Consider the following 72,089-nt stretch of genomic DNA (forward strand, 5'->3'; position numbering starts at 1 on the left):
ATATAAATTTATATATATGCTATAAAGCTAATTTGTATATAAATTATATATATGCATATATATGTTTTATATATGTTTATATATTTATATATGATATATATGTGTATATATATTTATATATGCTGTAGAGATTTTTTTGGCTAGCAGATGAGAGAGGCATTTTTTTCATAAAGTTTTTTCCATTTAAAAAAATCACTTTTTGGGCACCTGGGTGGCTCAGTGGGTTAAGCTGCTGCCTTCGGCTCAGGTCATGATCTCAGGGTCCTGGGATTGAGTCCCGCATCGGGCTTTCTGTTCAGCAGCGAGCCTGCTTCCCTCTCTCTCTCTGCCTGCCTCTCTGTCTACTGTGATCTCTGTCTGTCAAATAAACAAATAAAATCTTTAAAAAAAAAATCACCTTTTTCTCGTAAATAATGAATAGAAAATAAGCAGTATGTGTCGAGAAATGGATGTCAAGTGGCTGGTCAGTCTCATGAAACAGCTGTACAATCCCATGCACAGTAGCCTTCCAGAATGAGATTCAAGTCCACACTTGTACAACATTACAAGTTATGCCTTTGCAGGGGCCTCCAGGGATGCTCACACATATAGGGGACCTTGGGTGGAGTTAATATTTAAATAGCAGCGATGGGGCACCTAGGTGGCTCAGTGCATTAAGCCTCTGCCTTCAGCTCAGGTCATGATCTCAGGGTCCTGGGATTGAGCCCTGCATAGGCTCTCTACTCGGCAGGGAGCTTGCTTCCTCCTCTCTCTCTCCACCTGCCTCTCTGCCTACTTGTGATCTCTGTCTGTCAAGTGAATAAATAAAATCTTAAAAAAAAAACCCCAGCAGTGATGCGAATATCATCTCAGTGTTAATCTACACATGCCCCAGTCTACCCAAAGTTTATATAGGCCTGACCTTGATATGTAGGCATGGAAGAAGACACATTAGATCAGGGAAGTTCAGTCTACCTGGGGCTCAAAGGATGAATAAGAGTCTGCTAGGACTGGAGTGAAGGTGGGGTGAAGAATATTTTGGGCAGAAAGGACCGTCTGCAAGGCACTGAAGTGAGAAAAGGCAGAGCTTGTTCAAAGAGCATAAAGAAGGGGTACAGGGACATCTGGGTGGCTTAGTCATTAATCGTCTGCCTTCAGCTCAGGTCATGATCCCGGGGTCCTGGGACTGAGCCCCGCCTTGGGCTCCCTGTGCAGCGGAGACCCTGCTTCTCTCTCTCCACCACTTCTGCTTGTGTTCCCTCTCTGGCTGTCTCTCTCTCTCTCTCAAATAAGTAAATAAATAAAATCTTAAAAAAAAATGTGGGTGCAGATATTGCTGTATATGCCGGGGGGAGAAGAAGGAGGAAGGCTGGGAGAGGAAGCAGGATTATGAAAACCTTGACTATTAAGCGGAAAAGCCAGACTTCGTTCTGAAATACAGGTGACAGAGTCAAGGAGAGTGACTCAGGCTGCTGTTAGGCGGGGGTGGGATTAGAAGAGAAGTCTGGCAGGGCTGGGAGACTTTGGGAGGCAAAGTTAATGAAAATAAGATATAAATCAGTAAATGAATAAAACTTCCGTTCCTCATCAGTAGTTGCCATGTTTCCAGGACTCGTTTGCCACTCATAGCTAGTAACTGCCACTGGACAGTGCATATAGACTTCATCACTGCAGAATGTTCTATTGGACAGCACTAGTTAGATCAGAACCACGCTGTCTGGGTGGGTCCATGCACTACTCGTGGCAGGGAAAGATGGGTGTGGCAAGAGGGGACCAGACTGGAGCTACATTCAGGGATAGCAGGTGGGTGGAGTCGAAGCCGGCTGTTAACAGGGTCAAAATGATGGTAGTGGCCAGAAAAGGCCTAATTAGAGGTTGGAGGAAAGCTGGCACCAGCCGAGTCCTAGAAGCCAAGAAGGAAGTTTCAATAAGTAGAAGCCACTGGTGAGGCTAGCTAGCAATGTGCAGAAATGGTGAGGAGAGATGCAGCCTGGGCTGGTCAGCAGCTTTCTCCTGGAAACTTGAATTGGGACACAGTGACTGAGGATATTAACTGTGGCCGCTGAGGCTGCTGTATTTGGGAGGCTATGAAGGCTTTGTGTGGGAAGATGAGCAGCCTGTCTGTGGAGAGAGTGGAACACAGTAGGTGTATGGGCAGAAAGGAAGAGGACCACGCTCCTGAAAGGGACAGAGGCAGACAGCATGGCTTGATCACCGTCTAGTTCCCTTGAGGCCCTCTCTTCTCCCTGTGACACCTGGGCGTCTTCACAGCCATGTTAACCAAGGGCGGGGCAGGGGTGGGGCCAGTTCCGTGAATTTCCCTTTCTTACAACCCAGCGATCTCTAAATACACTGACTCCCTACTGCCCAGCCCAGGATGTGGCACATACAGATGTTTAGTCAAAGCTTGTCCAGTTGTGGAATTCCAGAGAGATTTGAATGATGGACAAGATTGAGATAAGCAGAGGGAAGGAGGCCAAGGCTGCCTCTTCATCCTTTTGCCCATCCCCTTGAATGCCCAGGGAAATACTGCTGGCAGGCCACTGAAAGATTTTCTCCTTCCCTCACCCCTTTGGCACCTGGAATATGGCATCCCCCTCCTTCCTCCTTCCTGAAGCTACACGTGTGGCTGGCACTGTTTCTGATGTCTTGCCTTGCATCACTACACTCCCACATCAATTCAGGTGGTGGTTTAGAGCCAATTAAAATTTATAAGCCACAGGTAGTGAGTGAAATCCCAAGGATTAATTTGCTCAGTGGAGTATTAATCTGTGTAATGTCATAGGCGCTCCTTCAACAAACGTGGCAAGATGGAGCCGGGGAGGTACATCCCTTCCTGTGTTTTACTGTAAATGCTTTAATTGGTCCCACTGGGCTGAAGGTGGGGTGTGGCTCCGCCTCCTCTGAGCCCAGGGAAAGGGCAGAGTCAGCTATTTGGGTTCCCCAGCTGAGCTGCCCAGAACTCAGCCCCCCTCTCTGCTATGCAGCAGACCCTACTGCCCCCTCCCTCCACCAGCAGAGACATGCCCTCTCTGACCAGCACTCCCTCCGCCCTGTGCTCCTTTTCTGTACTGTGGGGGCAAGGCAAGGGAAGGAACAGTAAGGGGATGATTCTGTCAGCTCCCAGGACCTGCAACTTTCCAGGGTTTTGTAATTAGAATCCTTCTCAGTTAGGAGGTGCGATGAATCAGCATCCAAATTAATAATGTGGCAGTGCCCACCTGTCCAGCCAGCCACCTTGCACAAGACTACCAAAGAGTCAGAGAGAGGATTTACTAATGCTGAGAGTGCAAAACTAGGGCTCCGTGGCTGGCTGGATGTGAGCCTGTCCAGTCAGCTTCGATGCTGGGGTTTGAGACACCTGGGTTCTAATTCAATTCCTTTCCCAAGCAGAGCTTGGCTGAAGAGAACCTTGTCTCAAGGGCACTCCGTTTCTTCCTGGAGAATGTAAACTTCAGTGTTGCAAGTCAGAGCAGTTACTGCAGCTGGTGACCCTGGAGTTCAGAGGGGATTAAGTGGATTGTCAGAAAGGTAAGCAGAGGCAGAACAGTCGGGAGCGACTTAATATAATGACTAAGAATTCTGGCTTTGGACCCGGATTCAAGTCCAAGTTCTCTACTTAAAAACTGGATGCTCTTAAGCAAATTAACTTCTCTGAGCTTGTTTTCCTATTACTAGAACGTGTAGCAAAACATCTACCTTGCAGGGTTGCACAACGTATAATGAAGTGTTTAGCTGGTGCTTGCAGATAGCCAACTCTTAACAAATAGTGTCTTTTATTATTGTTAATAGTAGTGATTTTAAAAAAATACCCCAAGTCCCAGTCTCTCTCTGCTTTCCTCTCCCTTGGCTTCTCTCACCCTCACCTGTGCTTGGTGATAGTGAGCAGGATAGGGGAGGGGACAGCTTTGAAAAGGACAAAATTGGTGCTGAAGCAAAAGAGATTATTGTTACTAACAAGGGAAGTTGAAGGCTGCAGATTCCCACATTCCAGGGATGGAATGGCTTGCTCTAATCACTTTGTAGGGGGGTAGTTCAGGACAAAATTTCTCCTCAGTTTCAGAGGATTCTTTTATTTATTTGAGATAGAGTGAGTGAGAGAGAGTGAGCACAAGCAAGGGAGCAGCAGGCAGAGGGAGAAGCAGGCTCCCCACCGAGCAGAGAATCCCACGTGGGCCTTGATCCCAGAACCCTGGGAGCTGAAGGCAGACACTTAACTGACTGAGCCACCCGGGAGCCCCATCAGTTTCAGAGGATTCTGACATTGGTATGATGTTAGTCCAAGTTCACTGTTAACAGAAATGACTTCAGGCTGGTTTAAGTAGGAAAGGAATTTGTTGAACAAGAGTATGACCTATCAGTACCTCAGCAGGATAGCTGGGGAAGCAGGGTAAGAGTGGCTGGGTACCAGGACCGCAGACTGAACTGAGCTGCAGGGTATCTTGGTGTGAAGCTGGTGCCACTTCTGTCCCCACTGTGATGCCCTTAGGACCTGGGAGTTGCCTCTGCTTCCGGTATGCATTTTTCTCCTGACCATGCCTCTTCAAGTCATGAGCATGACACACTGGGCTTCAGCCGCAAAGAGGAGAATGGAACTATGAGACAACTATCAGGCCTCCATTGTTTTCTGACTTAGGAGGAGGGCTCTGCCTCCCAAAGACTCATACTGTAGGATGTTCCCTAGTAGGAAGACTCAGCCCTAATGTAACATATGTCAATGACAAATACCAGCAGTCTTCTACATCCCCGTGCAGTGGACCATGAGGATGTTGAAACCTTCACTGGCACATTTCTGGCATATTTCTGCATTGACTGGTACTTCTTTGTCTTCTGTTGTGTCAAGAAAGGGACTTTTGTTCCTGGAAGTTGAGGCCCAGATCTCAAAGGCATCAACAGGCTGCTTGGGAACTCGGGTCGGGGAGGAAAATGAGGGTATCAGTGATGGCTGGACTTTTCCCTGCCTTCGAAGGCAGCTGGTCAAAAAGTTCAGGCCAACGGCAGAGTCCAGCTGTCCAGACAACCAGTGAATCACAGCCACAGTTGAGGGCAGAGGGAGAGCTGGCAGTGCAGCTAAGATGGGAGCTGCCATGCCTTTCTGGGGACACACTTGGGCTGTGATGCCCCTCCTCACCAGGCCCCCCCATGGGATAGTGTGTCCAGTGGGGAGGAGACTGGCTGGAAAGGCCCTTTTCCTGCTCTGACAGCACACCTTGTGTTCCAGGGTCTTCACCTAACCCCTGCTCCCCATGGGGGATGACCACTGAGCTCTAGGGAAATGAAAGGTTGATTCCCATTGTCAAATGATAAGGACTCTGATGTACTCCAGTCATTCCCCAACAACAGCACTGAAGCAGTCAAACACCAGGAAAAAATGAAAGCTAATCTTATCCACACAAGCAGAAAAAAGTATTGCTGTTGCATTCAAATCATGGGTGGGTGGCCGGCTGGATGGGGAAAACCCACGTGGCCTCCCTTGCCTCACCCAAATACCAGGAACCCTTAGGACATTAGTTCTCAGGGGGTGGAGTTCTCTGTATCAACAGCGTCAACATTACCAGGTAACAAGTGAAAAATGCAAGCTGTTAGTCCCCATGGCAGACTCACTGAAGCAAAAACTCCAGTGGTAGGGCCCAGCCCTCTGTTTTAATGAATCAGGGGATGCTGGTGCTTGAGTTTGAGAACAACTGCTTTAGGATTTTGAGGAGAGGCTCTCGTTTTTAAAGGGCCTCACGTTTCCCCCTCTCTGTAAGGTAGAGTTTGAATGATTTTTTTAAAAGTACAGATTCAAGTAATTCCATGGATCCTCACCCTGTTCTGCTATCAATTAGCTGAACGTCCTTGGGTGAGTCACAGAACCTCTCTGGGGACCATTTCCTTTCTCAGCAAAGGGACGGTGTTCAGTTGCATGGAGGAGGCGGCACCTTGGGGTGTGGACAGGATTGGGTGACTTTGCTGGTCCCCTGTGGCCCCTGCTGTGTGCTGTGGTGTGTTTGCAAGGTGGTTTGCTGTGGCACCAGTATAGACTGTAAACAGCCACAGGTCAACAAGGAGGACACAAAGTTATGCTGCATCTGTGCCATAAAATATTCTACAGTGTCAGAGAGAGGGGGGACAATGTGTTTGTACTGATTGGGGCTCATCTCTCAAAATAAGTGAAAAAAAAAAACAAACCAAGGTGAAGAACAATATATATATTAAAATTTGTGTGAAAAGATACAAATACATGTTTGAGTTTTTGTCAGATATCTCTGGCAATAGCAGATCCCTCTTGGAAAGGCCCCTTAGGGACTGGGGTTGGGGATGATAGGAGTGAGACTCACTTGTCACTGAATTCCCTTTGGTACTGTTCGAGTTTTTAAAGCCTATACAGTTGACCCTTGAACAACATGGGTTTGAACTGTATGGGTCTACTTATATGTGGATTTTTTTTTTTTTTTTTTGGATACAGTTCAGTACTGTCAATGTATTTTATCATTTTCTTAGTAACATTTTCTTTTCGCTAGCTTCCTTTGTTGTAAGAATACAGTATATTATACATATAACATACAAAATAGCATTAATTGACTATGTTATTGGTAAGACATCAGCGGGCTGTTAGTAGTTAAGTTTTGGGGGAACCAAAAGTTACACGTGCAGTTTCAACTGCGCAGGGGGTTGGTCGCCGTAACCCCCTGCGTTGTTCAAGGACCAACTGTTCTCATACTAGTAAAAAAATGAAAATGCAACAAAAAGCACCTGCAATAGAGAACCACAGTCCTGTCTGGCTCTCTGATGTTTTGATCTTGGAGCAGTGGCAGCCAAGTCTGCAAGTCAAAGATGAACAAGGCTCCTGTGGTGCCCTGAGAGCGAGGAGGAGAGGAAAGTAGGGCAGCGGGTGTCGGCAGAGTTCACTGGGACACACACACAAACGGCCCCCTGTCCAAGCCTCTGTCTGCACCGTGCAAGGACAGGGGGACACGGAGGTGCAGAGGGCCTCTGCGGGTAGGCTGTGGACTGGGCTGCACACCAAAGCTCTAGAAGGCAGAGCTGTGCCTGCCAGGCAGGCAGAGCACTGACCTCACTGTGGACTCCAGCGACACTTGCATGATGGGAGTCCAGGACCCCAGAGGTGCCAGAGGGCAGGGCATGAGGCTGGGCTGGGGCATGGTGGCTCACCAACAGGGTATCCCGATCACAGTGCCCTTCTCCCTACGTGATCTCCTGTGTACCCATGCGGGGCATTATTGCTAACCCCTTTCTGCATGTGAAGAAACTCATTTTCCCTAAGGACCTGCTCAAGACTGCATTGCTGGTTAATAGCTGAGCTGGGATTGGAACTCAAGTTACTGTCTCTGAGTGAGTGGTATAAATAGGAAAGAACTCAGGGTCCTGGATTTGAGAAGTGGATTTGGTAGAACCGGTAGTTCACAGGCAGCGGCCGACCTGGAGGAACTCCCTCAGGCTGGGGCCTCAGCTGCTCCTCACGGGGAGGATGAAGGCGGCTGTGGAACCCTCTGAGATTGTTCTCCTGCCGCCCAATCCCATTTCCCTCCTCTCTTTGCAAGTGCCCGTCAGGCCAGATAAATACGTGAGATGAACATCCTCTGCGTATTGAAATCCTGTTACTCCTTTAAGGTCCAGCTCAAATGCCTGTCCTCCATGAAGGTTCTCTGATCAGCCCCAATGGCCTGGATCACTCTATTCTGACCTTGCAGGAACCCCAAGGAGAGTGAGCCGGTCTCCTCAGAGTCCTCCTCCAAGCAGGGAGCCAGGATTGGATTCCTTGAGGTTGCCCACCCTCTGGCAAATTATAGGGGCCCAATCCTGTTTTGTGAAGGCTGAAAGGTCTTCTGCCCTCATTTCTCCACTCTCCAGACAGAAATCCTTTATGCTGATGAGTCTCATATGGTTAGAACAGAGGGCGTGTGATAGGGAGTGGCCAGGGGCCAGTGTTCGGAGTTGGGGCTGGTTGTGAACGCCCTTATTGTGCGGGCTGCAGGCGGACTTCATCCTGGAGGCCGTGGGAGCCATCAGAGGCGCAGTCGCTCTGGCAGCGGTAGGCTGGGAAACCTGGGACTACAGGGAGAGCCTTGATGTAGCCAGCCAGGGACTCAACAGGCCTACGTCTGTGCATGGATCTGAATTAGGCAGAGGGGGGAGGACTGGGGGATGGCAGCCAGAACTGAGGGGTCAGCAGTCTGGGGAGAGGAAGAAGGAAGAAAGGCCCGGGAGGACTCCCAGTGCTTGGGTGGCTTCTAATGGGCACGCGGTGGTAACACAGAATTTCAAGTAACAAGAGGGGTCAAAGGAAGTCATAACAACAGAGGGACACACTCTTTACAAAGGAGGGGTGATGGCCAACTTCACAGTCTTCAGAGGTCACTCTGTTGGAGGGTTAGGGGAGAGGTGGCTGGAGCCAGCAGGTGGGAGGCCACTAGCAGTGCGGTGTGGTCGCCTTCTGGGGTGTGACCGTGGCAAAGCCAGACTGCAGTGGGAAGCCGGCAGCCGAGGCATGGCTCGTGGGCTAGGAGTGGGCGCTCAGCTCAGGCTGGCTGCTTGATTGATTCTGCTGCTGGAACAACACAAATAGCCGGAAATGTAAACACTGCTGGATCCAGCACAGCGCCCCTTGGCATTGCTAATTAGCCCTGAGATTATTCCTTGCAAGGAAGCAACTACATCACACCTTGGTTCTGGCTGAGCAAGCAAGCGAGGAGGCAGGTCTGGTCAGCAGCGTCTGCCCATTGACACCCTCCCCCTGCCCCCGCCACCGTTCTCTTCAAGAAATGCCAGAAACAGTCAACACAGCCCCCTGCCTCCTGCTCCTACCTTTCCAAGGTACCATTGCTTAGGTGTTACTGGTTAAGGGAGGGACTAATTTGTGTAATGGAAAAGTCACGGAGAGAGAATGTGATATAAATGTTAATCGCTTTTTTAACTTCACATTATGTGATCCGTTAACATTAATATTTAATTTAATGCAGTCAAAAGATTAATGCTTGTGTTTATTTCTAAAAAAGGCAAGGATGCTTCAGGCTGCTTTTCAGCTTGGTTGAGCTTTGGGGGGGAAAAAAAAACCAACCCACCCGGAACAGAAGAAATGTATTCATGCTGTAATAAGACAAATACCCTCTTTCCCCACCCGCTCTCCCTCCTCCATTCCTAAAAATAAGCCGCGGGGTTCTAATGGGGACACTGATTAAATATTCGGCTCTGTAATTTATGCCCAAGTGAATCCCAACAGGAACCAGGGGCTCTGGAAATCTGTTGTGAAATAATTATCCTGAATGACATTGTCGAGATGGTCTGCAAGGGTGCTGTCAATAATGCATTAGCCCAAATCTGTTTGAAATACAGCAAGGAAATTACACGATATTCATGGGAACCTGAAAGAATTATCAGTAAACAAATTTAATCAACTTGATGTTATGCATACCACTCAACCTCTTATTATCTGATCATCTAGGTTTAGAACACGCAGGGGAATTGAATGACGCGGGACGCGAGGCTGAGTGTGTGTGTGTGTGTGTGTGTGTGTGTGTGTATGCGCGCACGCGCATGTACGCTTGGTGTAACCAGCCTTGGGTCTCTCTGCATTTCTCCTCCTTGGCTGCGTTTTTCTCTCATTTGAATTTTTCTCTAGGTCTGATTGTTGGCTGTCAGCTTTCACCTCAGCCTGGCTCTTGAACTCTCTTTTTTTCCCCCCAGAGTCAGAGCCCTGCTTAGAAAAGTCAGTTGACTGCCTCCCTTTCCTCCAGATGCCTCTTTCTTCTCTTCTACCTTTCAAAGGTGTGGTGGTTGCCCCTGCTATGGAAAACAGGAGTAAAGAGGTAGGAGTGCCCTCACTGGGGGAGACACTTCCTGGCAGAGAAGAAAGATCCCTAAGTGAAGATTTGCTGCTATTTAGTTGATCTTACACAAGACTTTTTTCCATCTCTGGGCCTTAGTTTTCCCATCTGAAAAATGAGTCTTGTGTTGGGTGGTCTGTGTGATTTTATGAAATCTTGGTAGAAGTTCAGCAGCGTGTCATTTGCTTGGATTTTGTTCCTTGCCGTCTAGATGGGAACCCCAGAGGGAGGGGGCTTTCTCAAGACCAAACGGGAAATTGGAGGTAGAGTCAATGTAACTTTCAGACCCACTTCTCATTACCCCTTCATCCCTCAAATCAGAACATTACTTTTTGTCTGCACTAAAAGCCATGGGGAGCATTTCAGAGTGTTTAGTCCAGAACTGAGCCCTAGGTTCTGTGGTGGGAGACTTGGGTTGCTCTCCTGGCTTTGCAAATCCCTTTCCATTTCTAGGCCTAAGTTTCCTTGTCTGTACAACAAAGGGGCTGATGAGATGACCCTTCAGACTCCCTTATTTTAGCTTTGACATTCCACATCACCATCCACTTTCTAAGTTCCCCGACTGGCTGGCTATAGCTTCATACTTTTAGGAAGGAAGTCTAGCTTCCATTTCCAGACTGTAACCCTCTCTTCTCACTTCTTTGTGGAGTGAAAGTACACTGTTACTGAGCATCTGCTGTGCTCAGTGCTCAGGACTGGGCCCTGTTGTGGGGTGTGTGGAATATACTTATTGACTTCACTTTGTGCTTGGTCCTGGGCCTGGTATTGGCTTGACTTCGTGGAATGTGGGAAATAATACTTGGGGAATGAACAAAAGCTGATTCTTTCAACAGCTTCTTTTGGGGGTATCTACTGTGTGTCTGTCCCTGTACTTGGCATTATGTAGGATAATAGTAACATTTATGAATACAAACTATGTACTAATCACTTCAGTATTTAAGAGCACAGTGAATAGGACTTTCCCATTGCTTGGAAATGGGCCAAGTAAATGTAGGGATAAGAGGCAGAAAACACCTGTGTTATAAAGAACACCAAAAGCAGAGAGGTATAGACTTTCCCCAGAAGCTACTGCATGGGTTCTTCTACCTCCGTCCATTACTGTAGCCCAGACCCTGGCTTCACACTGTCCCAGCCTAGAGAGATGGAAGTCCAGATGTGGCACTGTTCAGTATGGTAGCTGCCAGCCCCAGATGGCTATTAAACCCTTGTAATGTGGCAGGGGCACCTGGGTGCTTCAGTTGTTAAGCATCTGACTTCGGCTCAGGTCATGACCCTGGGGTCCTGGTATTGAGCTTCGCATCAGGCTCTCCACTCGGCAGGAATCCTGCTTCTCCCTCTCCCCCTGCTTGTGTTCCCTCTCTCTCTGTGTCTCTCTCTGTTAAATAAATAAATACAATCTTAAAGTTTATAAAATAAACAAACATTTGGAATGTGGCTATTCCAGACTGAGATGTGCTGTAAGTGTAAAATACACACTGGATTGCAAAGATTTAGCACAATTAAAGGAGGTAAAGTATCTCAGTAACTTTTTATATGATTACATGTTGTAATATTTTGGATATATTGGGTTAAGTGAAATAGAATATTAAAATTAATTTCACCTGTTTCTTTTGGCTCATTTGGAAAAGTTTTACTTATTTAAGTAATCTCTATACTCACCACGGGGCTCAAACTTACAACCCCAAGATCAAGAGTTGTCCACTCTTCCGACGGAGCCAGCCAGGCACCTCTTTTGGCTTATTTTGATTTGAATAGTAGGGAATTTAAAGTTATGTGGTCCTACATTGTATTTCTATTGGAAATAGAAATATTTAAATTATTTCAAGAATATTTAAATATTTGAATAATTTTTCTAATGGGAGTGGGGTATACTAGGAGGATAGTAATGTGGCTTTCTTCCTCCCATTTCTCATGTGGGAGGCTAGAGGGGCATTTGTCCCCACTCCATATAAAGGATTCTAAGAGAATCGCTCACAGAGATGGAAGGGTCCTGGATAAAAGAAGATTGACATTTTAATTCTTGGCTTAGCTTCTTCTTAGCAGGGGAATTGCTGATCTGCTCCCTGTGCTTATTTGAACAGGAGGAAAAGATAATCGGAGAGTGTGGTAGGCAGAAAAATGCCCCCCATCTCACCCCAAGGTGTCTATGTCCTAATCCCAGCAACCTGTGAATTACCTTATATGGTGAAAGGGACTTTGCAGTTGTGATGAAGTTAAGACCTCAAGACAGGGAGATTATTCTAGATTATTCAGGTGGGCCTAATCTGAGTTCTGGAAGTTGGAGAGCCTTTCTGGGCTGCCATCAGAGAGAGATGGTATGACTGGGATGACGGAAGAAGAGTCAGGGAAAATGAGAGGTGTGAAAGGGGTTTGGTTTGCTACTGCTGGCTTTGAATATGGAGGAAGGGGCTATGATCCAAGCAATGCAGGTGGCTTCTAAATGCTGGGAATAGTAAGGAAACAGATTCTCTCCTAAAATCTCTAGAAAGGAACACAGCCCTGCTGATACCTTGATTTTAGCCCAGGAGATATGTGCTGGATGTCTGACCTACAGAAGTGTAAGACAATCCATCTGTGTTGTGTTAAGCCACTGTTTGTGGTAATTCATTATGGCAGCAATAGGAAGCAAATACAGAGAGACACTGGGTTGGAGAGAGTATAGTGTTTTGGCAAAATAAAACTGCATGAGTTTCTCTTGAGTTGAGTGGAGCTTTTGGAACACAGCCAGGCTTCAGCCATTCTGCTAAGACCCTGGACGGAGGGAAGGAAGCTTAGCAGCAGCTAGAGGCTTTCAGGTAGACCACCAAGGGTGGTAGTTGAGGGGAAGTGGAGGACGTCAACTTGGAGCAGCCCTTGGGGATGTGTAATGGAGAGTTCTCCTTCCGGTGGGGCCTTCCGAAGAGCTCCCAAGGAGAAAGGGCCCCAGGAGAGGAAGTGGGGGGGAGGATGGAAGAATAGACCATAGGTCTTGCCTGGGTGGTATGGGAAGCGTGTGAGTGCTAAATGAGATAGGCGATTGAGGGGCTTTTTTTGTTTGTTTTTTTAAAATTTATTTATTTGTTTGTTTGTTTGTTTTTTGTTATTTATTTGATGGAGAGAGAAAGAACAAGCATGAGTAGAGGGCAGAAGCAGAGGGAGAGGCCGACTCCCTGCTGAGCAGGGAGCCCTACATGGGGCTCCATCCTAGGATCCCAAGATCATGACCAGAGCCAAAGGCAGATGCTTAACCAAAGAAGCCACCCAGGTGTCCTGGTGATTGAGATTTTAAACCAGACTGACATTTCCACTTAGATACTGAAAATGAAAGGAGACTGAGGGGTCTTCCTGTGATATCATTACAAAAAACAGGAATGTGAGATTCATCAGGACATGGATGAAGGCAGTACTTTGAAAGCTGTTTTTTTTTTTTTTAATGTGTGTATAGTTTCATATTCTACTGAATCCAACTTTGCATGCATTTAATCCTAAAAATGATCCTTCAAGTCAGTCCCTGTTACCTTCATTTTACATATCATAAAACTGAGGCTCAGAGAGGATAAGTAATGTGCCTAGTGGCACACAGCTTCAGCAGCTAGCCAAAACTCAAACTCAGATTTGTCTGGTTCCAATTACACTTTTACTTTTTTTTTTATTATTATTTTTTAAAGATTTTATTTATTTATTTGACACAGAGAGAGATCACGAGTAGGCAGAGAGGCAGGCAGAGAGAGCGGAGTGGGGGGAAACAGGCTTCCCGCTGAGCAGAGAGCCCCATGCGGGGCTCCATCCCAGGACCCTGAGATCATGACCTGAGCCGAAGGCAGCGGCTTAACCCACTGAGCCACCCAGGCGCCGCCCAAGTACACTTTTAAAAGCCATACTTGCTGTACTCTGTCACACTACTCTGATGTAAGTAGAGTACTACTACTTCTGGAATGGACCAAGAGAGACTCACACTGTGAGGGAAACCTCACATCAGCTGACAGGCTCCACTAGCCTATTCAATCACCTTTCAGTGAAAATGTTCCCATTCTTCATTCCTATTTTCCTCTCAGAGCTGGCTTAAATAGTTCCTTTGGGATTAATGAATAACTCTTTAAGTAAATGGTCTTTCAGAGTTTTCATTTCTTTCTCTTCAAGATAGCACCTGGGTATTTGAGGGCTTTACTGCATTCTCCAGATAACAGAGGGACAGGCTTTGGATTTGCATGGTATCTTCCATATCCAGGAGCTAGTCTGGTCTGCTCCCTGGACTGGTGGCCCCTAAGGTGTGACTTATCTCTTCTGGCCTTCTGGGTGATGTGCTAGTGGAGTCCGTGGTTTTGGCCATTTGCCCTTAGATCACAAATAAGTTCCTGTCGATGATGGCCTCTATCTCTTGATGCTAGGCCTCTGCCCTCTTAGTACCTTTGTGTGCCCTCCTTTGATCGCCTCTTTGGTGGAGAGTCAGGGACCTGCCTGACTCAGTCCTCTGGCCTCTTCCTACAGTTGCTGCTGTGCCACCACACTCTGCCATGTTGGAGAGATTTTGAGTGGCTTTTCTTAGAGAAAACCTCTTGCTAGTAGACATGTGAAGTGAGTGGGCCTTTACTTCTTTGGTTGACTTTGGCTTTATCCTTGACCTATCAAATTTATCTCTTCAACGTGGGACTGCAGTTAGAGGGGGAAGGTAAAATGCAATGGTTCGAGTGTCCCTTCCAACTTTTGTTCTCACGGCTTTGTGAATGTGAAGGGATGAACATCCTGACTTTTACTTTGGGGAAATATGGCACCACAAGTCATGTGGTTCAAGGGTACTGACTTCATGCCTAAACTCCAGAGATAGACAGATAACTAAGGACTGGATAACCACACCATTCTCTTCTCCTGGCCAGTGACTGGTTCAGGGATGGACATGTGACCACATTTGTGCAATGAGAGATAGCTCTGGGAACTTATTAGAACTTAGAGGAGTGCCTGTTGGTTTAGAGGGTTAAGTATCTAATTCATGATTTCAGCTCAGGTCATGATCTCAGGGTCATGAGACTGAGCCCTGCTTTGGGCCCTGTGCTTGTCCCTCTCCCTCTGCCCCTCTGCCCCTCTCCCTGTTCTTTCTCTCTCAAGTAAATAAATAAATCTTAAAAAAACAAAACCCAAACTTACAACAGGGGCACGTGGGTGGCTTAGTCTGTTAAGTGTCTGCCTTCAGTTCAGGTCACAATCCTAGGGGTCCTGGGATCAAGCCCCATGTAGGGCTCCCTGCTGGACAAGGAGCCTACTTCTCCCTCTCCCTCTGCTTGTGCTCTTTCACACTCTCAAATAAATATATAAAATCTTAAAAAAAAAAAAAAAAACCAAACCCAACCTAGGACAGAGAAGCTCCTTTAAAAATTTTAACAATGAGATATAATTCATATAGAGGGAAATTCACTGGTCTTTAGTGTTTAATGTGAAGAGTTTTGACAAATGTATAGACATTTGTGTAAATAGCACCCAGATAAAGGTATAGATCATTCCCATCACCCTCAGAAGTTCCCTCAGGCCCTTTTCCAGTCAATCCCAGAAAGCCTCTTCTTGTCCTTTCCAGTCAATACCACTCTCTTCCCAGTACACACAGTAAAGAAAATCATTATTCTGACTTTTATCATTATAGATTACTTTTCCTGTTCTACTTTCCATTTTGGCTTTTTCATTCTGTTTCACTTATCCACTTGCCTATTACTTAATCCAACATCACAGTACCTTGGTATATTGCCTTGGAGTTAGGCAGTATAAATGTTTTCAATTTTGTTTTTTTTTAAGACTGTTTTTGTTAAGTTCTTTGAATTTTTATATAACTTTTAGAATTACCCTTCCATTTGTTCAATACAACATCCTGGGATTTTGATTGGAATGTCAATGAATCTGTAGCTCAATTTGGAGAAAGTTGACATCTTATCCATATTGAATCTTCCAAACCATGAGTATGGTATATCTTCCCCCCAACCTTTTTTTTTAAGTTCTTCTTTCATTCCTCTCAGCAATGTTTTGTTCTCACTGTAGAAGTCTTTTATGTTCATTACCAAGTATTTTGTATTTCATGATGCTATTATAAAGGTATTTTTAAAAATTTCATTTTCCAGTGGCTAGCGTAGATGTTTTCTTTTTAGTGTCTGCTAAGCTGGTGGGAGGTGAGTCATGCAAGAGACATGATGGGGAGGTGGTCTCCCTGAGAGTGAATTCAAAACAGAGGGGAGAAGAGCTGAAAGCCAGGAGAAGAAACAGTGACACACAGAGAGAGAGGGAGAGGGAGAGAGCTCTGAAGAAAAGATCTGAGCTCCTGTATTCCATTTAGGCTGAAGCCAGGTCTACCATGGATACTACTGGAGACAATAAATTTATAGATTTTTGCTGAAGCCATTTTGAGCTGGATTCCTGTCACTTGCAACTGAAGGAGTCATGACTAATCCAAGGTCTGACTTGGCCCAGCCTTGCAGGCTTGTGTGTAGCTGAGTAGGAGTTCCATGCCAAAGAAGAAAAGACATGGCACAGGTCACCAATTTACTCTCTTCCCATGAGTGAGAGCTGTGGGGCTGCGGGTCTTCTCATGGGGTGAGGAACTATTAAGTGAGCCCACTGTTTAATTCTTTCCTTTTTTCTTTCCTTCCTTTTTTCTCCCTTTCTCCCTCACTTCCTTCTTTCCTTCCTTCCTTCTTTCCTTCCAAAGCACAGTCTAAACCTATACAGAAGATAATTTAAAAAGCAACATTACCTCTGTTACCTGGTCTGTGGTCCTGCCGTGTAAGATAGAGCAGATCTCCTCAGTTTTGCTGAGGAATGTGGGATTTATTTTTGTCCTTCCTGGGGCCTGTGGCATCACAAAAAGCACTCTAAGCTTTTGAGGGCTGCTTTCTCTGCAACCCAGGGAATGTCACTGCCTTTCATTAAGTTCTTTAAGTTTAGACTCTCCCTCTGGTGATGGGGGAAGGAGTTGGGGGTAGGAGTGGGGAATGCGGTATGGGAAGCACTTGCTGTTTCTGTCACTAGGCTAGCCATCCATCCACCCAGTCATGGATTCTCTGAGCTCTGAACGTTTATTTCAAAGAAAGGTAAAATATGCACTGGGTGTGTTCCATATACATTATCTTATTGGATTCCTACAGCAGCCCTTTGAGGTGGGCATTATTAATACCCTCATTTTTTTCTGACGAGGAAGCTGAAGTTTAGAACATGTAAGCCACATATTAAGCCCAGACAATGAGAAAGTGACAAAGCTGACATTCAACCCCCACAATGCCCCCACTCTTTGTATTCTGAGAAACTGTCTTGGTTTCCTGTGTGTGGGGGCCATGCTGAGCAGTGCAGGAGGTGGAGAGAAGATGAGCACTGACCAGGTGTGAATCTTGTCATCCAACCCAGCAGCCCATTAGAGGAACTGACGCTGTGTAGATAACCATAATGCAAAGGAGAAGGGAGGAGCATCTACATGTAATGATGTGAATCTTTGGGATACAGGGGCCAAACCATGAGAATTTCAGGGACTTTGCAAAATCCTAAGTTATTCTTAAGACTTCTAATGTTCTGGGGTGCCTGGGTGGTTCAGTGGGTTAAAGCCTCTGCCTTTGGCTCAGGTCATTATCTCAGGGTCCTGGGACTCTGCTCAGCCTGAGGCCTGCTTCCTCCCTCCATTCTCCCCTCCGCCCCCTGCCTGCCTCTCTGCCTACTTGTGATCTCTGTCTGTCAAATAAATAAATAAAATATTAAAAAAACACAAAACTTCCAATGTTCTTCATTCTCTTTATACACTTTTATATATAACTAAACTTTCTGATGAAGAAATAAGAGATATTAAATTAGTAGAGTAGAACTGTAGCCTAGAGTGTGTATTAAAACATGGAAAATGCCAGTGAACATAATTGGGTAGTGTCTGAATAATGTCACATTGAGATCTCCTAGCAAGGTTAACAACACTAAGGAATTCCTTGTCTTCCAAAATTTATTTCTTGGAACACCACTCATAGGATTTATGTAAAATATACTGTGCATATAAACTTATTAATATTTATTTTATTTGCAAGAATAACTCACTATTAGCAGCAAAAAGGGCATCAAACACACACTGATAACACAACAGCCTTGAGCAAGACTGACTCATGTCAACCTTAACCTTCAACTCTGCCTGTCAGTCTTTCCTGCTCTTGCTTTGACTTGACATTGGCAGATTCCTTCAAACCAGTAATGCCTCTGTACTGATAGGATTTGATTCTCACAGGAGAATATGATACTTTTCTTGGTTTTCTTCGTTGTTTTTTCTCAGGAGTTGAGATTTGGAGGAATATTTAAATTTCCTGAGAAAGAACAGGAAGTTTCTGAATGGAGACCTTGGTCTTGAGGGAGGTGCAGATACAAGCTAGCAGGTTTGGGGAAGGTAAATATAATGCACAGCTGCAGGACTCATGGCAGACTTCCTGTAGGAGCTGGCACCTGAGCTGGGATGTGAAGGGTGGGCAGGATTTAGAGATCGAGGTGGGTGTAAGATTAGGGAGAAAGCCATTCCAGATGGACCGCCCAGCTTGAGCAAAGTAAGACTGAGAAGCTGGAAACTGGGGATACACCAGGCAAATTAGACTGACCTTGAGCAGAGCATTTGTGAAAGGGGGGTAGTTAACAATACAGCTGGAAGGGTAGAGTGGCACTAAATCCACGGGGGGCAGGGAGAGGGGGCGATGAAGGTGGGGTCTGCATCATTTACATCTCCCTGTCCTGCAAAGTAGATATTCCAGGGTTATTTGTTTCTTTTGTGATGAGGAGACAGAGGCTCATGATGTGCTTAAGGTCACATGGGTAATGTGGGGAAGATGAACTCTATAGAACATGTAGTCCAATGTCTTGTCCATCACCAGCACACACTGGAATTTTCTGGAATGAGGCAGTCTTTGGGATTTTTCTTTTCTTTTTCTTTCTTTCTTTTTTTTTTTTTTTCTTCAAGATTTTATTTCTTTGCCAGAGAGAGAGTACAAACAAGCAGGCAGAGAGGCAGGCAGAGGCATCGAGAGAAGCAGGCTCCCTGCCAAGCAAGGAGAACGATGCGGGACTTGATCCCAACACCCTGGGATCATGACCTGAGCTGAAGGCAGCGGCTTAACCAACTGAGCCACCCAGGTGTCCCAGTCCTTGGGATTTCTTAAGTGCCTCTGAGTTGAACTTATGTGTAGAAATTGAAGGGAAATTAGATTTTGGTTAAATATGAGCGAAGGATTTCAGGAAAAGTTGATTTCTGCAACAAGTTGTTTTAACTTTTTTTTTTTTTTGAGGTCTGTATCTTTCTGTCATTTATCTATCTCTTACTGATGTGAATTTGTAACTAATCATAGTTCCCTCTTCTTTTTGGCCACAAGGAAATCTAATGTCAAATTTGTGGCTCTGTAAAATGGGATGGTTCACATTTCTGCATGCTCATCTTAGCCCTTGCTTTGTTTTTTTTTCCTGCCTTTTTGACCCTTTGTTGATCATATTCTCTTTCAGCATTTGACATATTCATTCAAGCTGCCTCAAATTTGGATTTAAGTAACTAACCTATAACTAATTGGGCACAGACTACGAAATGCAAGTCAGATGAGCAGAACAATGTAATATGCTGCCTTGTGAGGTTATGAGCTCACTGCCGTCAGAGGTGTGTAAGAAAAGACTGAAGGATCATTTGGCTCAAAGATCCCTTTGGTTCTGAGAATTTCTGAGAGTTGGGAATAGGTCATTCTTTCACTGGATCCTCAGCCATCCCCCCAACAAGCTGTATCCCAGTGCCCAGAGTAAAATCCGCACCCCCTTGCTGGCCTGAGGTCCTTTGGCTACACAGCCTAATTTGACTCTGGGGGCTGGGGATGCAGAACACGGCAAACGACATTAATAGCATGTGACTAGCAGTAGGTTGATTGAGTAAGCAGATGTTAAGGTTTTGGCTGATAATGATTCATTACTATTTGGGAAAAACTTGATAGGGATGCTCCCACTCTAAGAATTAATTAGTTTATGCTTCATCAGTCGTATTGAGCAGAGTGTAAATGGCCCTTCTGAGTACAGAGCTCTCCAGTTAGGGGAATTAGCATTCCTTCCACCCAGCAAGACATGGGAACAGTGAGCTTCCTTCCGTGGAAGAACAGGCAGATGGGGAGGGGAGGAACCAGGAGCGGGGAGGTGGGGGTGGGGGGGTGGTAGGGTGGGGTGGGAAGCATGCATACCTGATGTTTGCCTTTCCAGCTTCCATACCTCTTCTACCTGATGTTTGCCTTTCCAGCTTCCCTCCCTCTTTCTCCACAGCTTATCATTTGGAGAGGTTCCCCTTCGCCACTCTCAGTCCATGCTAGGGCGGGGCTCCTCCCTGGCTCAAGTTGGTTGGGAGATCATGTGGCCAAAGCTGGGCCAATCAGTGAACTGCATTGCCTAGGCCACAGTGATTGGCTCACGGATGTATCTGTGTGACCCAATCAGATAAATCAGATACCCCGAGACTTAGTGAGACATTTGATGGGAACCTAGGGAAGGGCATTCTGTAACTTTTCCCAAAGGGGTGTGAGGTAGGAGCTGCGGCAGCCATTTTGTGATTCCAGCCTTCAATCCATTGAGTCAGTTCGAGAGTTTTAGCCTCCCCAGAAGGTACTATGTGGAGCAGAGACAGCCGTCCCCACTGAAACCTTTCTACATGGTAGATTCATAAGCAAAAAGAAGACTATTGCTGTTTTAAGCTACTAAATCAGGGGTGATTTGTTACATGTCAATTGACCAGAACAGAGTATTTTCCATATTTTGGACTATAGACCAAACTTCTCTTACTGCAAACCTGATCATCTTACCTTTTTGCTTAAAAATTCCTCAAAAGCCTGCTGGTTAAAGATCAAACACCTTTGTGTGGTATGCAAGGCCTTTCTGAGGGTACCTCTGCGATCTCATCTCCCTGCCTTTCCTCTCAGGAATCCTGTCCTTCTGTCACACAGAACTGCTTGTTGTTCCCTAAATAGCTCATGCTCTCTTAGGCAGACACGTGCTGTTTCCTCTGCCCGGAATGCCTGTCCTTCCTTACCAGACGACATCTCTGTGGAGGATTCCATCCCTTCTCTTTTATCTTTTTTGAACTGTTATTCAAATGTTGGAGCCCATAGATTAATCACTGTATTTCTAATTCAACTATTTTTGTACCTATTCTTTGGTTTACCATATGGAGAATTAACCTGACTTTATCTTCCAGCCCTTCTTTTTAAAAATGATTAAAAAATTTTTTTTTATTTATTTGACAGAGAGAGCATAAGCAGGGGGGAGCAGCAGACAGAGGGAGAGGGAGAAGCAGGCTCCCCGCTGAGCAGGGATCCTGATGGGGGACGCCATCCCAGGACTCTGGGATCATGACCTGAGCTGAAGGCAGATGCTTAACGACTGAGCCACCTAGAGCCCCTGCACCAATCCTTTTTTATGAACTTCTACTATGTGAAGTTTCTAAACAAATGGAAACACAACCATTGCTAAATTAAGTACAAAAGGTTTATCCTGGCAGCACAAGCCTCCCCAGTATGAATCTACCACACTCCTGTAACATTTCTTACTGTTGCCTCAGACTCCTTCCTCTCTTGCCCTATCCAAGCCATATCCTTATAGGCTGATCTCCTGGTCCTGCTTCTCCATGGCTGATTGGAACAGCTCTTGGACATATCCCCCAGGCCCATCATTGATAATTATGTTATAGCGAATGGCACCCTCAGGCACCTGGGGAAACCTTCTCTGCCTGTTTGTTGCTGTCTTGCTGATCTTTAATACTTTTAACAAAATATACTTTTCTCCTCTTTGTGTCTTGTTTCCCATTAGACTCATAAATCCCTGGAAAGCAGGGACCATGGCTTAGCTGTCTTCATTCTCTCCAGAAGCCTGGTGAAGTTTTTTACATTGCTAAGCTAGATGGAACAATCTGGAGATGGGTAGACCTAGTTGAGGTTTCAACTCCCCCAGTTGATGGCTATGCTTGGTAACATAATTAACTTCCCTGGGCCATCACTTCCTTTTGTGCATTTTGTGACTCAAATAGGATATGCCAAACCCTGCACAAACCTAAGGCCCGGTGAAAGTAAGTTTTCATTGAGGACATTGCTGATGAGGCAAGCCGAGCATTAGTCTGATGATAGGAATTTCTTGCAGGATGGATCAATCATGAGACCTGAAACCCCAAGGACCTACCAGAGAGACTTTGGCAGTTGCAGGTAGTGGTGGAATTGGCAGGATTGTCACATGTGGAGGTAGAAGGTGAGCGACCAATGTGACAGGAGTTTTGAGTGTAGCTTTTTGGGAAGATGATGTGAATGGCCAGGATGGAGTAGTTGTGAGGGGAGCAAAGTTGGGGGCCAGATGAGGCATTAAAATTGGAAAATGTGAAGTTTGGAGGGTGGAGGCTCCTATACAGATGTTCCATCAGTCAGTTAGAAGTGTGAAACCCCTGGCTCTGAGCAAATCTGGTCTGTGTCCTGTGTTGAGCCTAGGGAGCCTAGGACAGGATGAGATGCCTGAGGGAATGTGAGGACCCATCAGAGAGCTGAGAACAGTGTCTCTGGGGAAAAGAGACAGATTTGGGAGGTTTGGGCTAGAGTAGCACCTGAGAAAGGAGAGTGCTTTGAGATATAGCAGAAGACCAGGAGGACACCATGTCTAGGAGCCCATGAGGTGGAAATTAAAAAATAAATGCTGAATGCTGATTGGGAATTTGGTGGTATTAAGAGGCTTCATGAGTGTTTTTAGGTGTGGTAATGGTATTGTGAAATGATCTCATGTTTGGTATTTGCTTTAAAACAAACCCACTCTGCCTGGGTGGCTCAGGTCATGATCCCAGGGTCCTGGGATTGAGCCCCACATCGGGCTCTCTGCTCAGCAGGGAGCCTGCTTCCTTCTCTCTCTGTCTGCCTGCCTCTCTGCCTACTTGTGATCTCTGTCTGTCAAATAAATAAATAAAATTAAAAAAAAAATAAAGCAAACTGGTGGGATATCTTTTTTTTTTTTTTTAAAGATTTTATTTATTTTTTTGTCAGAGAGAGAGAGAGAGAGAGTGCGAGTGCACAGGCAGAGTGGCAGAGGGAGAAGAGGCTCCCTACGGAACAAGGAGCCCGATGTGGGACTCGATCCCAGGACGCAAGGATCATGACCTGAGCCGAAGGCAGCCGCTTAACAAACTGAGCCACCCAGGCATCCCAAACTGGTGGGCTATCTTAAAGGAGACACACTTTAGATTGAAAGATAACCACATAGGTTGTAAAGGATGGAAAAAGATAGACTATGCAAACAGTAACCAAAAGACAGTTGGGTTAGTGATAGTATTATCACACAAAAGAGACTTTAAGTTGGAAATTACAGAGAACAGAGAAGGACATTTAATAATGATAGAAGGATAGGAAGGTATAACAATTATAAAAATACATGCCCCTAATAATAGAACCTCAAATACAAAAAGGTGACTGAAGTGAAGGGAGAAATAGACAATTCAAAAGTAACAGTTGGAAACTCTAATACCCCAATTTCAGTAACAGATAGAATGAGGCAGAAATCAATAAAGAACTATCTACAGAACACTCCATCCAACAAAAAAAAAATACATGTTCTTCTCAAGTGCATATGAAACATTCTCCAGTTTAGAATATTTGCTAGACCATGAAAAAAATCTCAGTAAGTTTAATAGAAAAAATAGAAAAATAGAGAACATCAATGAAACAAAAAGTTGGTTCTTTAAAAAGATCAACAAAATTGACAAAATTTTAGCTAGGACTGAGTAAAAAGGTAAAGAATCAAGTGCCTATAGTGAAAAATGAAAAAGGAATGTCGCCACTGATCTTACAGAAATAAATAGATTATCGGAGAATAAGATCATGATGGATTTTTCAGAAACCAGATTATAACTGCATTATGAACAGCTGTACATCAACAAATTTGATGATCTGGGTGAAATGGACAAATTCCTAGAAACACAGAAACTATCAATACTGACTCAAGAGAAATAGAAAACCTGAACAAATCTATAACAAGTAAAAAGATTGAATTGGTAATTAAACTTCCCACAGAGAAAATAATAGTCCCAGATAGCATTACTAGTGAATTCTACTGAATATTTGAAGAAAAATTAATACCTATATCACAATCTCTTTCAAATAGCAAGAGAGGAGGGAACACTCCTGGCATATTTTATAAAGCCAGATATAATATGTGGATACAAGAGCCAGGCAAATATATCACATCAAAATAAAATAATATGCCAGTATCCCTTATAAATACAGATGCAAAAATCTTAAACACAATTCCAGTAAATTAAGTTCAGCTACACATACAAAGGATCATATAAATGATCAAGTGGGATTTATCCCAGGAATGCAAGGTTGGTTAAATATCTGAAAAATCAACCAGGGTATTTTATCAATAGAATGAAAAGATGAAAACCACATGATCAGCTCAGTAGACACAGAAAAAGCACTTGACAAAATCCAGCACACTTTTATAATTAAAATCACTCAACAAACTAGGAATAGGTGATGTAGAGGGTCAAGGTACTCTTGGGTGGTACAGTTGGTTGGGTGTCTCACTCTTGGTTTTGGCTCAGTTCATGGTTTTGGGATCCTGGGATTAAGCCCTGCATTGGGTTCTGTGCTGGGCATGGAGTCTGCCTGGGATTCTCTCTTCCTGTCCCTTTGCCCCTCCCACTGTGCACTCTGTCCCTCTCCCTCTCTTCCAGATAAATAAATAAATAAGTAAATCTTTAAAAAAGAAAAAAAGATGTAGGGAGTTGAAGATCACCCTCCCCAATATGTCCATATTCCAGAACTTGTGAATGTCACTTTATATGGAAAAAGTTCTTTTGCAGATTTAACTAAGGATCTAGAGATGAGGGGCGCCTGGGTGGCTCAGTGGGTTAAGCCTCTGCCTTCAGCTTAGGTCATGATCTTGGTTGGGGTCCTGGGATTGAGCCCTGCATTGGGCTCTCTGCTCAGCGGGGAGCCTGCTTCTCTCTCTCTCTCTCTCTCTCTCACTGCCTGCCTCTGCCTACTTGTGATCTCTTTCAAATAAATAAATAAAATCTTAAAAATAAAAAAAGGATCTAGAGATGAGATCATCCTGGATTATTCAAGTGGACGCCAAAGCCAATGTCCTGCTAAGAGATAGAAAAGACACGGAGACACAGGGAAGAAGGCCATGTGAAGATGGTGGCAGAAATTGGAGTGGTGCAACCATAAGCCACAGAGTGGCTTGTGATCATCGAAAGTGGGAAGAGGCAAGAAAGGATCTCTTGCCTTTAGCAAGAATGTGAGCTATAAGATCAAAATACAAAAATCAGTTGAATTTCTATGTACTAGCTGTGGACAATCTGAAAATTGAGAAAGCAATTCCATTTATAATAGGGTCAAAATGAACAAAATATTTAGGAATAAATTTAACCAAAGAAATGTAAGGCTTGTACAACTAAAACTTCAAGATGTTATAGGAAGAAATTAAATAAGACCCAAATAAATGGACTGACTTCCCATGTTCAAGGTTGTTAAAATTGTTAAAATGGCAGTACATCCTAAACTGACCCATAACTTCCACATAATGCCTGTCAAAATCCCAGCTGGCTTCCCCTTACCACCAATTGACAAATGGATTTTAAAATTCATGTGCAAATGCCAGGAACTTAGCATAGACAAAAAAGATCTTGAAAAAGAAGGACAAAGTTAGAGGACTCACAATTCCTGGTTTTAAAATGTACTACAGACTTACAGTAATCAAGAATGTGTGGTATTAGCGTAGACATATAGATCAATGGAATAGAATTGAGAGTCCAGAAATAAACCCTCACATTTACAGTCAATTGATTTTTGACAAAGGTGCCAAAATAATTCAATTGGGGAAAGAATATTCTTCTCAACAAATGGTTCTGGGAAATGGAATATCCACATGCAGAAGAGTGGTTAGACCCCCTACCTCATAACATTTACAAAAGTTAAGAGTTAAAACTATACAACTCTTAGAATAAAACAAAATTAAATATTTGTGATATTAGGTTAGGCAATAGTTACTTGGGTAGGATGCTGAAACACAAGCAATGGATACATTGGCCATAATAAAAAATAAAAGAGCTTTGTGCTTCCAAGGGCATCAATAAGTAAATGAAAGCAACCCACAGAATGGGAAGAAATATTTACAAATCATAGATCTGATAAAGGACTTATGTCCAGGATAGAGAAAGAACTATTATAACTCAATAATAAAAAGATAGATAACTGAGTTTAAAAATGGGCAAAAGATACGCAAAGACACTTAAGAAGACATACAAATGTCCAGGAAGCACATAAAAAGATGCTCAACATCATTCATTCTTAAGGAAAAGCAGATTAAAATCACGAGACACCACTTCACACCCACTAGAATGATTGTAATAAAGAAGACAGACAATGATAAGTGTCCGCAAGGATCTGGAGAAATTGGAATCTTCATACATTTTGGTAGGATTGTAAAACGGCACAGCTGCTTTGGAAAACACAGTTGTACACTTCCTCAAAAATATTACACATGGAGTTACCATGTGGCCAAGAAATTCTACTCTTAGTCATATATCCAAGAGTACATCCTCTTGAAAGTTCATAGTGGCAGAATTATTCAGAATAGCCAAAAGATGGAAGCATCTGAAATGTGTCTATCATTGAACAAAAGTGGTATATCCATACAATGGCATGTTATTCGACAGTTAAAAGGAATAAAGAGTGGATATATGCTACCACATGGATGAATCTTGAAAACATTATGCTAAATGGAAGCAGTCCGTTACTTAAGGTCACAAATTGTATGATGTCATTGATATTAAATGTCCAGATAGACAAATCCATAGAGACAGAAAGTAGATTGGTGGTTATCAAGGGCTAGGTGGAGGGGAGAAAGGGGAATGACTGATAATAGGTAAAGGGTTTCTTTTGGGGCAGTGATGAAGATGTTTTAAAATTAGATAGTGGTGGTGCAGCTGGCTGGCTGAATTAGTAGAGCATGTGACTCTTCATCTCAAGGTCATGAGTTCAAGTCCCATGTTGGGTATAGAGCTTACTTAAAAAAAAAAAGAAAAGATTACATTAAAAATATAATTGGATAGTGGTGATAATTATAGAACTATGTGAATATATTGAAACCCACTGATTGTACACTTTAAAAAGTTGAATGTTATAGTAGGTCAATAAAGCTGTTAGACATTTCAAATTACTTAAAACTAAATAAAATTAACAGTGTGCTTACTCAGTCACATGAACCACATTGTAAGGGCTCATAGCCATACATGGCTTATGGCTACCATATTGTACAGCGTGAGTCATTGCAGAAAGTTCTGCTGGACAGCCCTGTATTTGCAGAATGGTAGCTGCAGAGAACTGGGGCAGGCACCGCACACCCTCCTAGACATCTTCCTGCGAGGGCTGTAGGTGATGTGTGGTGCACTGGTCACTTCTTGGGATGAAGCTGATGAAAATCTGTGTCTATTTTGGCACCTTACAGGATGCAGTACTTGGCTTCATTGAACATCTGCATGTGAGCAGAGTAAAATGTGCATAAGGGAAAGAAATGAAACAAATATACCAAAACATCCAGTGTGATTATTTTGAGTAAGGGGAATGTGGGCCATCGTTTTGCTTCTGGCTATTTGTAGTGGATGGTGCAGCTAGAGTTCTCATCTCTCCCTGCTCACCCATTTTGTGATCCAGGTGACACTGTTTGCATTCTTAGAAACAGCCATGTCTCTGAAGCTATGGCACTCTGTATTTCCTCATCCCATGAACCAGTTAAGATGATTTGAACTGGGTTTGTATAAGTCAGTAATGGGGAACCCTGGTTGCTGGGTTCAGGGACTTCGTTATACTAGTGTCACTACTAAAAAGGAAAAATCCCCTTGACACAGTGAATGGTGATTAGCAGTATTACCTGATGCAGAGGTTCAGAAATGTGGCAGTTAACCTAGCAAAGTCCCTGGGGAGGAGGAGTTTCTTCAGAGAATGCTGTGAAGAAAAGCCAGAAAACAAAGGGGGAGAAGTGAGGGAGTATTTGGAGTGAGGAAGGTGGGGGCATCAGTACAGCTGTCTTCTCTCGAAAAATTGGGGGGCTTAGGAAATAAATAGTAATCAAAAGGAGTTTTGATTAGCGAACTTGTTTATAGTCTCTCTTTTTATATATTTGAAATATTTTTTCACTTAAAAGTAATACAAGTCGAAAATTGGAAAAATAAAGAAGTGCAGAAAGACAAAAAAAATCACCCATTGTTCTGCTGAGAATGGACAGCATTATTAGTGTTTTTGTGGGTTTTCTGTCAGTCTTTATTCTTTACCCATTTATCTCTACATATTAGAGTCTACTTCATGCACAACTTTTTTGTCTGCTTTTTACACTGCATATTATTTCCTCATGTTGATAGCATCATGTAATAATGATAGAATCATATAATTAGAATATCTCATTGTATCTATCTCATTGTATCTCACTGTGTAGTAAGTCATTTTTCCATTTGGGATGATTAAACTGAGGGAGTGAGATCCCAGGGAAGGGGACAGTAGAAGGACAAGGACCCCCATCCAGGTTAGTGCCAGGCCTCATTTGGGGAGTTGTGTTGGAGGACAAGTGAAGGATAATTGAAGAAACATTTTGAGTTTGAGAAGGTTGCTGTTGAAGAAAATCATGTCAGAGGGCCTCTGTAAAGTAAGAGAGAAAATTTAGAACAGCTGAGGCGGGGAATTTGGTTGGGAATTGACAAGAAGTGGGTTGAAAGGGTTTTTGGAGGAGCAGTGAGGGAATTCAGCTGAGACTGGGATTACTTGAGGCCAACTTCTCCTGAATTAATCAGCTACTGAACTCCCTCCTGATTAAGGAAAGGATTGGGTGTGGTGTTTGGGCTGAGTATGCCTCACTGGTTGGAATCCTTAATGATGGAAATGGATGGCTTTGTGGTTGAGGGGGGCTCAGGGACAGATGCATGAATTTGAATGCTGGGTCTGCCATTTACTGATTGTGTGGACTTTGGCAAATCACTCAACTTCTTTGTGTCTTGATTTCTTCACCTGTAGGAAACACAGTCATATCAATGCCTATTTCTTAATATTTGTTAGGATTAAATGAGAAAATCCGTGTCAAGCATTTACAACAGTGCCTGGGACATAATATATATTAGATAAATATTTAACTATTACTATGATTGAGTTTGTTGCGGTGAACAGAAGCTCAATATAACTAGATTAGGATAAAGGAAGGATTTACTGACTCCTATAAGTGAGAAGTATAAGAAACCAGGCATTGGTGGATCCATTTTATTCTCTGGAATATCTTGAGACTTCACTTTCTTCTGTGTTGGTTTACTTCTCAGGCAGGCTATCTGGAAGATGACCACCAGCTTCTCTGTGCTTACATCCTATTAGCTGGCGATGCCAGCAGAAGATAGAGCACCTTTTCCCTGAAAGCTCCAGCTAAGGGCTTTGGAGCTGTTTCTTACTGGCCTGACTGCTGTTCCCAGCCCATCAGTGACCTGACGACTGTGGCCAGGAGAATTCAGTGCAGTCGTTGGCCAAGCCTGAGTCTCACTTAACCTTTAGAGCTGAATCACATGGTCTGAGGTAGGATGGTACCAAAAAAAAAGTGAGATGTTTTTACTAGAGGAAGGATAAAGGATACTGGGCAAGAAGAAATTTCCACTATACCAGCGGAATGGACAAAGTGGAGAAGGACTGTGGGGGAAGGCAGGCAAGCAGGAAGAGAACCTGTGTCAGGTGGGAGGCTACTAGGTGAGTGAGAGTGTCATGGAGGGTGATAGAACAGTTTCCCAAAGTGTGTCCCACTGATTGCCAATTCAAGCAAATGTTTTGTGACAAGGAGTTCTGTGGAGGAGGAAGTCTGGGAAATGCCAGGATTTATACTATGAGATTTTTCTCACTTTTAACACACTTTTGTACATAGTGTTTCTCAGGACAGAGGTATAGGACCTATGGTTCCCAAATATATGGGACTATGGTGCTTTTATTCAATGGAGCATTTTGTGGGATTAGTATCTGTGGACCACGTTTTGGGTAACATGGTAGAAGAGGATGGTGCTGAGGTTGGGGAGTGATAGAAGAGACTTTCTGGAATGTTTGCAGGGGACAGTGGTCTTCGGGTGGCTGCAGGCACTGAGGAGTGGGCCCCTTCTCCTCAACTTGGAGTCAGAGGCATAAGGGAAGGTGGGGAGAGGGGACTGTTGAGGAGTACAGAACTGGCAAAGCTGTCTCGAGCAGAATGGCAGGGCTTGTATGGGCAGGGTGCCCAGAGTTGAGGAGAGGATAATATCTCAGGTGGGACAAGACTAGCACTGGGGGGAGACACCCCCTGCCCCCTTCTCTTAGGTTGCTTGAAGCTCTTTTAGCCAGCTTGTTTAGGTCTAGCCTTTTAATCAGAATGTGGTCACTGAGCTGGATTTGGGGAACTTGGCCTATCGAGAGAAGTGTAGATAAGTCATTTAACTGCCTGCGGGTAAAGCTGAATCTGGTGGACTCTGGGGCCAGGAGAGCCTGAGGAGTTGATGGCACAATGTTTGGGAAACTACCAACAGAGCTCAGCCACTGTAGAAAGGACTGACTCATCACCCAGCAGGGATTCTGAATACACAGAATTCCTCCATCTTTCCCTCCTTTCCCTGTGCCTTCTGATTTTTGTTGGTTATGTTATGTTTGTTTGTTGGCATTGTCATGGCCTATACTAGATCAAGTTCTCTTGTAACCTCAGTTTGTCACATTCCCTAGATTTTGCTCTGTAGTTAACTGCAATCAGGTTTTTTTTTTTTTTTTTTTTCTGCCAAGTCTTGTACAGCACAGGCCTTGTACTCACAAGTTCTTCTTTTTACCTCTTGGATTCATTCATGTGTTGGCTAGATTTTATCACTAAGAAGGGTTTGATGGGTACTACCTTTCTGAGAACTGCTCTGTTGTCTTTATATACAATGACACCTCTGCTGGGTTAATAAAAATTTTGATACACATTCTGTGTGCCCCCACCCCTTGATTTCTGTAAGGGTTGTTTTTCTATCTCTTGACATTGATTGTTGCAAAGAAGACCATGGAGGCAGCCTGACTGTGTCCCCACGTAGCTGACTCTATTTCTCTGCCCATTCGAATATTGACTTCTTATTGAATTAATCTGAGAGGACAAATTTCCCTTTGATCTGCAATTTTGGGTCTTTATTTTAGAAGATTGTCTTCTCTTATATCTTTGACTTTGTTTTCTGACTAGTTCTGTTGCTGCTGTTCTTAAAGAAATGGGATATATGCTGGGACTTGGTTCCTGAGGGTCTCATTGTATTCTTTATGTAGATTTCCTCTGGGAACAAGGAGCCCTGGGCTTGAAGCTTCTCCTGCTACTCTAGCTCTTACTTGCCATAGGGGTGGGATGTAAAATGGCAGAATGCTCTGTGCATTGATACATGGGCTCTGAGAAATGCTGACCACTCCATCACCTTATTGCCATGTTTGATGGGGCACCTAATGATTGCTACTGTTTGTTGAATACTCCTGTATATTCCTTTCTCAGGGATTTTTGTTGTAAAAGGAAGGAAAGAAGTGGGATGGTCTCTGGAGGGAAAAAGAGGGTTAGAAAAGGCTATGTTTTTTTCTTTAAAGAGCTTGTTTTTATGCTGACAGGGGTGATCCTGTAGAGAGGAGGAACATGATTTGGTGGGAGAGAGAGGAAGGAGAGCTGAAGCCATGTCCTCGACTAGGCAAGGGGGTGGAGTTAAAGCACATCTGGGAAGATAGACTGTAATTAGACGTTATGCTGAAGTCCGGAGATCCTGTACTTACAGGACCCTCTTGAGCCCCACCCCCTAGGAGGGCAGCAGTGGGTCTGGGGGAAGAGCCTGAGTCTTTGCCCGTGGGAGACTAGAGCCCCCCATGGTCCTGTGCTTCAGCAAAGGGGCCAAGGACAGACGGGGTAACCTCTCTGAGACTCAGTTTCCATCGCTTGCAAACTGCCAATGATCCCATGCTCTCTTTGGCAGCACATTTACTCAAATTGGAATAATACAGAGATTAGCATGGCCCCTGCACAGGGATGACATGCAAATTTGTGAAGCATTCCATATTAAAAAAATAAAATAAAATAAAATGCCAATGACCCCAAATATTAAAGTACATATTAAACAAGACAATGCAAGCAGAACATTCTGCAAGGAAAATGAAAGTGATTTCAGTTCCATCATCTAGAGAGAACTGTGCTTACCATTTTGATATATTCGTATACCAGTCTTTTTTCCACTTATGTAAATAAATACTTGAAAATAGTATTCTTTATATACTGTTATGTTACATGCATTTAGCACTTAAATACATTAAGGACAATGTTCTGCGTCATTAAATGTTTTTCTGTAACACCATTTGAAAAAAAGTATCTGTAGGTCATTCCAATTAAAGGACTTAACAGACTCTCTGTTTTAAACAGTTCCTGAGTGTAGACAGCGTGTTAGTTGTTCCTTACAATTTTCTATTCTAGATGTGGCCTGTCCCCTTCAGCAATGTAATTGCTGGCCCCATTGAAGACACGAGGGCAAACTTATCAAACAGGAGGAAGCTGTGAAGTTGAGAGAGAGATGTTGAATGATGGAGTCGAGATGCAGGGGAGACCCCGACTGGCAGGAAGAATGGGCTGAAACAAGCATGAGAAACTGACTAGGGCAAACTCTACTGTCTGAATAATGGCAACAGCTCACAAAGCTAGACTGCTTTATGTGGACATTAGGGGAGAGCTGATGTATATCAGGGGACAAAAAGACAGTGGGGTTGATGTGATGTGTTTGCCCCTCAAACTCATGCAAAACAACCCAATAACTTCAGGATGCATTGGTTTGAGTACAGCATCCAGACCATGGATCAGTAGGTTGTAGATAAGCTGGAGCTCAGACAAACGGAAGGTGTTGAGGCTGACGAATGATCTAGACCACGGCAGTTCAATAGAAATATAATGTGAGCTCACTCACTCTATCTACCTATCTATCATCTGCCAAAAATTAAAACATTTCTAGCAGCCAATAATAGATTTTAGGTGACCCAATATATTAAAAACATGTTCATTTCAGTATTAAACCATGTAAATAAATTATTAGTGACATAGTGGAAACTTTCCCCGTAACTGCTGAGTCTTTGAAATTCAGTATGTTTTTTACACTTCCAGCCCATCTCAATTCACATGCTAAATTTCAATGGTTAGAATAAAATAGAGTCCTACCAAAACAGTAAATTGTGTTTAATGGGAAAATATTTAATACTTTAATTTTAATTAGATTTAATTATAATGTTTATTTAAAAAATTTTTTTAATTTAGTTTTTAAAAATTAATTTTAAATTATTACAACTAAATGAATAAACACTGAGCTCCTCACTTGCACTGCCAACACCTCAAATGCTCCATAGCCACATGTGGCCAGTGGCTACCAATATCAGCACAGGCCCTGAAGTTACTCCTCCAAATGTGGTTTGTGTACCAGCAGCATCCATACTCCCCAGGGTTGCTGGTTAGAGATGCAAGTCTGGGGTGGGGTGGGGGCTGCCATCCAGACCTCCTGAGCCAAAGTTTGCATTTCAAATTCTCTGGATGATTTCTGTGCTCACTACAATTTGAGAAGCAGTGGTTAGATGTTGGGCTATGGTTTGGGGAATGTCTGAAGCAACTGACGATTATTTGCATGGAAAAGGGAAGGCTCCAGGAAGCTGTATAATGACCTTCCCTTGTTTAAAGGCTTGTGTGTAGCTGGTGAGGGAGATGCAGTCCCAGATGGAAGAGTGAGGACCACAGGTGGAGGTGGGGCTGGGATGGGAGAAAGGAAACCCAACTTTTTAAATATTCCATAGTTAACTATTTCCCTGAATCCTTTAAAAAAATATTTTGTTTATTAATTTATTTGAGAGAGAGACTGAGAAAGCAGGGGTTGGAAGGTCAGAGGGAGAGAATCTCAAGTGGACTCTGCACTGAGCACAGAGCCCATGCAGGGCTTGATCTCATGACCCTGAGATCATGACCTGAGCTGAAAGCAAGAGTTGGATGCTTAAGCAATGGAGCCACCCAGGTGCCCTCTCACTGAATCCCTGTATCAACACAGCTGGACCGGGAGGTAAATCAGATGATCTGCATCTGCGGAGTTTCTCCTTTCCTACTTGCTGTACATCCTGGAGGAAGAGTTATTTGACCACTCTGAGCCTCGGCTTACTGTCTGTGTGATAGGGAAAATAATACTCCCCACCTCCAGGGCTCACGTGAAGACCATGGAGGCAAGGGCCATATTTGCTATATTCACTGCACCATCTCTGGGCTTGGCACAGACCTGGTACAGACTCAGCCTGCAGTAATGATTTCTTTGTGAACTGGGCAAAGCTCTGACTTGTGAATGATGGCCGTGACTACTAGTAGCAGGCTTGTGGTTTGAGGTGACATGTTGTGTTTTTCAGTAGACACAAATGAACCCAGCCCCTGCTCTCCTTCATCTCACTGAAAGCCCGTTTTTTATTTACAGTCTCAATTGATCTGGATCGATCTATCGTCAAACCTTTTCATCAGGAGAGTGAAAACAGAAAAGCAAGGGTTGTGGCGGTCGGTGGGGGGGGCGGTTCTGGGTTCCTCCACCTTCCCTTGCTCAGTGAAAAGTGATTGGCCTCTGGCCACTTTTTTATGATCAAGGCGAAATATCTCCAGACATGGCACTGTGTCACTCCAAAGAGGGAGGGTAACTTAGCCCATTCAAGCATTTCTCTACGAAAAGACCTCATCCCAGACTCACTAAGCCACATCTATGCTTCTGTCAAGTAAACAAAGAATATCTACTGCTCTCAAGCAGGCACTAACATTAGCCGAGTGAGGGCTCTTTGGGGATCGGGGAAAGGAGGTTCGCATTTGAAAATGAACCACTGTATGTGGATTTATAGCTCTGCTTTTCCGATGGAGAGGGGGAAATATTTTTCTCTGGGAGATTAGAATTTACTAGTGGATTCAAGTGTAACTTTGGAGAGTGGCAGAGGTATTAGATGTGGCAGTATCACGGTATTGTTTTATTGGCAATTAGATTTCAAACTGGCACAAATGTATGAAAATAAGTCTCAATTATGGGCCTGTGAAGTTTCTCCACCATCTGTCAACAGTTTGCTCCTTATGCTGCAACATGTGTACCTTTGGAGGGGAAATGATTTAATAGCCCAAGTGAAGAGGTACAGCTCACCAAATTATATTGGAGTTTATAGCCAATGCCTGCTTTTGTGATTTCTGATGCAGAGAAAGCAAATTTAAACTTGCAAGCATGCACGTGCATGAACGCTTGCACACATATCCACACACCCCTTTCAGGTTGCAACAGAGTTAGGGCCAGTGGTGTGCTGGCAAATGCAGAACAACTGGCTCTCTAGGGAAATCACAGCCCTGATGTACAGTGCCTGCCTATTCCTTTGGTGTAAACACCCCACAGTGACTGATTTCATACCACTAATGTGATGTCACTGAATGCAGAGTTTGGAAGGGATGTGTACTATCGTCTTTAAATGAGATGGTGGGAGCCAGCCTCAGTGTAGCATTGGTAGGGGCAATTGATGGTTTGCCTGTCTAGAATCTGTTTTCCCTTCTGGTAAGAGTGCCAAGATTTTTCCTGAAGGTGTCTACCACCTACTCTCTTCTTGGCCCATGGGGTTTGGGTAGGGTGACCTGCTCACCAGCTCCAGGGGTGGCATGTGACCCAGGTCTGGACCAATCAGTGTATCCCATCTTCCTGGACATTGACTGGTTCAGGGTTGAGCTTGTGGGCCAATCTGGTTCTGGGAGTCAGGCCCAGGACTTTGTTTGAATTGGTGGTCTTAGAGCTAGGGAAGTGTAGCCTGCATTGACTTGGGTCTGGGCATGGAGACAAACACATAGGAAAACAGCAGAAAAAGAAAGAATGAGAGAGAAAGAGAATGCAAGCATGGGCCCCAATGATATCATTTGCTCCTGGATCCATCCCTACTTCAAGCTTAATGCCTGGATTTTCTGTTTATAAGAATCCACAAATTTGGGGTGCCTGCCTGGCTCAGTGGGTTAAAGCCTCTGTCTTTGGCTTGGGTCATGATCTCAAGGTCCTGGAATCGAGTCCCGCATCAGGCTTTCTGCTCAGCAGGGAGCCTGCTTCCACCTCTCTCTCTCTCTGCCTGCCTCTCTGCCTACTTGTGATCTCTGCCTGTCAAATAAATGAATAAAATCTTTAAAAAAAATCCCCAAATTTCCATGTTTCTTTATCAAGTGCATCACTTCTGACAGAAGGAGTCTTAACTGATGAGTTTGTTTTGGGGAGTTATATGTGAAAATCTTGAGGGCCTTTGGGACCTGCTGCTTGTATAGAGTGTGAACCCCAGGAAGCCATGACCTTGTTTATCTTGACCATCATTGCTTTCACAGAACCCAGCACCATGCCCGGCATGTGGGAGATGCTCAGTAAATATTTGTTGAGTATCTTGTGTCAGGTAGGTTTTGCTGTATTATGATGCAGTAACAAACAGCCCCTGCACTCAGTAGCTTATAACAATGGTTTATTTCTCTCTCATAATTTTTGTCCCTGAGGATGGCTACAGCTCTGCTCCACGTATCTTCATCCAAGGACCCAGAGTGGGGGAGGAGCTTCCATCTAGGGCATGATAATTTCACAGAAGAGGGGAAAAAGAACAAAGGCAGATCCTTGTGGTGGCTCTTCAAGCTCCTGCTTAGACAAGGTACTTGTCACTTCTTGTCATATTCTGTTGGTATGTGCAAGTCACATGGCAGGAAGGTATGCTCCATCCACAGCAAGACACTGCATGCTACAGGCAGGAGTAGAGGCTTATTATCAATCGCCTTACAGGTTGGGGAGTGAATAATGGGGTACAGAAATATTGGCAACCACATAAAGAGAGACTGTGGGAACACAGCTAGACATTTTCTTGTGAAATTGAACATTTGACTATTCATTGACCCAGCCATGCCCTTCCCAGGTATAGACCCCAGAGAGCCTCTTGTGTGTAGGCATTACATGTATGGAGAAGTGTGCAGAAATGTTTATAGAAGCACGTTTAGTATGGTGCAAAGCCCTCAAGATCTTTGACGACGTCAGTGTCTGCAGACAGGCAGAGGGACATAGACAGCAGGATACACTTTTATACGGAGGAATAACATGCAGCAATTAAAATGGACAAACCTCAGCAATTTGGAACAACATGAATATGTCTTATAAACAATATTAAGTGAAATATGCCAGTCTGTAGAAGACTATGCAGAGTATAGCTCCAATTGTATAATTCATTCATATGTGTGAACAGTGCAAAGAACCATAAAAGAATGAAAAACACAAAAATTCAAGATGTGGCTATTTTGCAGGGGAAGGATGTGGATGGGAGAGGCAGATACAAGTTATTGGTGAGGTTCTAGCTCTTCGTTGAATGGTGAGTTGAGGGGTGGTCATTTTTTTTAAAATATTTTATTTATTTATTTGACAGAGAGAGATCACAGGTAGGCAGAGAGGCTGGCAGAGAGAGAGAGAGAGAGAGAGAGAGGGAAGCAGGCTCCCTGCTGAGCAGAGAGCCCGACACGGGACTCGATCCCAGGACCCCGAGACCATGACTTGAGCCGAAGGCAGCGGCTTAACCCACTGAGCCACCCAGGCGCCCCGAGGGGTGGTCATTTTAATAGATAATTTTAACTTAAATTTGTCGCATTTATCCTTTCTATTCTCTATCAAATATGCTCAAAATATAGTTAAAATGTAAAAATAACAACTAGGAAAGGAAATAGTTAAAAAATAGACAAAGGTGATTATGAAAAAGAGTTGTCTTAGAAAAAGAGAATTTCTAGGATCAAACTTGGCAAAATACATTTTGGGGCCGAGTTCAGGGGACTGGAAGAGAAGGGACAGGCAGTGAGCAGGGGCAGCTCAGATCACCAGGCACCCCCATGCCTGGGGGAGGATCTGAGTTTTCATTGGCCCCAATATTATGCCTATTTGGCCATTTAAGGGACTAAGATACATGGAGGGATCGTGCATATGGGCATGGTCTGCAGAGGGAACGCTACCACTGTGGATGAATGCATTGGCTGTTGGGTTTGTTCATTTGGCGTTCTGATTTAATGATCTGTGACTGTGAATTTGGTCCTGTCTGGGTGACAGGAGAAGGTCCTGTTTTGGCCTGGTCAGATTGAAGAGGCCATACTCAGATGGCTGGTGTAGGTAGCCTCCACTCTTGACCACTCCCAGTGAGACTGCATGTGCTGGAAGATTCCCCAATCTGCTTTCCAATCTTAGGCCAGGAGAAAGGACCTGCAGATTGGAGAGTCTGGGTCTCAACCAACACACTTGACCCTAGGTGTCTCACTATCTTCCTGGGCAGACAGTTCATGGTACTGAGGGAGGTATGCCTTGCCATGGGGATTCCAGGGGCCCAAGTGGTCCTTTCCCTCAGAGGAAAACTGGAGATGAGAGATAAGGGGGCTGTGGGAAGACAGGAGATGAGTCAGAGCAGCAATCAGAGCTCAGATGAATCTCTACTACTACTTGGCTTCTGAGGGAGGGGAAGCCTGCCCACACTGGTCCTCCCTAGACCTCCCTGACCACCTAGGGGCCATGTGAGAATTCTGCTCTTTGCATTCTACTTGGGGGGAATGCTTGAGATCTTTACATGTTCAGGCTTAGTTAGCTCATTTTTGTTTGATTGCTTTCGTTTGCAAGTAATAGAAACCCAGAAAAAAATGGGATTTTTGTTCAATACATTTAAACAGGAATACATTCAGCTTTACATGAAACTTGGTCCTGAGTTTAAAAAACAAAACCAAACCAAACCAAAAAACAGTCATGGAGCCCCTCTCTCTGTTTTTCCTGACTTCTTGGCTCTGCTTCCTCGTGTTGGCTTTATTCTGGGATTGGTGATGGTGTTTCCTGCAGATACCAACATTCTCCCAGAAGCTTCTAGAGCTCTACTGAGGTCCATGGGGGAAAGAAAGAGCTTCCTTGTCCCTAATCTCAGAAACTCAGATTGATTCTCTTGGGCCTGGCTTGCTCACATGCCTCGTCCTCAGTTAATCACAATGGCTGGGGAATGAGATACACTGATTGGGGTGGCCAAGTCATATGATCTCCTTAATATCGGGGATGGAGTCAGCCTCCCCAGAACCTTGTGGGTCTTTCAATGGAAATCAAAGCCCATGAGGAAGCAGGAAGGGGAATTGGATATGAAGGGGTAATTCACTAATGGTCACTTCTTATCTACTGATGCTTTAGTGAGTATTAGTCATTGGAGGGGCTCTTTACACCTTAAAGATAATAATGGTTTATATGCTATATTGGTGGTTGTTTGCCTTTTAAATTTGTGTTAAATTTTTAAACTTTTAAATACTTCAATTTGTAACCGTGGACTTTTTTTTTTTTTAATTGAAGTGTAACTGGCACACAGCATTCCATTAGTTTCTGGTGTGCCGTATAGTGATTCGACAACTTTAGACATTTTGCTGTGCTTGCAAAAGTATAGCTACCACCTGTCACCATACAATGGTATTACAATATCATTGACTATATTCCCTGTGCTTTACCTTTCATCCCTGTGACTTATTCATTCCATAACTGGAAGCCTGTACCTCGCAATACCCTTCACCCATTTTGTCCATCCCCCTACACACCTCACCTCTGTCAATCATCTGTTTGTTCTCTGTATTTATGGATCTGTTTCTGCTTTTTTGTGTTTGTTCATTTTTTTTTTTATGTTCAACATGTAAGTGAAATCATATAGTATTTACCCTTCTCTGACTTATGTCACTTTGCATAGTACCCTTTAGGTCCATCCATGTTGTTGCAAATGGCAAGTTTCCTTCTTTTTTATGGCTACATAGTATTCCATTATATAAGCATACAATATATATTCCATTATATATAAATATAAACATATATATGCCACATCTTCTTTATAACCATGGACTTTTTTGAAAAAAGATTTTTATTTATTCATTTGTCAAAGAAAGAAAGAGAGCGCATGAGCAGGGGGAGAGGCAGGCAGAGGTAGAAGCAGGCTCCTTGCTGAGCAGAGAGCCCAATGTGAGGCTTGATGTCAGGACCCCAGGATAATGACCTGAGCCAAAGGCAGACTCTTAACCCACTGAGCCACCCAGGCATCCCCCTCCTTTTCAAACAATATTTTTATTTATTTGTGGACGTTTTTAAACATATGCAAAAGCAGAGCCAACAACGTAATTTTTTTTTTTTTTTAGTTGTCATTTATTTTTGGCTCTTGGGGCAATGTTATCTTTTCAATATGAAAAAAAGCAAGTTCAACACAAAATAGAAATTTGAAGTGTAGGAGAGGATAAAGCCAAGGGCAGGGGAGGGAATAGCAAAAGGAAAAAAATGAGATGTTGCCAAAGATGGGAGGGTCTCCTTGTCCCCTCTCTGGAAGAATGATTCAAAAGATTTAGGTGGCAGTACAAACCTTTCTGTATATATACAGCAGAGCTGGGTGTTTGCTAAGAAAGGGTGGGGATGGGGAGGGTCTTTCTGGAGGCTAGTCCCTCTCTCCTTCTTGGCTCCCTTCTCCAACCAGGGGAAAAGGAAGGAATCCAACATATGAAGGTGGTTATGTAGGAAAAGGGAAGGATCCTGCTTTAACAGGGTGGGGCAGACCCCAGCAAAAGAAACAGCTCAGGACACAGCTTGGAAGAAGACGGGAAAATACAGATCGATAATACTGTCAACACCTCTCCTGAAGCTGAGAGGAGCAGGGAAATTTCTGGAAATTAGGACTCAAGAGCCTGGATACCCCTCTCCAAAACTGCTCTAGAATAGAAAACCCTACTCCTTCCTTATAGGTACCTCTACTGCTATGAGGTAGCTTTGTTTCCTTTCCGCGGGGCTACCACATGGGCTTAGGATGGTGGCCATCTACTGGGTTTTAAGCACTTGGTTCTAGATGGGATCTGATGAGACCCAGCTTCTTGGAGAATTATCTTATAAAACAAAGGGAAATACCAACTGGACAAATGGAAGAAGGGGACACTGAAAGGAAATAACAGGGTTACTGTGAATGGCAGAAATCTAGGTTTCCCAGAGTGGAAGAGAGGAGACATTCAACAAACAACAAGTATTTATTGAGCGCCTATTATGTGCCAGGCACTGTGTTCTAGGACCACCCCCTCCAAAAAAGGAAAAAAAAGAGACAGAGTAAGAAAATGTAATTCTGAGGGAGAGGACAGGGGCAGCTGAGGAAGAAGGCTGAGGGAATGGAGAAGCCTGAGGTGATGGTGCTCTGCCTTAGGCCTCCTCTTCAGCCTCCTCACCAACATCCTCCTCCTCTTCTGCAGTGGCATCCTGGTACTGCTGGTACTCAGAGACAAGGTCATACATGTTGCTCTCAGCTTCAGTGAATTCCATCTCGTCCATGACCTCACCTGTGTACCAGTGGAGGAAGGCCTTGTGCCAGAACATGGCCGTGAACTGCTCTGAGATGCGCTTGAAGAGCTCCTGGATGGTTGTGTTATTTCCAATGAAGGTGACTGCCATCTTGAGGCCACGAGGTGGGATATCGCAGACTGCTGTCTTGACGTTGTTGGGGATCCACTCCACAAAGTAGCTGCTATTCTTATTCTGCACATTGAGCATCTGCTCATCTACCTCCTTCATGGACATCCACCCATGGAAGACAGCAGCCACAGTGAGGTAACGGCCATGGCGGGGGTCACAGGCAGCCATCATGTTCTTGGCATCAAAGACCTGCTGGGTGAGTTCAGGCACAGTAAGGGCCCGATACTGCTGGCTTCCACGGCTGGTCAGAGGTGCAAAGCCAGACATGAAGAAGTGGAGCCATCGGAAAGGCACCATGTTGATGGCTAGCTTCCGGAGGTCAGCATTGAGTTGACCAGGGAAGCGGAGGCAGGTGGTGACACCACTCATGGTGGCTGAGATGAGGTGGTTCAGGTCTCCGTACGTTGGCATGGTCAGCTTGAGAGTGCGGAAGCAGATGTCATAAAGGGCCTCATTGTCAATGCAGTAGGTCTCATCTGTGTTCTCTACCAACTGATGGACGGAGAGGGTGGCATTGTAGGGCTCGACCACAGTGTCAGACACTCTGGGTGAGGGTACCACACTGAAGATGTTCATGATGCGGTCAGGATACTCTTCTCGGATCTTGCTGATGAGCAAGGTGCCCATTCCAGAGCCTGTGCCCCCACCCAGTGAATGGGTCAGCTCTGTAGGCAGTCACAGCTCTCCGCCTCCTTCCTCACCACATCCAGGACTGAGTCAACCAGCTCAGCCCCCTCTGTGTAGTGGCCTTTGGCTCAGTTGTTGCCTGCCCCAGACTGACCAAAAACAAAGTTGTCTGGACTGAATATCTGCCCAAAAGGACCTGAGCGAACAAAGTCCATGGTCCCGGGTTCTAGATCCACCAAGATAGCATGAGGAACATATTTGCCACCTGTAGCTTCATTGTAGTACACGGAGATGCGATCCAGCAGCAGGTCGCTGTCAGTGGGGTTCCAGGTAGGTTCCAGTGGGGTTGATGCTGTGTTCATCACTGATTACCTCCCAGAACTTGGCACCGATCTAGTTGCCACACTGACCCGCCTGGATGTGCACGATTTCCCTCATTGTTAAAATTTATTTTAATTTTTTTGCTCACCTCAAGGTGTGTACGGGGCAAGAAATTATATGGAATTTTTTTTTTCTATACTGCTAGTCTCAGGCTGGAAGGATGGGACGTGTCCCAGAGGCTGGAGCAGCGAGGTCCGAACGCAGGTGCAGGAAGGTTCTGAGAGAACAACGTAATTTTTTAAAAAATTAGTACTTATAGGTGTACTTTTAATTAATTAATTGATTAATTAATTTAAAAAGATTTTATTTATTTATTTGAGAGAGAGAGAATGAGAGAGAGAGAGAGAAAGTGCACGAGAGGAGGAAGGAGCAGGCAGAGGGAGAAGCAGACTCCCTGCTGAGCAAGGAGCCTGTTCCCGGATCCCAGGACTCCAGGATCAGCACCTGAGCTGAAGGCAGTTGCTTAACCAACTGAGCCACCCAGGCTTTCCAGACAGTGTAATTTAAACCCATCACCCCCATCCCTATCCCCCAGCTTTAACCATTGTCATATATTGATTTTTGACTTTCAGAAGTTTCAAATTTGTACATAGTTGAATCTTGATGTTTTCCATTGTAGTTCATTCTAACGTTGATGTTTATATTTAGAGAGATGCCAGATAGTGTGTGTGTATGTTTAAAGGTATAATGCTGTGAGGTGAAGCTCTTAACAGGATTTTTTCCCCAGGTGTCCAATATTTTCAACTCTGCTTATTGAGCAATCCCTCCTGCTCTCACTGGTTTGTGAAGCTTCACAAGGTTCTTGCATTTGCCAGTGTGTTTCTGGCTACATATTCTGTCGTGTTGACCTGTGTGGTGTTGCACCAATACCCATGTTGAACTTCATACATGTAAGTTTTCGTATCCAGTATACCTAGCTGTCCCTGGGTTTCTTTTTTCAATATTTTCTTGCCCAACTCTTTCTGTTCATTCTTCCAGATGAAACTTAGAGTCATTTTTACAGCTTCTAAAGAAAATTCCCTTAGGATTTTGATTAGAATCAGTTAAAGTCATGCACTAAGTTGGAAAAATAAACATTTTCTCAATAGGCCCTCTTCAAATGTAGAAATACGGTGTGTTTGTTTGTTTAGCTCTTGGAAGCCTCTCTGAAAATTCCATGTTATCTCCTTGAGGGTCACACCTGGATGGCTTATGTATTTTGCTGTGTTTATGGATGAGAGTTTCAAAACTTCCCATTTGATCCTCGTTAGTCATTCTCCAAGACTTCTTATTTTCAAGTTTGAGTCCCTTAGGGGTTTAGATCACTCTTTCTATCGGAACCCACCACCCCATCTGCCAAAGTTTCTATTTGTTCTAAAAATCAAGTCCCCAGAGCTCTTATGTTTGGTGCAAAGAGCATTAGATTTGAGATTTGGCATTGGGACGCGCCTGAGTTGCAGGCCTGCCCTCTCCTTTATCAGCTGCATGTCCTCGGGCAAATTATTTTGCTTCTCTGAATCTCATTTTCCTTATTTGCATGTAGGCATGAATCATTTTATTCATTTTTCATCTAGTTCCTTATATTGTTTCTTCCTAAACTTTTTTTTAATAAAGATTTTTACTTATTTATTTGACAGAGAGAGAGACAGCGAGAGAGGAAACACAAGCCTGGGGAGTGGGAGTGGGAGAGGGAGAAGCAGGCTTCCTACTGAGCAGGGTGCTGGATGAGGGGCTAGATCCCAGGACCTTGGGATCACAACCTGAGCTGAAGGCAGCTGCTTAACTGACTGAGCCACCCAGGCGCCTTCCTAAACTTTTCTTTCTTCTCTAGGAACCTCTAAACTCCTTGGGAAGAGGAGCTGTGCCACCTCCATGGTTATATGTAGGGAACAGAATGAGATAACACTGGGAGTTCGTGCCTGATAACAGAGTCCAGCCAGTGGACATCATGTTAGCTCCCTCAAAATAGAATATATTTTGAAATAATCTGGAGTCCTCACTTGGACCATGATTCTTTAATAAAGCTTTGAAATTGGATAATAGTTAATAAGATGGAAATAGCCAAGGTTTATTGAGTTCTTCGGGTGTCCCAGCACCAGACAATCATATATTCTAGGTCTGACCTCATCAGACCCCACTGTACACTTTAAAGAAGCTACGACGGTAAGATCACATAGCTAGGACATGGTGCAGCTGGAACTCAAGCCAACTTGGTACTCTGAACCCACATTTTCTTTTATCTTCCCTACAATATCAAATTATGTCTTCACAGTGCTTCTGGCCTAGGAGGTAGTCAGAAATACTGGTCTTGTCCCCTTCTTCCTTCTTGTCTAGGTCCTGCTTTTATTTTATTTTATTTTTTAAAGATTTTGTTTATTCATTTGAGAGAGGTAGAGAGAGCGCACAAGTAGGCAGAGCGGCAGGCGGGGGTCGGAGGTGGGGGTGGTGGGGGGGAGAAGCAGGCTCCCCGCTGAGCAGGGAGCCTGATGAAGAGCTCAATCCCACGACGCTGGCATCCTGACCTGAGCCGAAGGCAGCTGTTTAACTGATTGAGCCACCCGGGTTCCCCTAGGTCCTGCTTTTAGTCGTGTGATCCGAGGTCCATTGACCAATATTGATTGTCTTCTCTTCCTCCCTCCATTTTAAGCATTTCTGGAATAGGGCTGTAATCAACTACTTCTCACCGTCGTGTTAAATGCTTACGCATCAAGTCTGTGACACCCCTTGTTCTCCTGACGAGAGTGGCAGGCCACCCTGGCTCTGAAGGACCTCTGAATGGAGGGAGAGGGAGTACAGAGTATGAAGGGGGCACAGAGAATGGAGGTGGAGGAGTAACAGCCTGGCAGGATGTCAGAGGAGAAAACCCTGGACATGGAACCAGACATATCTGCTGCTTGGTGACTGACTTGGGACACATTGCTAAGCTCTCTGTGGCTCTGCTTTCTCATCACAACAGTGGGGACTGGATAATTCTGACATGTCAGGGGGGTGGCAGACCTGCATGATGGGAACCCGCTCTAGATTGCGCAGCCTCAGGCATGTGTAGGAGGATGTCTTTGTCATTATTGTACTAAAGAAATAAGAGGAGAAGAAAACAACAATCAGGAAGAGGGTGATGCTTAGTCCCTCAGGCTGACTTCTGGGTGGTAGAAGTACCAGTGCACTGTTGGTCCTGCAGGAGACAGGGGTCAGAAGGAGGTTGAACAGATGGGCCCAGATGGTTTCTGGGTCATACAAATTTCAGGGGTTACTTTCAGTTTTTTTTTTTTTTTTTTTTTTTTTTTTTTTAATTTTGGTCTTAACATTTCCCAGGAATATACTGTGGTCTTATAAAACTAGTAATAGTAACAATAGCTAACATTTATGCACTCTGTGATTTGGATGGATTATCTGATTTAACCCATAGAACAACCTATAAAATAGGCATTATTGTTTCTCCCATTTTAGAGATGGAGAAGGTAATTCCTGCTTAAGTACTCTGAAGTTATAGAGCTGGGATGGGGATTTATGCCAGAGAGGCTGTAGAACTTAAAAATCCCAACTCAGTACCCAGGTCCCACCTTAGATCAATTGAATCAGGGTCCCAGGGTCAGTATTGATGGACAGTGCTGAGTGATTCTGCTACGTGGCCAGGCTTGAGAACACTGGACCAGGTGTCCCCCCGGGGGAATAGCAGATGGTGCTGAGGTGGTAAAGGCAGGGGAGGGTAAGTGTGGGTTCATGTTGGGGATAGTGGGGAATGGTGGCAGCTGTTCTCACTCCTGGAGACCTAGTGGTGTGACCATACCAGAGTCTTCTGCATATTGGCAGTGAATGTGATTTTTCCTAATGGGAAGAAAAGATGGCCAGCAGGTTGTCTGTGTCTGTGTATGAGAGAGAGAGAGAGAGAGAGAGAGAGAGAGATAGATAGATAACGGGCATATATGTGTGTGCATGTGATTAAGTGTTTGTGTGCTCATGTATGCACTTATGTTATTGTAGAAATGTGTGTGTGGACATATGTGTGCATGTGAGGAGGTATATGTGTGCATCAGTGTATTTCTGCATTTCTGTATTTCTGATTATATGGATATGTTTGCATGAGTAGACATATGTCTTTGTATTTGTGAGCATGTGTACATGTATAAGTATGTCTGAGTGTGGGTGTGTATGTGTTAGTAGACAATTGTGTGAATGTGTCTGTTTTGGCTGTATATGTGAGTCTTTGTGTTGGCATAAGCATATGCATGTATGATCACCTACACAAATGTGCATGTGTGTGACTGCGTGTGGGTGTGCATGTATGTTTTTTGTGTGCATATATGCTATGGACTGAATGTATGCTCAACCTCCCAAATTCATACCTTGGAACCCTAACCCCCAGTGTGATGGAGTTTGGAGGCGGGATCTTTGCAAGGTAAATAAGGTTAGATGAGGTCATGATGGCATGGACGCACTTATGAAGAAAGCAAGAGACCCGAAAGCCCTCCCTCTGCCATGTGGGGATGTAGCTAGATGGTGGCTGTTCACAGGCCAGGAAGACAGTCCTCACCAGACACCCAGTTGGCCAGTGCCTTGACCTTGGACTTCTCAGCCTCCAGAACTGTGAGAAACAAGTGCTTATTGTTGAAGCCACCCAGTTGGTGGTATTTGGTTAAAGCAAAGTCATTTTTTTTTCCTTATTGGAAAAGGGAAACGATGAGAAGGATGATCTTATATGAGTCACATGTCTCCTGGCCCTCACACAGCCCAAATGCGGACGTCTGCACATGGGAAGGCGGTGTGTGCACTGGGGTCCCTGGGAACAAGGAGCAGAACAGGGAGCTGTCTTGGGGAACAGGTGGCTGTCTTTATAGCCTTCCCTGCCTCTGCCTTCCATTCCTTCGTCTGCAGCTCATATTGAATAAAGTCCTTCAATGGCTTCATATTGAATTAAGTCCACAGTCCTTAACATGGCTCTGGCAGGCCATAGGCACAGCCCAAAAATGCCTCCTTTTTTGTGGCTCATCTGTCCCTATACTTCTCTAACTTGCTCTGGGTTCTAAATGCCATTTTTTAAAAAAAAGGAGACAAAAATTTATTAAGTTACAAATCACCTGCTCGGAGGCAGGTGGGGGCATGTCATAAGGAACCTTGAATTTAAGCTTCTCTTAAAGTAACAAGAGCTGGGCTTCACAGTGATCTATGTTTAAGGAAGATTCCTTTAGTGTCCTCATAAAGGACTTGGGCTGAGCAGAGGTGGAGACCAGGTGTTTGGAGGGAAATGTGCTCAGGAGACGGAGGGAATAGGATTTGGTGACAATTTGGATATGTGAGAAGGGGAGGGGACCACTTAGGATGTGTTCAAGTACAAGACGCAGAACACTTGCTTACTTTTAACTTACAAAAGTAGAGTTCATTTTCTCATATCAGAATATCTCTGAGTCTTGGTGGTTGTAGGCAGGGTTCAGTTGTGTGTACTGTCAGAGCCTAGTTTTATGATGTTCTTTGGGCTTTCTCACTGTGGTCACGAGATGGCTACTAGAATTCCAGACATCTCCTCTACATTCCCTCCCCAGACGAAGAGGAAGACAGTGCCCCATCAGTTCCTTCTATCAGAAGAGCCAACTAAATGCTCAGAATCATCCTCAGCAGACTTCTGCTTAGGCTATGTTGTCTGGACCTGACTCACATGACCACTCTTAGATGCAAGGGAGGCAGGGAATATGAGAAATGGATTGTCACAATTACACAATTAGCTCAGACTGATTGCAATCCATTTTCTAGGACTGGGCACATTGTCCCCAAACCAAATTATGGCTCTGTTAGTTGGGAAAAAGTGGGGAATGGATATTGGGAAGGCATCTAACAGCATTGGTCACTAGCAGTGAGGGCACAGGTCAAGGATGACTTCAGGGTTTGGCCCTCCTGGCTTGGGGTGGCATTCAGCCACATAATGGGGGTATGGGCAGTTGCTGGTAGTAGAAAGGGTGACTTCAATCTTGCTTGTGTAACTCAGATGTCACTTTGGATTACTCTGCTTGTTCAGAACTGAATAAGATTTTCTTAGACTGAGGTTCCTTGAACCTTGAATAGATTTGTTAGAAGCAAATGTGACCCCAAGAGTTTTTTAAAAGCCCGCATTGCTCATGGTCATCTCTTGCTTTGAGCTTCTGCTGAATTAGTTTAGTCTAGTGATGACTTAGGGACCCTTATGCGCTATTCTTGTCCAGAAGTGTGGGGGGTCAGATATAGACTTCAGCCCTTTTTCCCCATTACTCCCACCCCTGCTACATCACACAAAGACACACACACATACCCCATTCTCTCAGGCACTTGAGTGTTTAGAAACATCCACTGAAAGCTTGTGAAGGAGTGATTTATTTTGCAAAAATATAACTTAAAATTTAAGACAAGACATTTTAATTTTTTAAAATGCCCCTTGACTGTTTCTATGACTTGGATTCCAGCCTTCTGCCATGTTACTTGGTCTTCCTCCCTCTTTGCATGTTCTCTCTCTTTCTGGATCAACACCCCAACCCTTCCTATTTCTTGGGAAGAGGAAATGCTCTGTTTGCAGCCAATAGCCCCTGGGATGTGCCTGGGTAACATCATGGTGGTTTATGGCAGGTGTCTGCTCTGGTAGGTTGGTGTGCATGCTATGCTTTGTTGTTAGCTCTAACAAATATTGCTCTGGCTTAGCTTCAGACTCAGTTCTGGTTCCCCAACTGCATGTCAAGGACTTGGCTTGGCAAGAGCTGCCTTTTGGGGTCCCTTTCCAGGTTCTGTCTGCCTGTTGAGAGAGAAGGGTCTCTTGTGTTTTGTTATATGTGGGTATGTTGAGTTTGAGGAGCCCCCAGAAATGACATCCACCGATTTCCCCCTCACCCAGCCACTCTGAGGAGTAATCTGACTGCAGTGCTGGGACACGATACCCTCCCTCTGGGCCCACACTTGAGGCTGCTGAATGTAAGTGGCTGGGAGCATGCTTGTTCTTCAGATGGGGTGGGGGTTGAGGGGGGTGCCACAAATCTTCCCATGGAAAATAAAAAGGTCAAATGGTGTTAATTCATCTGCACAACTCACTGGGCTTAAAAGCACAGCCTGAAATGGCTTCTTGATTGAGAGAAGATGCTTCATTAATCTTGGTTCCCTCATTTGAGAGTGCAGAGAATGGAGACTAATGGCTGACATCCCAGTGTCTCAGGGGTGGGTGGGATATAAGCCTCCAGACACTGGGCTATAATTGCAGAGAATCTCAAGGAGAGGAGGAGCAAGTGGGCCAGGGAGATGAGAGGCGGACTCAGTGTCCCCCTTCTGATGGGTGATGGTGGTAGGGAGGCAGGGTGATGTAAGTTCCTTGCTAGAAATATTAGTGATTAATTCAAGATGATGAATCATGCTGGAAACAGTCTTCTGCATCCTCAGAGTGAGAGCTGTAGCCTGAGAGTCAGGAATCCTAGGTTTGAGTCTGGTTCTTCCATTGCCTGGTTGGGTGACTGAAGCAGATTATTATCCCTCTCTGTAAAATGCAGGGAAGGGATGAGAGTGCTTGATAATTTCTCGTCTCTCTCTCAGTGCTAGGATGTGTGGCTCTTTACTGAGTACCAGACACACTTGGACTCAGGAATGTAGCCTGGGGTTTAAGGCAATGCTTCTGCCTCTGTGGGCAGCCATATCTTCTCATAAGATCAAATCTGCAGAGACCTACACAAAGATAACAGGAGGTCAACATACCAAAGAGATGTCACATATGGAGAGTATTCTACCTAGGGATAGGAAGACCTCCTTGTGGTTGGGTATGGGAAGGATCATGGAAGACTTCCTGGGAGAAAGGAAATCTAATGGCATGGGACAGGCTTTGATTGGCAGAGAGGATATAGGTAAAAAGCTTCTACTTCCAAAGATCAGGTATTTATCTTGGGGCCCAAGGGGAGCCATTCATTTTCTATAGCTTTCTGGGATGAGGAAAGAGAAAGATCCTTGCCTAGAAGACAAACCGTAGTAGTCTTTGAGCAGCAGCAAACCTTGTTTTGCACTTCTGAGCTTCCACCATCAGACAAGCATTCCTGGTTGTTTACCCACATAGTGACTTTGGGCCAGTGGCATGACTGCTCTGTGCCTCATTTCTACATAGAGAGAAGGTAAGTAGATAATTGGGATTCAGTGATTTAATGCAGACAAAGTGCTTGTCATAGTATCTGGCACGTGATAGCCCTCAATACACATTAGCTGCTGTCATTTTTATTCCTGATGACATCATTCTTGAGTACTTACTGTCCTCAGGCACTGTGCATTGCATTCTAATAATAACTAACAAGTTGTAATAACTCTTTGATGGAAGTATTGTTATTATTTCTGCTTTATAGAAACCTGAGGCACAAGGAGATAGAATAACTTGCTCAAGACCATGCCGGTAATGAGTAGTGGAGGTACAATTTGATTTCAGGTACCTAAGCTCTTAACCATCCTGCTATTGCCTCTCTTGGGATTACTACTGTTACTTATTTTCAAAAACAAGGCTGCAGGTCCGAGTGACCAGTGAAAGGAGAGGGGTGAGTGGAGGAGGCACTCTAGGATAGTTTCTCTGTTTTTGGCTAACTTAAGGACCTCAGAAGGAGGTAGTGACCTGGGGTGGGGGGCCCTAAGAATATGATAGGCCTGCTGTAGCAGGAGTTTGCCGTATGGATACGAGGTGATGCTGGGGTGGTCAGATCGGAACCTAGGTTGGGGGCAGGGTCTCAGAAATGGGGCAGAATCTTCTGCAAGATGAACTGGGAGCAGATCAGAGCCAAACTTGCCTCATGTTTGTAAGAATTCATCTGTCCAGCTTTTGGGAAATGGTGAGTAGCCGTATCTCTTTGGCCATTGTGAGATTATTGCCTCAGACTCGTTGAGGTGCCTTGCCTTCAGAAAGCTCCTAGGTTGATGAACTCTTCCACAGATCATGAGTTCTGGGAGCTTATCTCTAAAGAGTCTTGTGGTCAATAAGCCTTAGAAAGGGCAGCTCTCTCCCTTGTCTGTAGCAGACACTGTCTGGGTCTCTCCTGTCTCTCCCAGTCGCTGTCAGGCTAGGGCACTGGGCTGGACTTCCAACTGCCAGTTCTGCCTGAGGTCTTTCTGCTCATGCCTGGGGAACGACAGAAGTGCCTGACAATTGATGAGGATTACTAACGCCCTTCCCCAGCCTGGCAAGAGCAGGCCTCGACCAATGACCGGCCACAGCTGGAGTATGAATACTCCAGCTCCCTTGCTTCCAGGCAGGATAACTCGGAGACATGCATCCCATCCGTCCATCCGTCCGTCCGTCCATCCATCCATCCATCCATCCCATCCCATCCCAGAGAGCCCCCTGGACAAATCTCCCATTGCCTGCAGAGGTGACTTGCTTGATAACTCCTCCATCATGACCACCTTCTTTTCCCTGCCTCTCTTCTTTATTTCTCTACCAGGGTTCCTCAGGATCACCTTCCAAATCAACTACTTGTGCTCAAACCCTTCTATCATAGCTTCCGGTGGGAGCCAAGCCGAGATAGCGAACTGCTCAGAGATTCCTATAGCACGCTAAAGCATGAAAGGCTCTGAGAAATCTCCTAGTGGGGAGGCCTATTTCACTTTAGCCCACTGTTTTCCAAACTTTTTTGGCCAGAGAACTCTTTTTTTTTTTTTTTTTTAAACCAAACACCTAGTAACTTCCCCTGAAACACTGTTTGTATGTGGTGCACACTGTGGGAAGTCATGGTCCAACTCTACTTTGCAGCAGATGGCTGAGTTGTGTGAGCCTGAAGAGGGAAGTGAGTGGCTGAACCTGCTCTTGGCAGATGAGGCTTATACCCCTTCCCCTCCTGGTACAGGTGCATTTTCCAACCGTCATGTTCTTCCCCTCCTCATCTGTGATGTGGGAAAGTATATTTACTGCACAAGAGCTAACATAACCTGTGTGGAAATCCTAAACCAGAGAAGATTAGGCTTATGTGCATAATTTATTTTGACAGTAGAAGTAGGGGTGAGAGAGGCACTGGCTTCAAGAACCAGGGAGTTTACTGTCATGCCTGGAGGGGAAAAGGTGGCTGGAATTGTCTTAAACCCACCAAGTTTCCAGCAAGAGCCCCCTCCCCCACTGCCATCCCCTCCTCCTGCCCCCTGTCCCACTGCTGATGTAAAATATTAGCTCAGAGGAAAGTTAGCAAGTGGCTTGAAGAGGGTCGGCATGCGTCTCAGAAGGTACTTATCTCATTTTCATAGTCACCGGAGACAGCCAGGGAAGATAACCAGATGTTCGAGCATCTCTTCCTTGCTCTCGCTCACTTACTCTCTCTATCTTTTTTGTAAATTGAATTTAAAGGACCTGTTTCTTAGCAACAGCAGCAGTCAGTGGTTACAAAATCCTCCTTGGCCCTTTTAATGCCCAGGGTTTCAGTAGGCAAATGAACCTCTCAGCACAGGCTGGGGACTGGGGACAGATAGCATGGCTGCAGTGGAAGCCAGCACGTTGGGGGCTATATTACTGGGGGTGGGGAGCTTCCCAGAGGACCCAGAGTGTGGGCAGGAGGGCCAACAGAACCATCTGTGGCTCCCAGGCATACTGGTGGATGATGCTGGTTAGACGGCCCTGGGCTGGAAGGCTCCATGTGGCTGTTCCAGGACTGTCCAGGGGCATCTGTTGTTTTGGATGAAGTGGCTGTGTGAAAAGAGCCCTAGAAAAGCATCTCAGGAAACTCAAGTCTGGTCCCAGCAACATTGTTGTGTTACCTTGGGCAAACTTGAATTTTTCTGAGCCTCAGTTCTTGTACCCATCAGATAGGTAGTAATACCCACCTTGCCATACTGAGGGACAAAAGAGACCAGAGTGTGTGGAAGTTTGAAAGGCGTGAGGAACAATGACAGGGTCAGATGTTAGGAATCTTTCCTCCTTTGGGCTGGAATGCTCTGCCCTCACCATCCCTGGAGAAAGCAGAACTAGATCCTTAAAGATCTGAGTTAACCTGCCCACCCGGAAGGCTTGAGGCTGTGTCTTAGATGGGTGGACATAGAAATAATGGGGTTGGGGGAGATCATGCCTGGGGAACGGGAGGAGAAGGCCTCTCCCCACAGACCTGGTGATCAGAGCACTGAAGGGCTTTGGAGCCACAGGATGGCAGAATATTGGGTATGAAGGACCCTTAGGGGTTTTATTCTAATATATCCTGATGCTTGTATCCTTGACCACTGAAGTTGAAAACTGATGGCCCATGGGTCGTAGAAGGCCCTGACATGCATTTTGTTTGACCCTCACAGGGTTTTGTAATTTGTTGAATTAATTGTTAGCAGTCACCAATGAGGAGATTTCCCCCCAAAGTTGTGATTTCTAGCTTTTTTTGAACAATCATCAGGAGAAATTTTCACCTCATGTGTTGGTTATTGTGACAGGACATACACTTTCCATCTCCACATCTTCCAGCTGCCTGTGACTGGGGACACTTTGCTCATTTTCTACCTACTCATCCTTGTAGGCAGCTGGGTCTGAGATTCCTGCTTATTGGGAACCTCTTAAACATCTGTACAGTGTAGATGTTAGTAAACTCTGAAAGAACTATTAAAATGAAATAATGTGATGCACATAGTATCTAACACATGACAGGATTTTAAAGGTATTGGTTTCTGTTTCCCTTTAAAAGCCTTCACGACTGGGCGCCTGGGTGGCTCAGTGGGTTGGGCTGCTGCCTTCGGCTCAGGTCATGATCTCAGGGTCCTGGGATCGAGTCCCGCATCGGGCTCTCTGCTCAGCAGGGAGCCTGCTTCCTCCTCTCTCTCTGCCTGCCTCTCTGCCTACTTGTGATCTCTCTCTGTCAAATAAATAAATAAAAAATCTTTAAAAAAAAAATAAAAGCCTTCACGACTTAGAGTCATCTGTATGAGTTTGGTCACAGGAACCTGAGGAACCTGGATGATTCTTTATAGAGAAAGACCTAGAAGCATGGATTGCTTCTCCTATTTATTAATTTATTCAGACTTGACTGTACCAGGGTTTAGCCTCAAAAAAAGGCAAGCTCAAGGTTTGGCTGCTTGTGATGTGGATGGTGTTGGCCATGGCTTTGACTTCCGGGCTGCTTTAGTTCCTTTGGTTCATGCACGCATTTATTAGTGTGGTAGGCGTCATGGTGCTGGGTGCTGAGACTTCAGTGACACAGAAGACACAGCCAAAAGAAAGTCTCAGTCCCCAGGGACAAGATACAATAAGTTGCTATTCATTTTGGAAGGGATGTCCCAATATCCTCCAAGACCATGAAATCTCTAAAAACAGTGATTCCAGAAGGCTTCTGAATCTTCGTAGGGTTTATGCCCTACCCTCTAGATCTTTACTTGTTGTTGTGCCTGTTCCTATTTATTCTTTAAGTTCTGATTTACATAATGTCATCAGTATAGTGAACAAGTAAGTTCTGTGGAATGCCTATATGGTCTAGTCCCCTATGGATATATCATGAGAAAATGAAGGAGAATGAGCAGGGTCCTGTGACAGATTGAACAGAGGGCTGTGGATGAATACTGCTGTTCGTCCCACTGCTTTGGGTCCTCTTCTCTGCTAGTTATGGAAAAGAAAGCATTTGCCAGATCAATAGCCACATATCACTTATCTGCAACTATGTTAATTTGTTCTAGGTAAGATACCACATCCAGGGATGCCTGGGTGGCCCAATCAGTTAGGTGATTTTGGCCATGATTTTTGTCATGATACCAAGCTTGTGAAATTGGGCCCATGTTGGGCTCTGCTTTCAGCACAGAGTCTATCTGAGATTCTCTCTCTCTCTCCCCTGCCCTTCCCCGACTCCCATGCATGCATGCTCTCTCTCAAGTAAATAAAATCTTAAAAAAAAAAAAATGATACCACATCCAGCTCAGAAGTTGCAACTGGGGCTTCTACTTGGTAAAGTTTGTCATCGTTCACTGTTGTCTGCCATGAGAGAGGTCAGATTATTGTGTTAAATGGGAGACAGGACAGAGGGACCAACTCTTCCACATTTTTTAAGTCTTTGGGGATACTGATAATCTCTTCCATTCCCCAGAAAGTGGTAATATTTTTGATTTACCATCTGGGTCCAGGAAAGGGGGCAGCTTCAGCTCCACATAGCCTTTTGTGCTAGAAGAGCTCATTCTATTAGACAAAGAATCATTCCGAAGTTTTGCCCCATTGCTAAGCAGATATATTCCAATTATGTATTTGGGAATTGAGAAATGACCACTGATCCTGGGCCATGACCATTGTTTATCTGAACCCTCATGTGCCTCTACTCTAATGAAGGAGCCATAATAGGACTTTGGGTCTTGGGGTATCTATACTAGCTTATGCCCTCTAACGTCCCTTAAAAGCTTTGCACATTCCATTTCCATATGGTAATTCTCTGTTCCCTCGAGCAAATGAATGTAGTTCCAGTTGGGAATGACTACTACCCATACTTACTATACTGTTGCAAGGTACTACCTTACGGGGACCAGTTCTCTTTATCAGCTTGGGGTTCTGGGTCTGAGAACTGGGTCAAGTCTAGAAATTGAATAAAGGACTGATTTTCCATTGGAGTATCTAATCTCAGTCTTCTGTTCATGCTTCACCTTGTTTGACTCTAAACATAGCTCATACCCTTATTGATTCTTAAGGGCATAATGTTATTTTTAAAAAAGTTTTTATTTATTTATTTTTTGAGTAACCTCTATACCCAATTCTGGGCTTGAACTCATGATCCAGAGCTCAGGAGTCACCTGCTCCTCTGACTGAGCCAGCCAGGTGTCCCTGAGGACGTGATGTTATTATTAGTCACGTCCATCCATCAGAAGTCAACAGAGTTTTTATGTCAAGCGCCAAACAGTAAATATCTTAGGTTTTAAGGGCCACATGGTCCTTCAACATTAACTGAATTGAAGTTTTCAATTTCAAAGGGGTCTTTGGACCCCTTTCCTCACAGTCTTTGACAGCAGCTTCCAATAGCCATACCAGCCATGTAGAGGGCCACCCTCCAGGGCTCCTTCGCCAGGGTGTCGAATCCTGCAATGTAGAGGGTGCCTCCATATTGATAGACATTTCTTTCCTTTCTTTCTCTCTTTCTTTTTTTTCCTTTAAAGATTTTGCCTCTTCGTCAGAGAGAGAGAGAGAGAGAGAGAAAGAAAGCAAGCACAATCAAGGAGAGCTGCAGGCAGAGGGAGAAGCAGGCTGCCCACTGTGCAGGGAGCCCGATGTGGGACTCCATCCCAAGACCCTGGGATCATGACCCAAGCCCAAGGCAGACACTTAACCAACTGAGCCACCCAGGTGTTCCTTGATAGACATTTCTTGATCCAGCTTGAGATTCTACTTCCCTCCTTCAGCATCCACTTCCATACATGCTCTCCTTGTTCCTATGAGCTGGATCTTAACGGTTCCTTCAGTGCATGACCTCTCTCTCCCCTAGCAGGCTGAACACTTGCTGGTGAATCCATGCTGCAGTCTGCCCCTGGTTATGGCTCTCGTGGCCAGGAAAGGAGTTGGGGAGCATCACGGAGAGGGCCAGCATTATCCTCAAAGGCACCCCCCTCAGCTGAGGCATCTATTCAGACTTAAAGCAAGGGGATGGGGGTTGGGCCTTTTCAGCAGGCCCGGGGTTCAGGAAAATTGGGGGTTCAAGAGTATCTACTTGGATATTTCTATCCCAAATTTCAGGGCCCTACTTCTTCCTCTCAGGGCCTTGATCTGGCCTATCTGAATTGCTAGGGCTGAGAAGACTTCTCTTATAATTCTGTTCTGGGTTTAGTCTCCACTCTGTCTGCTAACTGCTGGAGGTGAGGCTCTTTAAATGCTCTTTAAATGTTGAAGAAGTCCCCTGCCTCTCACAGTTGCTTTAAATTAATGCTTGCTTGTCCCAAGCTTGTCATTTTCTCTCCTCAAAGCATTGGTGTACGGCAGTAGCCACCAGTTTGCCAGTCCTTATGCTTTTTCTCCGTTTCTCTCAAACTCCGGAGATACTGCATGAGTAGTAGCCTTCTCCCTCCCTCTCTCCCCCCATCTCCCCAAGGGGAAGGCTTAGCAACTACTGCTACCACTTATTCCGGAGGGCCACAGGGCCCACAGGGGTTCCCCTCCAGATCTTATGCTCAGATCGCTGCCCACGTCCACACTGGTATTGACTGTCTTAGGTTGGGTTCCCAGATCCTGAGAAAGTATTCAGGTTTCCAGGATTGACTGGGGGAGGGCCCTTTAGGAAAAACCTATGGTAGTGGTGGGGGTGCACCTGGGTGGTTGAGTCACCTAAGTGTCTTGACTCTTGATCTCAGCTCAGATCTTGATGTCAGGGTTGTGAGTTCAAGCCCTGGATCAGGCTCCACATTGGGCTCCGTGCTGAGCATGAAGCCTGCTTAAAATACCACCACTACCACCACCACCACCACCACCACCACCAACAACAACAACAACAAACCTATAGAGAAAGGGAATAAATTAGGACAAGGGAGAGAAAGGAGCCAAGCAAGAATGTGGTTGCAGATAAAATCTAGCTTTGGCCTGACCCTCGATGGTGGGACTCTGGAGTATAAACCACACTGCAAAGCCATCTGCTTTTGAAGGAAGGGGATTAGATTTCTGTACCCTATGTCAGTCAGCAAGCTACTGGCTGTTGGTGTCCCTGCAATAGGGGTGTAACCTCCCTAGCAAGGTGACTTCTGTCTGCCAAGAGCAATGCTCTGGAGGAGAGGCAGCTGTGAATTGCTGTCGGCCAACTAGCAGAACAGCTGGGGGTGGGTGGACCTGGGGAGCAGGAACTGCCACATCTCCTGCAGAGAGGATGGAATATTCTGGCACAGGAGAAATTTCAGCAGGGCTGGTTCATACAGAGTGAGACATCCAGGTGGTAGCCCTTGGACCAGGGTGCTTAGCAATGGAGGTGGTAAGAGCTGGTTGGATTTTGGATGTATGGTTTTTTTTTTTTTAGAATAAGAAACAGCTTACTGAGATAGAATTGATGCACAGAAAACTGCATGTACCGTGTACCATTGCATGTGTCTTGGCAGGTGTATACCTCCCTGCAACCATCTAATAATCAAGACAATGAGCATGTCCCTGATGCCCAAAGGCTTCATTGTGGCCCTTGATGACCCACCCTCCTGCTCCTTCTCCCCACCCCTGGCCCACCAGCCCTCACATCCCAGACAACCACTGATCCTGCTGCCATGACAGGTTGTTTGACGCCTTCTAGAATTTTGTAGAGATGAAGTCATACAAAAAATATGTACTCTTTTCTTTGTTTTTACTGTTCTCACTCATAATTATTTTGAGACTCCTTCCCATCGTTGCATGTTCATCCCCCTCCTTACGGAGCCGAGCCCCACGATAACACAGTTTGTAGACCCATTCACCTGCTTATGGACTTTTGCCCTGTTCCTAGTTTTTGGCTGTCACACATTGAGCTGTGATGAAGGTGTGTGTACAGACCTTTGTATGGACAAATGCTTTCTTTTCTCTTGGGTAAAATGGCTGGCTGTGGGCCATCTGGATCCTATGCTAGGTTAGGTGTATGTTTAATTTTGTAGGAAATGGCCGAACTGTTTTACATTGAGAAGTTTGAGAGTTTCAATTCCTCATGTCTTTACCAACACTTGGTATGGTCAGTCTTTTTTCATTTGGGCCATTTAGATAAATATTCTGGATATGCTCTGGAAATGTGGATCCTGTGGAACTTTAATGAATTCGATCTGGGCTATGGGAGAAAGAAAAGGAGCTATTTATTCAACAGATGTGAATCGAGTGCCTTCTTTATCCTGCATTATTCTAGAGGCTGAAGGAATAGTGAAGCATAAAGTAGATATAATCCCGTCCCTCGTGGATCCTACACTCCACACTCTCCTTTGCCTGTTTTGGGAGGGTCGGGGTGGCACCTGGGGCTCTGGCGGGGGTGGGAAGAGAAGCTCAAGGAGAGGCAAGTACTGCTGATGGAGGCAGTGAAGAAAGAGGAGGCTGAGGGTGAAGCCAGCCCCACATTAGTGGGTCTGATGTAGAAAGATGCCATGATATCCTGAGTCTGCTATTTACCATTAGTGTGACTGTGGCCCAATCATGTTCCTATCTGAGTAGCTTTGGTTTTTTCATCTGGAAAGTGGGAATAATGAATACTTTGGTTGAACTGAGATATTTTGCCAGCACTCAGCCAAATCACGATGCTCAGCAAACTTCCTGAAGTCAGTGACATTGATTCATTCCTCAGTTGTGCTCTTGAGACAGGATCACATGTTCCAAGTGTGGGTTCCAGAAGGGTCTCAGGGGCTGTAAAGTCAGCCCCTGGCCCACTGCCTCATTTCCACCCTCCCTACCAATGCTTCAGGTGCAGACACCCCACCTGTGGGGCCAGAGCAGCCAAGGGGAGTAGGAGTCCTGTTTGCAGCTTTATTTTGAGAGCCACCACTGCAAGATGGCTCAGGCTCCTGGCTCCACAGGGGGCTGAAGTCAGGCTATCTTTAGGAGACACAGCATGTCCCTCCATGTCACTGGGTCTTAGTCATCATGTTGGGAGAGAAGACACCACTTTTGCCTCAACTGTGTTTGTTGTCTGTGGATCCCCTAGGAGCAGCAGGCTCTCCTTACTCAACCTTTGTCTTGAACTCTCTGAGGGGAGGGTGGCAGGAGGGGGCAATCCACCACAATGAGGTTTTTGCCTCATTGTGATACTCATGGCTGGGAGTGTGGCTTCCCTGGGTGCCCTGTGTGTAGCCATGGCAACCACGATGCTCCACTTTTGTTCAGCATTTCCCGGTTTACCCAGTGCTTTTATAGCTGTCACCTCTGGTATCCTCTAGATGGGTTTGGAGTGTGGCATCATCGTCAATATCCTAGTTTACTAGCTAAGGACACTGAGGCTCCAAGAACACAGGGAGTTGCTTAGAGTTACTGTATGAGTGAGGACATGAACCCAGGCTGTGGGCTTCCAAGATCAGGATTCTTTGTTAAGCCATCGTTGTTGTCCTGATTTTGCAATCTCATGGCCTCTGCTCTATTCTGCCCCATTTTTTGCTTGCACAAATCCTATTTCTCCTTTGAGGCCCAGCACTTGGCTCAAATGCCTCCCTTCTCTGGGAAACCCCCTCTTATTCCTCTGGATGAACATGAATACCTGGACATTTCACGATGCTGTGCAGAATGCAATGGGCAGGGCATGTGGTTTGGCACAATTCTTAAGGGTGTCCTCTTATCTCCTCTGCTGGGTCACAGCTCCTTTAGGACAGGAATCATGACTCATTCATATTCCCCACATCACAGAGTATAGACTGTAGGAGCTCATCCATAGAGGTGCCTACGAAGTTCTGATTGAACTAAATTCCAATGTGATTCTAGAACTGGACATTTCTTAGAGCCTGAGCAATGTTTGACATCAAACAGACCTTTGAACTCAGAGCCTGGCTCTGCCCTTTGTAAGCTGGATGAGCTAGGCTATTCTTATAACCATCTTTAGGTCCAGTTTGCTCAATATGTAATGTAGGAATAATCATAGGAATAATATATCATGGGAATAATAATCATAATAATGTAAGAATAATCTATTTTCGGTGCCTGGGTGGCTTAGTGGGTTGAGCCTCTGCCTTAGGCTCAGGTCATGGTCTCAGGGGCCTGGGATTGAGCCCCAAATCAGGCTCTCTGCTTAGCTGGGAGTCTGCTTCCTCTTCTCTCTCTCTCTCTCTCTCTGCATGCCTCTCTACCTGCTTGTGCTCTCTCTCTCTCTGTCAAATAAATAAATAAATAAACTTAAAAAAAAAAGAATGATCTATTTTGTAAGGTTGTTTTAAGGATCACAAGAGCTAATGAAAATAAAGACCAAGTGTATTGTACATTCTGGTGCATAAGGAATGATAAAAAAAATTAGGGGAGGAGATCTCTTGTTCTTTACTCAGCAATCTTGCCTAATTCTCTTGGAAAGACCAAGATCTGCTGCCGTGTGGCATCAACTAACACTATGAAGAATACATGAAAGAATATTCATTAAGCACTTGTCATGCGACCTTTATTCATTCATTTACTCATTCTCTTACCATTCAGAGTTGACATAACTCACCTGGGGGCATCAGAAAAGGGTGGGAGCTACTCCATTTCTTCCCTGTCTCATGATCAAAGCTGTCCTCTGGCTGGAGAAGGTGGGACAGGGGGAGATTCTTTACTTTATTGATGAAGTCAGTCATTTCCCTTCAGGCTTTCTTTATTGTGAACTTGAGGAATGTGGCCTCTAGATGGATCAACGAAGTAGGAAGAATAAAAATATATTTCAGAAACTCCTCCAAAGAACTGATGGGCTCTGAATGTGTCTCTCTTTCCAGCTGTTCCTTGCTATGCCAGCACTGGGGGCTGAAGAATGGGGACTACACAAGAGGGAGGGTCTTGGTGGCCTGTGAGGAGAATCTGTCCTAGGAAGCTGCCGTCTGAGGCAGAGGGATGGTCATCGTGAGCTGGGAGGCACAAAGGCCCACAGTGGGTAGAGGCTGGCAGTTGGTAGGGATAGCAGGGGCTGGAGTAGTGGTTTGGCTGGGATAGCTCTCCGTGTTAGGGTGACTTGATCAGTCGAAAAGTAGAGAATGCTTACCTGGGCCTAACCATGACAGTTCCATGGCAGTGGGGGTTGGGGCTGCTCTGGAGCCTGGAGATGGCTGGGTTGGCTCACTTCTGAATTGGCACCAACCAGGCTCTTTTGCCACAAAGAGAGGGCTACTTTGGCCTATGGCGAGGGCTGGCAATACTGGCCCTATGCACGGGGACACTGATGTCCTGTTGGCTTTTTTATGGAGGACAGTTTTATGGAGAGGAGTCTGGATTTACCATAAGTAAATGGAAGAGTAGGAGTGAGGAGAGTCTTAGAATAGAGACACTATTAGCCATCTCACCAAGGATCTGTCTTCTCCCCCCAGGACCATGTGCTCCTCTGGCCAATGGCTATGAATAGGAGTGAGGGGGTTACTTCTGGGATGAAGCATTGGAGATCTGGTGTGCAACCCTACAGCCATCTCCTTGTTGCAGTGGTGGAGGAGGTCAGGAGTTTTAGGTGGTACAGATGTAAGGTGGTAGAAACTGTCAGCCAGGGTCCCTGAGTTACTATGTGGAGCAGAGCCTGCCTCAGACTCAAGTTGGCTCTATGAACAAGCAGTAAACCTAGAGTTCAGTGTCTCTTTTGGTTTGCCTTCCTTGTAATTTTCATCTTACTTTATTTTTCCTTCCCTTCCCCTATGTTCGTCTTGTTTTGTTTTCTAAATCCACATATGACTGAAATCATATGATAATTATCTTTCTCTGACTGACTTATTTCATTTGGTACAATACCCTCTAGTTCCAGCTACATAATTGCAAATGGCAAGATTTCATTCTTTTTGATGGCCAAGTAATATTCCATTCTCTCTCTTTATACTGCATCTTCTTTATCCATTTCTCCAATTAATGGAGTTTTGTAATATTTTTTAGTCCTTTTATGAGACAAGGAAAATAAGGAAAAGCAGGAATTTGTTTTTTTAAAACTATAAAATTTTCATTATTCTAGAAGTCTTGAATTTTGATCCATCCCCATCTCCTAAACCTTTAGGTTACATTAATTTGTTTGTTTAATGAACAGCTATCATGCACTTACTGAGACATAGGTCCTGTGCTTTTGGCACTGGGGTTTCAGAGGCAAGTCCATGATGGTGACCTGCTTGAGTCTGGCCATTCCTCGGGGAAGAGATAGGAAGTGTAAGTGTTTTGTAAGAGGAAGCCCCAGAGGGGTAGGAAAATTCAGGAGGGAAATTTTTTCCCAGGCTGGGAATCAGGGAAAGCCTCATAGAGGAGGCAATGTTTGAATTGTCATGGGAAAGAAGCATGGGTAGGATTTTGACTGACAAGTAATGGGAGGCAGGTAGGACATTCCTTATACAGACAATGGCTGGAACTCAGGCACTAGGGTAGGGGTGAAATTAGACTAATGTACTTCAACAAGAAGGTTGAAATAAAAAAGTGATTGCAGGTTAACCTCTAATTAACCGGAAAATGCTAGTAACTGGAACCACTTATGGAAGATTGTTCCATTAATTAAGGTTTTCCTGTGTGTGTGTGTGTGTATGTGTGTGTGGTGTATGTGTGAAACTACACAGTCAGAGATACACTCACACACCTGTTTAGCCCCAGCTCCCCTAAGGACGCTCCCTCCACATCCGGGGGTGCTGCTCTTTGCACCCCTCTGTAGCAGGGAGGAGAGCTGCCTATCAGCCTGGAAGACACATTTTCGGCACGCCGTGCTGCGGCCCCACGGAGACCCTGTTCCGAGAGGATTGGAAATGTAATCACAACAGTTTTTATTAGCAAAAGAACAGCAGGAGCCCTTCTGCTGTCCATATGGACAGATCCCGATGGGTATTCATGAAGCAGTTTGCCACGGGAACAGCGGTGCTTAAAATTCCTCGTCCAATTACCTTTGAACTTGCCTTTTTTGCTGCAGTGGCTGCTGCTGCATTGTGAAACATCTTGCACCCCAGTAACTCCCTCGAAAAGCGGGGTCTGCCTTACCCTGTTTGGGGTTGAACATCGTTGGGCCAGAGGAGACCTGGAAGCTTGGGGCCAAGTCATGTATCCTGGATGTGCTGGTGGGCATCTCATCTGTCCTATGTTAAATTGCCCAGTTAATTAGAGCCAACAGTAGCTTTTGTAGTAGCCCCTCTGCCCTACTGGGACCGGAGACAAGGTGTCATTCTGCAAGGGCACCCAGGGAGAGGGTACAGTTGCCAGCCCAAGCATTGTCTCCTGACCTCGTTCACATGCTGCTTGATAGAGGATAGGGGGTATGGTGACCATACAGTCCAGGTGCATGGGGGCATTTCCACTTCCACCTGCCCTTTTCGTTGTCCCTAGTGGTACATATCTAAATATAGACCCAGATTCTGGGGAAGAGCACTCAGGAACATATAAATCTAAAAGAGGACTGCTGCTGGAGCAGAAGGAAGCCCGTGCCCTCCGCAGGCACGGGCTGGGTGCCAGGCCAGTGCATCTGAAGTGCATCAGTACCACTAGGGTTCGTCTGTTGTTCCACCTCCTGAGCTCTCCGTTTTCTTCTGGGGATCCACCATTCGCCTGCTCTCTGGCAGGGGAGTTTCACTGGGCCAGCTGCCATCCTCTAACTCCAGAAGCGATGTGTAACTTGGGTCTGGTCCAGGAGTCTCATGGATGGGTTCTGGAATGGCCTACTTGAGACAATAAGAGTCTGGCTTGAGCTTTTTGATGGAACTCTCTGTAAGAAAAGTTTTAAGCAGGAGAAATGTAACTCTGGAAGTGTGGGTGGTCATAAAGGGGCCACCTGGAGAGAAGCTTCTGAGAATGACTCCCTTCTGTCCCGTGCTCCACTGTCTCTGGCCACTTGGTACCAGAGCCCATAAATTCTCTTTTGTGCCTAAGCAAGTTCAAGAACCTTCTAGGAGTTAAGATTCTGCCAGGTGACCTCTTACCACAGAAACTGGCACCCCTAGGTCTTTCCTTTTTGTAATCAAATCCATCACTGAAGGCCTTCTCCCTCTCATCAGGATGTGGCTTCCCAAGCTGGTGAGAAGAGAGTCAGGCATTTTCCCTGTGTTGAATCACATGTGAATATGTTAGAGGGGTCCTAGGCTGATCCTGGCTCATAGCAGCAGCTTATTAAGTTGTGTTGATAATCTGACTGGCCACATTTATGGGGCTTTTACATTTCCCATCCCTAAAGGCAAAATCATCCTGGGATTCAGTCCAGAGTGTGGGTTTTGGGATCAGACACACCTGGATTCTTGTTCTGGATCTGCCATTTTCTGGCAATGACCTGGGCGGTCATTCAACCTCTAGGCTTCAGTTCATCTGGAAAATGGGTTTAATTATACTCCTCACTCACTGAATGCTTTTGAGGACTGAATGAGAAAATTCGCACAGAGCAGAGCTTAGCACATGACCTAGCATCTATATGGGAGCTATAATTATTTCTAGAAAACCACCGAACAGCTTTTAAACTACAAAAGCAATGGCCAGCAATTGATATTCCATTGGATTTCCCAGTGGGCATGCCTATTTCCTTTTCTTTTATCTCTGCTCCCCCTGTGACATCTACTGAGGGCTGGATTTTTTCTGTCCTGGACTCTGTGGTTACCCAGATATAGAAGATACAGATACAGTAGGGGATCTCCTTATAGGTAGGGGATCACCCAATGGCCAAGAAAGAGCAGAGTGGAAGAGAGTATGTTTTAATGGAAGAGCAAGAGACAATGCTCCATGCCCAGAGTCAGGGTACGAGCTTGCTAAGGGCTTATGTATTCATCACCTTCGGCCCTGGGATGCTTTGTTAGAAGTATGAAACCATCCTTGTTCCATCTTGGAGGTGGAGATGAATTTCTTCAGTTCAGTTCAGTCTTCCTGAGTACTTACTTGGCTCAGAGTTGCAGTACCAACCCCAGCTCAGATTTTCCCTATTTGTTTTCTTGTCAAATGCTCCGAGTAGAAAGAGGGGGATGTGCCGCAGCATGAAAATTGTAGAAACTGGCAAGCTGATTCTGCAATTCATATGGAAATGAAAGGGACCTAGAATAACCAAAACAATTTAGAAAACGAACAAAGTTGGAGGACTAATACTGCCTGATTTTAAGGCTTACTGTTAAGCTACAGTAATCAAGACAGTGTGGCATTGGCATCATGATAGACAAAGAGAACAATGGAGTGGATTTGGGGGTGCGGAAGTTGGACCGATACATATATGGGCAACTGATTTTTGACAAAGGTGCAGAGACAATTCAGCACAGAAAGTATAGTCTTTTTTAAACAAATGGCTTGAATAGTGGGATAGTCATATGCCAGAAAAATAAACTTGGATCCAAAACTTGTTCCGTATACAAAAGGAACTCAAAATGGATGATAACCCTAAATGTAAAACATAAAACTGTAAGACTTTGAAAGGAAAACAGAAGAAAAACTCTATGAGCTTTTTTAGGCAGAGTTCTTAAATATGACACCAAAAGCATAATCCATAAGAAAAAAATAGAAATTGGACTTCACAAAAATGTAAAACTTCTGCTTTTTTAATGATACTATCAAGGGAATTAAAAAGGCAAGCCCCCAGTGGGGAAAATAGTGTACACTGTATATCTGATGAAGAACTTTTATCCCAATATAGCAGGAAATTTCAATAATAATAATAATAAGACAAACTAATTAAAAGTGGGCAAAATATTTAAATAGACATTTTACTAAAGAAGATACACAAATAGCTAATAAACATGAAAAGGTGCTCAACATATGAATCACTAGGGAAATACGAATCAAAACTATAATGAGATCCTGTTACACGTCCTCTCAGAGTAGCTGAAATTAAAGACTGACCACACCACATGTTGGTGAGGATATGGAGGACCTGGAATGCTCTGTGGGTGGGAAGTAAATTGCTATAACACTGTGGAAAACAGTTGGGCAGTTTCTTAGAAAGTTAATCACACACCTACCATATGATCCAGCCAGCCCACAGGCAGCTCTTTCCCCAAGAAGAAAGAAAACATATGTCCACCCAAAGCCATGCACACAAATGTTCATAGCAGCTTTATTTGTAGTAGCCCCAAGCTGGAAACAACTTCAGTGCTTTTCGGCAGATGAATGGATACACAAACAGTAGCATTGCTGTACAACAGAATATTACTCAGTAATAGAAATTATTGATACATGCTCTAACATGGATGAATCTCAAAATAATTGTCTTAAGTGAAAGAAGCCAGGAAAAAAAGAGTAATACTGTATGATTTTATTTATATAAAATTCTAGAAAATACAAACTAATGGATAGTGACAGGAAGTAGATCAGTGCTTGTTGGGGACTGAGGGCAGGGGGCTTTCAGGGAGGGGCAGGAGGAAATTTCTGGAGGTGATGGATATGTTCATTATCTCACTTGCAATGATGGTTTCATGGGTGTCTATATATATCAAAACTTCTTGGAATGTACACTTTAGTTATGTGCAGTTCATTGTATGTCCGTTATGTCTTAATAATGCTGTTTTAAAAAGAAATGGTTCTACCAGCAACCCTTGGACCAGATGAGGTACCCCAAGAAAGTTGCTGTCCTGCCCAGGGGAGGGGAGAGATGGAATAGGCTCCTGGCTCCCATGTCTTCCTCTGTTTGTATTTGTCCACTTTGGCCTCACTGCCCCCTCCGCCAGGGCATGTCTTCTCAGTTCTCCTCACCTGTTTAGATGCTATTTGTCTTTCTTTCTCTCTCTCTCTTTTAAAAAATTTTTTTCTAGATTTTTTTTTTTTTTTTTAGATTTTATTTATTTGTCAGAGAGAGCGCAGCAGCATGGAGAGCTGTAGGCAGAACAGGCAGAGCAGGCAGAGGGAGAAGCAGACTCCCCGCCGAGCAGGGATCCCCATGTGGGATCATGACCTGAGCCACAGGCAGATGCTCAACCAACTGAGCCACCCAGGCATCCTGCTACTTGTCTTTCTTGATCTAGAGGAGAAATCGTCACCTCCATGAAGCCTCCAGGGCCACACCTGACTTGTGTTTTTTCCATCTCATATGTTCGTGCAGCATTTATTTGCATGTTGTTACTCAGATCATTGTGTGTCTTGCTGATTCAGAGACAAATAAATTAAGAAGGGTTCAGTCCAGCATTAGAACTAGCTCTCTCAGGTCCCCTCAAGGCTTCATTTAGTGGTGACTTTGGTCCTGGTGCTTTTCCATCTCTTCCTGAGTCACATAGTGGTGTGCATATACTACTGTCTCTTGTTAACAGCACCTCCACCTACCCAAGTGCATCATCCATGAAAGCACCCCTCTCCCCCATCCTCAGTCAGTCACAACAGAGTCTTGGCTCTCTCCAAATCCTGAAACAGTTTACTTTTTCTCTCTATGGCCACGACCCTAGTCCAGCTGATACCAATGCATGCCTGTGTCCCTCTAGTAGCCCTGTCGCTGGTTTCCCTACGTCTCTCTTCCCACCACCCCCAATTAGTCTATTCTCAACCCAGCAACCAGAGGGATCCTTCAAGACCTACATCAGCATATGTCACTTCCCTTCATGAAAGTTTTATCCACAGTCTCCCACTCGAGCTCAGATTAGAGCCAAATCCATTGCCATGGCCTACATGGCTGTGCCTGGTCTGACTTCTGCTGACCTCTCTGACTTGGTTCTGTGCTACGCTCCCTTTGTACCCTCTGCACCCACTGGGCTGGTGCCTTCCCCTTCCCTGGAGCCCCCTCCGTGCCCCACCCTCCTCTGTAGAGGGCCTTCTTCAGAGAGGACTTCCCTGACCACTTGCTTAAAGAGAATCCTTTCTCTCTAAGCTTCTTGCAGCTTCCAGCACAGCTGTAGCAAATGCTCCTGTTTGTAAGTGTGCACATATTTGTAAGTGTGTATTTGTGTGTACATATTTGTAAGTGTGTACATATTTGTGTGTACATCTTTGTAAGTGTATACTATTATAAGCATGTAAATATTTGTGTGTACATATTTGTGTGTATGTATTTGTAAGTGTGTACATTATTTGTAACTGTGTACATATTTGTAAGTGTGTACTAAGGCAATGATCACCTCCTCCACTCAGTTGGGAGATCTAGGAGAGCAGGGAGAAAGTCTGCATTTACTGCTCTGTGCTGTGTCCCCAGCACTGGTTTCTCAATGCTTGTTTGTTGAATGACTGAATGACTGACTGACTCTAAAGGGAAGCTTTGAGGGTACTGGCTTTTTGTCATATCCCTTGTCCTAGTGACCTTGGAACATGAGGATCTATTTTTCTGTCTTACAATGAGTGTTTCTGAAATCAGGATGGCTCTTATAATCTTGCAAATTTTATGCAGCAGTATTTTTCCTCCAGAAAACTGCTAACTTCATGATTCTGTCTTACAATGGCACACGCTATGTCTGGGAATTACAGTGATAGGAAAACCTTTGTGTTGTCCAATAGATAGCATGTCTTATAGAGGAGGGCATCTGTCTCTGTTTTGGAAGCTTTCTCTTGGCCATGACACCTGCTTTGTGACCTCACTTGTGTTACATTAATCAAATACTTAGTATTTATATTGTTCATATGGTCATGCAGCTTCTCCTTAGTGCAGATTGTAGGCTTCTTGAGGAGAGACATAGAGTTTTATACTTCACTGTTCACAGAAAGGAAGGGGAGGAGAAAGGAGGGCCCCCATAATGTCTAGCGGCTCAGCTGTGAGGACTCTTGAACCACGTGGGACCCTCGTGGGCCAGTCTCATTTTGAGACCTCAGGATTCCTAGGCTGGATCTCAGTGTTTCTGCCCCCAGGATATCTTTGCTGTTGGGCCCTCTCTGGTGTGCCATCAGGCTGTACTACCCAGGGCTTGCCTTGTTCATGAGACAAGCATAACTGTTTGACAAAGTGAGCCCTTCTCATGCCCGTCTCCTCAAGCCCAGGGCCCTTCTCAGCTAGCCTGAGCTGATACTCACCTCACTCTATTCATCTCCCAGGGCTTGGAGCCCAGCCACTGCCACTAGCCCTCAGACCTCCAGGCCAGTGAGAAATGTTGTGGCCTCATGTCTGGGGACACAGGCTGGGCTCAGGCCAACTTTGGGGTCATCCCTGCTCTGTTTTTTTGTTAGCTATGTGACTCTGGTGAGGGTTGTTTTTCCCTCAGATCCTCAGTTTCCTTCTCTGTAGGATGGGGATGATGATAAAACCTAACTCGTAGAATAGCTATAAGAGGTTATGGCACACATATTGACAACGTGTACTGCATGAACATTGGCCTCTGCTGATGCTCAAACAGGCTCAGGCACTAACTGTTAATGGCACTGGGGAGAGGGCTGTGTGACTGGAGAAAGGATGTCCTTTTCATAGGGGCCTTGGGACAGCAGCTATTTGCCCACCAAACTGAAAGTCCATCAGTATTTTACTAACTGGTGTGCCATACAGGTGTGCGGCACCTGGGCTGTAATGTAATAAGCATGAGGCAGACCCGTGGTGCCGGGGAGAGGAAAGGGGTTAATTTAGGACAGCAATTTCCAGTATTATACTAGTAAATGCTACTAAACACAGGTTTTCTAGGGGGAGAAAATGAAGTCCAAGTGTTTAGTGTTGGCCAATTTCCATGGTGTAAATATTACCAACAAGGTTAACTTTGGGAGACGCTCAACAGCCCTAAGGATGAAGAGTCTCCATGGTACAGACACAATAGATGTACATACACTCAACAGTAAAGACAATAGTAAGATGTAGGAGAAGAATTGGGAAGTAATAAGTTGTGAGTGCTTTTTTTTAAAACCTCTGTTCTTAATATAGATCATTTAATGATAAGTTTATATAATTTAATTTTTAATAATGGCTGTGTTTAATAACTACTTGTAGATGTTCTGGAAATGTAACAGTTGCCTTTGAGGGCTGTGTAAGGCATTTCTAGCACATCTTTGAAGATTTATTTGTTTATTTGAGAAAGAGAGAGAGCAAGCATGAGCGGGAGGGGCGGGGGGAGAGGGAGAGACTCTCAAGTGGACTCTGCGCTCAGTGCAGAGCCCATCACAGGGCTTGATCTCACAACCCTGAGATCATAATCTGAGCTGAAACCAAGAGTCAGATGCTTAACCAACTGTGCCACCCAGGCGCCCCTCCAACACACCCTCAACATTATGACTGCCAATCTACCTGCCAGACCTCTGCCTATTTACCTTTCTAAGACTTCAAGTCACTCTCTTGCTTATTGCCTGTAGCTGCTCCTACTGATGCTCGTGGCTGGCCATCTTCACTTACTACCCCACCTGCTTACCTGTGAGTTTTCCAGTCCTGGTAGCTGGGCTAAGTATGTGCTGCACTGTCGGGGACCTTGTCCCAGGACCTTTCCCTTTTCCACCTGGATACCCGACCACCTCCTTGACCCTCAGTTTCCCTCCTGAGATGGGCTCTGATGGGACAGTACTCAGTGGAGGAGGAGGAGACAGTGCCTTCTGGGATGTGAAAGCAGGGAAATGTTGCATTTCTTCTTAGGGCTGGAGAGAGCCACCTACAGAACAGGGTTTGGCTCGTGATTGCCAGGCTGCCTGCACCCCTCTACACTTGGCTGCTGTCTTTAGAATTTCTGCTGGGGAAGGTGCTTGGCAAATTAATCCCCCAAATGCACAGAAATCTCTCCTGCCAAATTCAATTCTCCAACCAGTGATAAGTGCTTACCACCGGCTTGTGCAAGCAAAAACAAAGCACAAACCCAGGGCCGGAAGCTGTGGCATTGGGATGGAGAATTTACAGCTCTTTGAAACCCTGCAGATCTGCACTTCACAAAGTTATCAAATGAATTAAAGGGCCAAGTAAAAAAATGGGACTTGCGAGTGGAGGAATCGCTGCTGCAGAGGAAGGATTACCTGTTTGGTTCCAGACCTTGTCAACAGACAGATCTGTCTTTAAGTCTTTATTTCAGGGAAACCTGCTCAAGAGTCTGGTTCTGAGACACTGATCTGGGGGGAGCCGACGTCTTTATCAGACACCTGTCCCTTGTTTTGTGGGTCTAGGACGAGGTGAAGGGAGGAGAGGAGAAGCCAGGCCTAGAAGACAGTGGGACATAGTGGAAAGATCCCAGGCTTTGGAGGCAAAGGGACTTGGGTCGCAAGCTTCACCACTTCCTGCATGTGTGAGTTTGGTCACAGGTCCCAGTTTGCAGCCTCAGAAGCCTCCTGTCTGGAAATAGGAGTAGTGCTGTTGTGTGCAATGCTGCTGGAGCTCTGTCCGTGTCTCTGTGCTCTGACAGTTCCTGGCCTCTCCGTCCTGGTGGCGTTTGAAGCACACACCTGGGGATATTTGTTGAAGGGCTTTCTGGTGGATCTGAATGCACAGGTGGCACGGGCAGGTGGAAGGAGTTAATGCTCCACTCACAATCCTCAACCT

General features: G+C 44.9%; 1 non-coding gene and 1 pseudogene across 1 annotated transcript; one reads left to right on the top strand and one right to left on the bottom strand.

The window, feature by feature from the left end:
- Nucleotides 1-31,763: 31,763 nt before the first annotated feature.
- LOC132017009 (U6 spliceosomal RNA) lies at nucleotides 31,764-31,867 on the top strand. The gene has a single exon (XR_009404097.1). It is a non-coding gene; the product is annotated as a U6 spliceosomal RNA (small nuclear RNA).
- A 9,069-nt stretch (nucleotides 31,868-40,936) lies between these two features.
- LOC132016542 (tubulin beta chain-like) lies at nucleotides 40,937-42,381 on the bottom strand (annotated as a pseudogene).
- Nucleotides 42,382-72,089: the final 29,708 nt, after the last annotated feature.

Source organism: Mustela nigripes, chromosome 4 (genome assembly GCF_022355385.1).
Source record: "Mustela nigripes isolate SB6536 chromosome 4, MUSNIG.SB6536, whole genome shotgun sequence".
Taxonomy (NCBI): domain Eukaryota; kingdom Metazoa; phylum Chordata; class Mammalia; order Carnivora; family Mustelidae; genus Mustela; species Mustela nigripes.